General features: G+C 39.1%; 1 protein-coding gene across 1 annotated transcript; it reads left to right on the top strand.

Moving 5' to 3' along the window:
- The first annotated feature begins 24,863 nt into the window (after positions 1-24,863).
- LOC128508235 (C-type lectin domain family 4 member M-like) lies at positions 24,864-49,454 on the top strand. The gene is made up of 7 exons (XM_053479459.1): positions 24,864-25,014; positions 41,551-41,863; positions 42,238-42,246; positions 43,673-43,732; positions 44,651-44,768; positions 49,119-49,225; positions 49,322-49,454. Exons 1-7 carry the CDS (start codon positions 24,864-24,866, stop codon positions 49,452-49,454), a joined length of 891 nt encoding a protein of 296 aa, XP_053335434.1.
- The last annotated feature ends 22,635 nt before the right edge of the window (positions 49,455-72,089 follow it).

Raw genomic sequence — 72,089 nt, 5'->3', positions numbered from 1 at the left:
GTAGGGCTGAAAACCTTTTTTTTTAAAAAAAAAAAAAAACAGTTAGTAACTCAACATTCTTCAGTTTACATGTAAACATATTTATTTATTTATGCTCCATACCCATTTTAACAGGAAGTAACATCACACTTAGAATAAAACAACTATTTAATGAAACACACTACAACTTACATACAAATTATTATAAACTGGATGACAAAATAACTAACTATTGTAAGGTTTAACCCCTAGAGGGTGCCAAAGCGCCCAAAGTTTTTTGTTAAGTTTTGTGTTGTAGTTTTTGACAGGAAACTTGATGTCCCAGACTGCACCTCGATCAGGTGAGGGGAGCACTCACATGAACCGAGGTGACCTAATTAAGTTGATGTGTATAAGGAGCCTGATTTAAGTGGAGTGAGTGTCTAGCATTTGTTGTTGTTATTGTAATGTTAGGGTTGTGTTTCGAGTAATAAGTGAAATTAGAGTAAAGCTTATTGTTGTGTTCGATGTCGAGTGATTTTGTTTGTTTTACTTTCTGTCGTTATTAATAAAACAACCATCTTTCAACCGTCACTTGGCCTCCTGAAACACAACAGATGACTGAAACATTATTAGTACAGTTGAAATGTATTCAATGCAAAACTCAGCAAAACATATAATAAGACATAAGTCTGAACTTATGGTTTTCCACCACAAGGAATTTCCCCCAGCCATTCTGGGGCATAACGAAGCCATTTCTGAACTGTTAAAGCAAAGACCAACACTGAGGCCTCCTTTTTTTCAGCTTTTAGCTGTTGCTGTTTTAGGGCATCTAAAGAATGAAAAAAAAAAAAAGTTAGAACTGTACAATGCTCTAAAAATTTGGAGTGGTAGTTGTTTATGAATGACAGAAGTTGGGTCTTCCATAGATACAATGCACACATTTGATTTTTTTTATAAATACATGTGTTATTTAACAACCTGCAAATGTTGTCCTATAATGTACATATCCATATTTAATGCTATGAAAACAAATGTGCTTAATGTAACAATGAAGTCTGTTATAAATTATGTGCAAAAAAAAAAAAACCTGTAGGACAAAAAATAAAAATATATAAATAAATCCGTGGCGACGGTTTTGCATTTTGTCCCCCCTTTGTTTATAAGCCATACTCACAAATACTTAAACTGTTCCCTCAGTTTAACAAAAGCGTGGACACGAATTAACAAACCGTACCCACGAATTTCCAATGCATACCGGATTACCGTTTGCATATTTATTCTTAACATGAAGACTTATTTTGGTGATTTTATTATAAGCTTTTTACTCAGAGTTGGATGCATGCTGCACTGTTAATGTTATTATTAAATAAGGCCTATTATTACTTTGCATTTAGTTTGAGAACAAAGGAATGACAACAAACTGTACATTATTTGCTTTGTATTGCTTTTTACCTTCTCCTCTCCAAACTCTATATTTTTTAGAAAATTCAAACATTTTTTTTTGTTTTGAAAATGTTTACAAAGCTGTTTGGCTCCCCCAATGGCAAAATGGCCAACCTACAAGGGTGTAAGGGACATATTTGTGCACAACATTAAAAGCTTGCAAAAAATGGCATGTGTGGCCATGCCATGCCAATTTATTAATATTATGCTATTTTGTACCCATTATACTCAACCAGCTATATTTTTATAATTTTTAACTCATGAATGAAACCAAAATATATACTATAACAAACATTTATCTGAAATTTCCCCCATCCTGACCCCCTCCCAAATTCACTTTCTTTTTAATAATAAAGAAAAACAAATAATTTGGGTAAAAAAAAAACAAGTCACACATAATATACGTAATCTTATGCCATGACAACATTCAAGAAAGTCTTTTAGTCTTCTGTGGTAAAATGTGCAAAATATAGGTTGTGCAAAAAAACAGGCAGGTTAGGCCTAAAAATGTTTTCAGGTACAGAAATTCTTATCAAATGTAAAATAATACTGAATAGTCTTCACTGTATAACGTAAATATAGATTAATCCGATTCAAACTTACACAAGTTATTTTTCATGGAATCTTGCAATTTTTCTTTGACAGAAGCATTTTTACTATAAGTCTGCTTTTACTTTAAGACTGAAGGCATGGATCCAATAGCCTATATTTATACATATGCCTTTACCAACTGAACTGTTTACGTTAATATATAGACCAAACTGACTTTATTTACTTAGATATTCGTCAAGAAGTGCATTTTGATATAATTTTGTCCGTATTTCTGTATCCAAGCACAAATAGAAGCAAAAGAGAACCCAAGCATTCACGTTGTCTGAGATGCAGCTTTTCGTGTCACGTTTATGGTGCATACAGTTCCCTCAGCTGTCTTATACACTTGCCCTGGGCCTTCAGACAGCACTTAGTATCAAGTCCTGAAAGATGAGTTTAAACAAAATGCTTGGTAATGCATAGACAGAAATTGCATGAAAATGTGAACCGCGCTAAAAAATAAATGTGCCTTTTAATACTACAGGTATCAATTTCTTATGTGTTGCATCAATCCATTGTATCATTTGATTGATGTATTGATGCTTGTTAATGGATCGTTACACCCCTTAAGATGTGTGTTGAATGATCAACTTAAATTACCATGACTTGTCTGGCATCTTTACTTTGAAGAATCCTGTAAAGTAAAGTAAGCTTTTTCCAACTCTGTCAAGTCTTTTAAAGGGAGTGATAGAGGTAATGGAGTAGAGACCGATAGCTGCTGTCTCATAAAACCCTGGAACTAGACGGAGTTCTCTCACTTCAGACACTAGTATAGCCAGGTTTTCGGAAACTTTTGGAATATGTTATTTCTTTTTGGGAAAAAAAAGGAAAAAAGTAACACTAACATGGTTTTAACTTACCATTAAAGGCACTCTCGCTTTCATACACAGGATCTAAATACAAAAACAAATAATGTTTAAGGACATTCTACTGGATATGTATTAATTATTGTCTTTGGAATTGATTATTACCATTATATACAGGCATATTGTAGTATTTTCTCATGCTGTGTGAGTGTGATACTGAAAAGAAGCACACATTTCACAAATGAAAAATTACCCTATAAGTTTTATACATTTTATGTATGCTGCATCTGTAATAGCTTGTGGAGCCACTCACAGCTACTTAGCTACTTTGTGGAGCTACTTAGATTTGTCCATTATATTCCACATATTCCTAAGCTTGGTGACTATTGCTATGCTGCATGTCACATTCATATGCAGACTGACTTTTCACATTAGCAAGTAAATACATTTTGCAGTGTGGAAAATGCAACAGCACCTTTTATGAGTATTTCTTACTTGCAGACAATGACAATTTAAGTATCAAACCGAATCCATGTAACACTTACTGTAACACCTCAATCTTAGTACATTTATACACATACATACCATTTTGTAGCATCTCACTGAAGGGCTGTCATGTCATATGCTCATCTGCTGAAAAGATATATTAAGTTACATAAGGTAAAGTATTTCTCTGCATTTTTGCTTATGATACTTGTTTAGTCAACTTCATTTTATATACAGAGTACATTTAAAAACAATAGTTGACCAAAGTAAGTACAATAAAACTAGCAGAAACATTAAAACAGCACATTAAATCACAATTGTCATTCTAGCTACACACTGCTCAAAGAAAAAAAAATAACAGACCTTTCATTAGATGAGTATAATAAACATGAAATACATGTATAGCATATCCTCTATGTTGTTGCACAGCAATAGCGTTTCTTTCTAAGTTATTCAATTCAATTCAATTTTATTTGTATAGCGCTTTTAACAATTTGCATTGTCCCAAAGCAGCTTTTCACAATCAAAAGAATTAATGTTGTATGGAATTTGAATGTGTATGAATCAAAATGGTCAGATAGTCCCTGGTGAGCAAGCCGAGGCCGACAGTGGCAAGGACAAACTCCCTGAGATGGTAATAGGAAGAAACTTTGAGAGGAACCAGACTCAACAGGGAACCCATTCTCATTTGGGAGAAACAGAGAGCAGGAATTGATCTGCATTCATACTGTGTGTTAGTTGACAGGCAGGTCAGCATAACAGTTGATGTTAATTGATGTAAATATGAGTCCAGTTAGTTATTGAAAACTCAGGTAGACTTGTATGAAGTTCCAGTCCTAAACTATCGAACAGTCAAGTCCTCAGAGGAACAGCTGCCAACACCAGTCGAGGCCAGAACTGTCTTCTAGGTAGAGAGAACCATCCCCAGACATGAGACGCATCCCAAAGAGACAGGGCATCCATGTGACGAGATCACCAACCAGAAGCGGGGCACGAGGATGGGTCAGATAGGTCTGGAGGGCAGAGGGAGTCTGGATCACTGGCAGCTCAGGAACGGCATGTGTAGCTCGACAGAGAGAAGGAAAGAGAGAGAGGGAAAGAGAGGGAAGAGATAGAGCAGGAAAGAGAGCAGAAGAGAAGAGATAACTGTTAGGTCTGGTCACAGTCAAATAATGTATAATGTAAATGTATATTAACTGTAGAGTGCAAGCAGAGACTCTAGCAGGACTAACTATGACAGCATAACTAAAAGGGAGAGCCAGAAGAAAACACAGACATGAGGGCTTCCAGAGATGTAAAGCAAACAATCACCTCAACAAACCGTAGTGATCAATGAGAGTGGGGAAGACAGCATCTAAACACACCAGTTCACCATAATACTCTACGTCCATGAGTTCCCCAGATCTGCTCCTTTACCTAAGGCAAATCTATTTATAAAAATGCTTGTTTAAATAAATAAGTTTTTAGCCTAGACTTAGACACTGAGACTGTGTCTGAGTCCCGAACATTATTTGGAAGACTATCCCATAATTTTGGAGCTTTGTAAGAAAAAGCTCTGCCCCCAGCTGTAGTTTTCATAATACGCGGTACTGACAAGCAGCCTGCATCCTTTGATCGAAGTAGGCGTGGCGGATCATAAGACACTAGCAGTTCACTCAGATACTGCAGTGCAAGACCATTTCATGCTTTATATGTCAAAAGTAGTATTTTAAAATCAATGCGAAATTTCACGGGGAGCCAATGGATTGAAAATAAGGGTGCGATGTGCTCATATCTTCTGGTTCTAGTGAGGACTCTTGCTGCTGCATTCTGGACTAACTGAAGCTTGTTTATGCACCTAGTTGAACAACCAGACAGTAAGGCATTACAATAGTCCAACCTAGAGGTAATAAAAGCATGTTTTTCTGCATCATTTAGCGACAATATATTTCTTATCTTGGCAATATTTCTGAGGTGAAAAATGCTATCCTGGTAATATTATCTAAATGAGCTTCAAATGAAAGGCTGGAGTCTATAATCACACCTAGGTCTTTTACTGTTGCACTTGATGGAACAGAAAGGACATCTAAAGTTACAGAGTGATTTAGAATCTTACTTCTAGCTGTATGCGGTCCTATGACTAGAACTTCTGTCTTATCTGAATTAAGCAGAAGAAAGTTAATTAGCATCCAATTTCTTATGTCCTGCACACATTGCTCAACATTAGTAAGCTGGTTTATCTCATTAGGTTTTGCTGACATGTATAACTTTGTGTCATCAGCATAACAGTGAAAACTAATACCATGCTTACGGATTATGTTGCCCAGAGGAAGCATGTAAAAGAAAAAAAAGCAGTGGGCCTAAAACTGAACCATGTGGAACACCAAACTCCACTAGAGAACATTCGGAATAATCACCATTTAAGTCTACATACTGATACAGAGCGATCAAATAGGATCTAAGCCCGGAGAGGGCTGTACCCTTAATTCCTACTACATTTTCTAATCTGTGAAGAAGAATACTATGATCAATGTGTATGTTTCAAAAGCTGCACTGAGGTTGAGTAATACAAGCATGGTTACACAACCTTGATCAAAGGCCAATAGGAGGTCATTTACTACTTTAACGAGTGCTGTCTCTGTGCTGAGGCCTAAATCCTGACTGATACAGGTCATGTATGCCATTTCTATGTAGATATGAGCATAGCTGCTCCACTACTATCTTTTCCAGAATCTTAGAGATAAAGGGGAGGTTTGATATTGGCCTGTAATTAGACAGCTTACAGGGGTCGAGGTCAGGTTTCTTAATAATCGGTTTAATAACTGCTAATTTAAAAGATTTTGGAACATACCCATTGCTGAGTGAAAAATTAATTATTCTCAAGAGGGGTTCTGTTATTCTGTTTAAGAAAATGTGTCGGTACAGGATCTAATATACAGGTTGATGAATTTGCAGAAGAGATAAGTAAAATTAGTTCATTCTCTTCAAGGGGAGTAAAGTATTCTAGGTTCCGATCTGACATGGCTAGTTAAACATCTGCATAACTTACATTGTTTGGTTTCAAAGCCTCAATTTTATGCCTAATATTTACAATTTTATTATTAAAAAAGTTCATGAAGTCCTCACTATTACACAATGTTCTTGTGGAGATTTCTGCAGTGGTCTTATTTCAGGTTAATTTGGCTACGGTATTAAATAAAAATCTAGGATTATTTTTGTTATTTTTTATAAGAGTGGAGAGATACATTGATCTAGATACACTAAGAGCTTTTCTATAGTTCAGGATGCTCTCCTTCCATGCTATTTGAAATACTAACAATTTAGTTTGACACCATTTACGCTCTCATTTCCGAGCGGTCTGTTTTAAAGAGTGTGTATGATCATTATACCAGGGAGCGAGTTTCTTATCTCTAATAATTTTTCTTTTAACTGGAGCTACATTATCTAAGGTGTAACATAATGTCGACTCTAAATATTCAGTCGCCTAATCGAGTTTTGTGGGGTCAGATGGTGATCTAATCAAAGTTAGTAACTCTGGGAAATTACTGATAAAACTGTGTGGTAGTTGATGTGAATGTACGTTTAGTACGGTAGCGCGGGGCTGTGCGTATGTTATTACTATGACACACTTGAATTGAGACAAGATCTAATATAACATATAGAGGTGTTCTCCGGTGGGCTAGCCTTAGCTTTAGCTTCGGCTGAACGAGTATGCCGCCGAGTAGTCATCCACTCGCCCCGCTGTGAGGGCTCTAATGCCGGAGTCGGGGGCTGGTTATCTTCGCCTGCAGCACACAGACTGTCCGCTACGGGAATAATGCTGCTCTCACACTCTCTAACCCTCTTTAAAGTCTGAATGCGCTCCTCTAATGCAGATATTTTCTCCGTCAGAGTGCTCACTTACACACACCTATCACAAGTAAAATTACCACTAACGACAGAGGAAGAACGTCTAAACATCCTGCATTTCACACACTGAACAAGTTGAATATTATCCATGATATCGTACCTGAGTCGGATTTTAGTTGTTTGGAGCTGAATTGTGTTTGTTGTTTTTAGATAAAGAAACTCGCGTGTTCTCCGAAAAGCACAAAAAACAGGGAAAAAAAGAAGCCAAATAGTAGGAAAATATAAAAACTAGTTGCTATTAACCCTTAGGAGTCTGAGGGTGTTTTGGAGCTCTGAAGAGATTCTGACATGTCCTGACATTTGTGTATTTTTCAGTTACTTATAAACTTATAAATGTCTAAAGTCTGATATCATTTTATTCAGCACAAACTGGGCAACAATAATATATGAGCAGCATGCATGTACAAGTTTGTATATTGGAGGAAAAAAATGTTATGCGTGATTTTTGAAAACAACAAAAAAACAACTCACTGAAATAAGACCACAAAACACATTCATAACATTTGTGCACAAGACTTTTGTGACCTGGAGCTTATAATGTAGAGGTTTTACTTCAAAATGATGTGACAATCACCTTCCTTACTCATTTACAGAAAACAATACATTCATTTCAATTTTCTAAGACACTATTTGTTTAGAAAGGCAGTATGCGAGGAGGCGTGAATGATCATGAATAATGCTGTAATTCACACCAGAGAAGACAAAGACCCACATAATGAGCTGTATAATTACCCCTTTTAGTCAGGTATGTGAAAAGTGTTACACAGAGGAAAGTGTTACAAGAAAATAATTAGAAGACAGAAACATATTACTTTGTTTGTGGTTTATTTAGAATAATTTAAGATTCACTTGCAAAAATTCCAGAAACAGTTCAAAATAAATAAAAAGTGCAAACAACATTCATGGTAAAATGGTGCAAACCTGATGTGGTGTCCTGATGTGAGGTGCTGGTGAAGGCAAGGGTGATGCAGACACATTCCTAAAAACAAACAAATAAATAAATAAAAAAGTTAGCCTATACTGTTGGTAAATGGATGTGCAATTAATAGGTATGGACGCTTAATAGGTATGAAGGGTATACATTTTGTGCCCCTCTGTGTCTGTTGATGGACAATAGACTAGACAAGTCTAGTGCATCTCAAACATTTACACCTGAGGCATTAGCAAACACCATCCACCTGACATGCTTTACACACATATTTAACACATTCTAAACAGGTATTTGTAAATACAAGCTTAACAAAAGGCATTATGAACATTTACACCACAGAAATATTCATAAACATTTGTAAATTCATTATGTCTCTTAGCTACATAAGGCAGTATTTAGCTAACTGGAGCTAGCTTGTTTGTGCTAAATAACATTACCGATAGCAGTGTTATAAGCTAACCAAAACGGATCCAAATATATATTAGCAACCATAATCTAAAGCTATTTAAAACGAGGTGAAATACATTAGAACATTTATAAACATCTGTAAACTCCATAAGACATTAGCTTAGCCACCGGGAAATAACATGTTTGCTACATAAGGCAGCCTGTTAGCAGTGTTATCTACATGCTACATTAAACTATGTAAATGGCACTAGGAGCCAATGTGTCACACAACAGACAAGAGCTAGCTGAAGTGAGGGAAATATTTACTAATATTAGTTTAATATTATCAGAATAAGAGTTATATAAAACTTAATAACTTACCCAGTGTCACAGCAGCTTGCTTCAATGTCCACTGCTGGATCTGTTCTCTCCTCAAAATGCTCCCGTTCGTCGTCGGAGTCACACAGTCTTCTCCTGAGGTAAATGTAAACTCCTCCTCACTGCCCAAAATCATCTGAAGAGTTTCCTCTGCTATACAGCGCGTGCCATCTTCCAAACGTGCAGAAAACTCACTGAATCTGTGTGTTTTCAGGCCGGTCTGTGTGTGTTTTCGTGCCGTTACCCGGGGGGCGTGGCCTCGTATGTAGATTACCCCGGGACTGTTTTCCGTGTGAATGGTGTGTGGGCGTGTCCTGCCGCGGGTCATTAGCAGATAATGAAGTGCGACAGAAATTCTGTGCCTCTCCTTGGTTTCATACGGATTACATAAACTGAGAATATTTGTTTTCAATGTGAATTGCATCATTTAAAAGTAGACCCTTTAAGCTTTCTATAGATATATTTCTCATGTCTGTGTGTGCAGTATTCGCGGAGTTTCAGTTCATTTTAGTGACGTGTTTCAAAAAGATTTTCGCGGAGACAGAGACGGCTGAAAGCGCACCCTGTTTATTTTCTTTATTTTACAAAAGCACATTGTTTTGTGGATATTGTGAGTATACATGAAAAAAAAGTAGACCCTTTACAGATTCAAATGATGTACTACACTAATGTGTATGATTAATCATGACGGAGCATTTTAAACTCTTTTCACGGTTACCAGAAAAAAATGCATTTTTTCCGCCGGCGGCAAGTCAGACTGCTAAGGGTTAATAATAATATTTTATAAACGAAAAAGCAATATAATTGCTATAAAACGCTGATACAAACGGCGAAACATTCGCGGCAACGATACGAAAACAGGAAGTTATGTCATTAACAGGATAAGTATGCCTATGCATACTGCATAGGCACGCTTAATAATAATAAGAATAACAAACCCAGACGAATTTTGAAATTAAAAAAAAAAAACTGCGCAACGAATCCCTACCAAAATTCATTCCATAGTAGTCCCGATTGAGCCGCACGAAACGGTGTAGTAACAGCTAAAAATAGTAACTAATTCTATTTACCTCAGACAGCAGCTAAAAATATGAACCAATGCTACTCACCTCAGGCAGCAGTTAAAAATATTAATTAACACTACTTACCTCAGGTAGCAGTTAAAAATATGAACTAATGCCACTCACCTCAAGAGAATTCTGAAAAGTGCAGACTTCTGGGCAGGGTCACAATATTGCTCAGCCAATCAGAAGTGCAAGTGCAGGGCGTCTCCGGGCAGTGTTACAATATTGCTGAGGTAATCAGAAGCACAAAAACTTGAGGTACACAACCAGTAGTTATGCTGTCGTACTTTATTGTCTTTTGTTAAATTCATGGGAAGGGTAGTCTACGGAGTTAACATTACAATTAATTTTTTAAATGTAGTTTTTATATGCAGCGGGTAAAAATATTAACCAATGTTACTGTGCAGGCCATCTCCAGGCTGTGTCACAATATTGCTTAGTGCAATCTTCTTTACACAACCAATAAGCTTCAATCTTGTGAAGGGTGCTCTAAATAGTTGCTAGGGGCGTGGCTTATTAGCATCATGATAAACGTGAAAGACAGTACAGTGCTGAGTTTTAAACTCTAAGTGGGAAAAAGAGAGACTATTTATCAAGAAACAGCTGTGAAGATTTGGTAACTCCTGTCAGTGGCGGAGGGGGGTGGGGGGCACGCACACTGCTCTGGGTCAGACACAGACAACTGCAAACATGAATTAAGCTCTGAAACAAATACTTCCCAACAGAATACCGTAGGTCCGATTGGAAAAAATATTTCACCGTGAGTTACACTGATGCAGTGACAGTGTAAAGACACCCTCCGATGTTAAATTTGAGCCGAAAATTGAGAGCAGTTTTAGAATGGTCGTCTATGGGCCAAGAGAGGGAGCAGGCTGTGCTCCGATGGCATTTGTGAGAAAACCGCAGATCTGATCTTAATCAAGAAGACACGATGTGAATGAAGACAACGATAGCTACGTTTTGATGTATAAATTATACATGTAGGCCAAAGGGTTTGGGCAGCAAAGAAGGAGAAAGACCTTTTTTTAAATTATTCTCCACACTCTGTTATTATGGCAGTTCACAGTGTCACCAACATTTTGAGAAAAATCTAGCTAATTTTTCATAAAACTTAAACTGCTCTTGTAAAACAACAAGATACCAAGACAGATTTGGTCGATAAAAGTTTGAATGACGTTTCTTCGACAAAGTATAATAATAATAATAATAATAAGAAGAAGAAAAAAGAATAAACCCAGACGAATTTTTTAAAATTTTGTTTTTTGGGAATTCTGAAAAAATCGTGCGACAAATCCCTACCAAAATTCATTCCATAGCAGTCCTGATCAAGCCGCACAAAACATTGTAACAAACAAGGGGGTTGTTTCAAAGCTGTGGGGTGTGGAACAATCCATTCCTTACCGCCTGCGCGCTTTTTTAGTTTTTTTTGCATTTTAGCACATTACTGTTTATATATACATACATACATACAGTGGTGTAAAAAACTAATTGCCCCCTTCCTGATTTCTTATTCTTTTGCATGTTTATCACACTTAAATGTTTCTGATCATTAAAAAACGTTAACTATTAGTCAAAGATAACACAAGTAAACACAAAATGCAGTTTTTAAATGATGGTTTTTATTATTTAGGGAGAAAAAAATCCAAACCTACATGGCCCTGTGTGAAAAAGTAATTGCCCCTGAACCTAATAACTGGTTGGGCCACCCTTAGCAGCAATAACTGCAATGAAACGTTTGCGATAACTTGCAACGAGTCTTTTACAGCGCTCTGGAGGAATTGTGGCCCACTCATCTTTGCAGAATTGTTGTAGTTCAGCTTCATTTGAGGGTTTTCTTGCATGAACTGCCTTTTTAAGGTCATGCCACAACATCTCAATAGGATTCAGGTCAGGACTTTGACTAGGCCACTCCAAAGTCTTCATTTTGTTTTTCTTCAGCCATTCAGAGGTGGATTTGCTGGTGTGTTTTGGGTCATTGTCCTGCTGCAGCACCCAAGATCGCTTCAGATGGCAGAACATTCTCCTTCAGGATTTTTTGGTAGACAGTAGAATTCATGGTTCCATCTATCACAGCAAGCCTTCCAGGTCCTGAAGCAGCAAAACAACCCCAGACCGTCACACTACCACCACCATATTTTACTGTTGGTATGATGTCCTTTTTCCGAAATGCTGTGTTACTTTTTCGCCAGATGTAACGGGACACGCACCTTCCAAAAAGTTCAACTTTTGTCTCGTCGGTCCACAAGGTATTTTCCCAAAAGTCTTGGCAATCATTGAGATGTTTTTTAGCAAAATTGAGACGAGCCTTAATGTTCTTTTTGCTTTAAAGTGGTTTGCGCCTTGGAAATCTGCCATGCAGGCCGTTTTTGCCCAGTCTCTTTCTTATGGTGGAGTCTTGAACACTGACCTTAATTGAGGCAAGTGAGGCCTGCAGTTCTTTAGATGTTGTCCTGGGGTCTTTTGTGGCCTCTCGGATGAGTTGTCTCTGCGCTCTTGGGGTAATTTTGGTCGGCCGGCCACTCCAGGGAAGGTTCACCACTGTTCCATGTTTTTGCCATTTGTGGATAATGTCTCTCACTGTGGTTCGCTGGAGTCCCAAAGCTTTAGAAATGGCTTTATAAACTTTACCAGACTGATAGATCTCAATTACTTTTGTTCTCATTTGTTCCTGAATTTCTTTGGATCTTGGCATGATGTCTAGCTTTTGAGGTGCTTTTGGTCTACTTCTCTGTGTCAGGTAGCTCCTATTTAAGTGATTTCTTAATTGAAACAGGTGTGGCAGTAATCAGGCCTGGGGGTGACTACAGAAATTGAACTCAAGTGTGATAAACCACAGTTAAGTTATTTTTTAACAAGGGGGGGCAATCACTTTTTCACACAGGGCCATGTAGGTTTGGATTTTTTTTTCTCCCTAAGTATTAAAAACTATCATTTAAAAACTGCATTTTGTGTTCAAATATGTTATTTTTGACTAATAGTAATGACTAATGTGTTTGATGATCAAAAACATTTTGTGTGAAAAACATGCAAAAGAATAAGAAATCAGGAAGGGGGCAAATAGTTTTTCTTACCACTGTATATAAAGGAAACAGAAATGAGTAGTTACCTTTGAGTCATTTCAGGACTGAGTCGTTCGTTTTTTTTTGGCTCATGACTTCCATAGACGCTATGCAATGCAGTACACAGGAAACAGAATTGAAGGGTTCTCAACGAATCTTCAAGTCCTGAGTTGTTCGTTCCTTTGTCACATAACTCCCATAGATGCTATGCGGTGCAATAAATTTAAAAGAATGAACGACTCAGATTGGAAGATATGAGAGGTGAGCTACTCATTTTGTTTATCATAATATGTCCTTAGCTACATTGTAATATTTTCATTACTGGAACAATAGTCAAAATTTGTGTATCTAGACGTATTGAGGGTGTCTTTATTTAGAATTTAATTTTATTTCTGATCAAAATAACGAAATAAACTAAATGACTCAAAAAAAGATTTGTTAATTTTGACCAAGTCATCAAAATTATTTACACTTCCCATCACTAGTCTCTAATCGCTTCCCCTGCGCACAGGGGGCATGTCTAAACAATGCCTCACTTAGAGGAAAGGGTCTCTGAGGGTTGGAAGCTGGGGAATAAAAGTCTGCTTGATGGTGGGTAGAAGGTGGAAAGAAGGCGGAGAAAGAAGGGGAAAACAAAAAATGGAAAAAAAATATTTACAGTTAAAATTATTACCGTCTTTGCTGTTACCCTCTAGTTGTAGACTTTTTTATTGTTATTTTTGGATTTGCATAAAAAAAATTACATGCCTGCTAAAAAATCCAGCATGGGCCTGCATGATTTATATGCTCGGCCACCAGCCAGGTTTTGGTAGTTAAAATTGCTTATCATTTTAGCTCATTATCTTGTATTTTAATAGCTAGTACTGAAAATAGTGTGCAATGTAAACACATGGACCGTGTGGTGTTATCTTTACATGCATTTACATAAAAAAGACAAAAAATAATCCATTTACCAAAATCATGTAAATAGATTATTTGAAATTTATTGAATATCTGCTGCATTTTCTAAAAACACAACACAAACCTTTTATATAAATGCACTGGCAATAAATGCATGTTTTTTAAAAAGTATTCAATAAAAATCACTTAAAACTGAAAAAAAAACAGCATGGACCATCATAGCTGGTCACTAGCTTGACCAGAAATGATACCAGCATATGATGTGTTTTAGTGCTGGTATGCTGGGGACCAGTATCAGTAAGGTGACCAGCATGCCAGCACCTGCATCACAGCATTATGATGCTGATCACCAGCATCAGCAGGGTTACCAGCATACCAGCACCAGCATCATAGGGTCAGCTGTTCCGGTGGTGGGACCACTTGCATGTTTTATGGTAACCGTGAAAATAAATTAAAATGCTCCATAATTTTTAATCATACACATAAGTGTAATATGTTATTTAAATCTGTAAAGGGTCTTTATTAGTTAATGTACACTCACATATCAATAAATCATAGTGCTTTTGTAAAATAAAAAAAACAGTCCCAGTCTCCCCAAAAATCTTTTTGAAACATGTCACTGTAGCTTACAGATGCTTGTGATATTAAGGTGTAAATGTAAATCATAATGCAAAAATTTTTGTATAAATTGTTGTATAACATTACAAAAGCTTAAGTTTGTAGATCTAAATGGAGAACTGTCTGGTGTAATGCCAGTGAAATATGGGGTCCCACAAGGGTCAGTTTTAGGACCTCGGCTGTTCTGAATATACCTGCTTCCCTTGGATAACATCATTAGAAGACATGGGATTAGTTTTCATTGTTATGCTGATGATACCCAATTATATATCTTAACAAAACCAGATGAAATACCCAAGTTGTCTAGATTAACCGAGTGTGTCCAGGACATAAAAGATTGGATGACCAATAACTTTCTTTTACTAAATTCAGATAAGACAGAGATATTACTCATCGGCCCAAAAACCAGCACACAACAGCTTTCACAATTCAGCCTGCGTTTAGAAGGATGTACTGTTACTACCAGATCAACAGTAAAAGACCTGGGTGTAATATTAGACAGTAACTTGTCTTTTGAAAATCATATTTCCAATATCACAAAAACAGCCTTTTTCCATCTTCGAAATATTGCCAAACTTAGGAGTATCCTATCCGTATCTGATGCAGAAAAGCTAGTTCATGCATTCATGACCTCCAGACTGGACTATTGTAATGCATTACTAGGTGGTTTTCCTGCATCCTCAATAAACAAGCTACAGTTAGTCCAAAATGCAGCCGCCAGGGTTCTCACTAGATCCAGAAAATATGATCATATAACACCTACAGTATATTATCATCCCTGCACTGGCTACCTGTTCAGTTTAGAATTAATTACAAATTAGTACTACTTACATACAAGGCCTTAAATGGTTTAGCTCCCACATACCTAACCAGTCTTCTAATACGCTATAATCCACCACGTTCCTTAAGATCACAAAACTCCGGACTTCTGGTAATTCCCAGAATTTTTAAATCTACAAAAGGGGGCAGGGCATTTTCATATTTAGCTCCAAAACTTTGGAATAGCCTTCCAGACAGTGTTCGGGGAGCAGACACGGTTTCCCAATTCAAAAGTAGACTCAAGACGCATCTCTTTAATCTGGCATACGCGTAACTCATCCCATAACCTCGTACTCCAGTACACCTATCCTGAATGGCAACTACGCTAATTCTCTCCATCTTTTCTGTATTTTTCTACCCATCCCGAGGCATCTGGAGATTGTGCCAGCATTAGTAGACAAAGGCCAACCCTGCAAGGATCCTGAGGCATCCAGAGAAGGACCAGCTCCAGCTGGATTCTGCTTTATGATGGCTGAAGCTACACATCCTGCTCCTGTGCTTCCAGTGACCCAGACCCCATCTGCCCTCTGCACCTACTGACTCCCTGTGCTGAACTGGACTTCATGTTAATCTACACAACTTCTGTTATATTGAACTTTCACCTGCACAACACACATGATGTTATTTCTATCTGCTTTCACCCAGATGAGGATGGGTTCCCTGATTGAGTCTGGTTCCTCTCAAGGTTTCTTCCTATTGCCATCTCAGGGAGTTTTTCCTTGCCACCGTCGCCGTCACCCTTGGCTTGCTCATTGGAGACATTTCATTCATCATTCATTTATCTAATTATTATCTAGACACAATTTTTTTTACACATACACACTTCCAAATATTTTCTTTTCTTTTAATTTTAAAAATTCTTTAATTATTTGTGAAGCTGCTTTGAGACAATGACCATTGTTAAAAGCGCTATATAAATAAAATTGAATTGAATTGAATTAAGTTCTTCATGGTCAATAGTTATTAATGATAAAATACAATAATTTTATCGTTATCATGCTTATGTTTCTTTTTTCTTTTGTATAAACAGTTGTGACCGTGAAAATGATCAACCACCTGTTTTATAGAGACCAAATGCAAATAAACAGGCAAGATACAGATGGACCATCACTATGTCATGGAAAACACAGACTCTGCGATTCCTGCTCGCATGTGAACCTCGACCACGACAGGTGTCTGGATTCAGGATGGATCTATTGTATTTTTTTAAGCAGTTGGCCACATGATAAGGCTTCACCTGTGACTGCGCACAACCAGAACATGGACACACCTCAGATGCTAGGAATGTTACCACTGCTGGCCACAGGGTCTGTGTGTATTGACAATCAGTTTATGGTAACCAGCAAAAACACCATGGAAATGCCAGGCACGCAATGTTCACTTGTGTCTTGAGTTAAACAAGAACTGCTTTTCGAGAGAGGCACAAAGATGTATGACTGTGTATAGGGTGTAAAAGTGGGCTTTTACAAACCTAACACCCTTTCTTCATAGTGCACTGTTCCTGTTCGCACTGTTTTAGCCTGAATGTCTGTTTGCATGGCCATATTTACAGGATGCCATAAATGTGCCTTCTGTGTATAAGATCAGATGTGTCCCTCTTCCCTCAATCCTGGACATTTACTTTGCACTAGGTGAAAAAGGAGACATTTATAGGTTTATAAGTAAGAAAATACACAAATGTCAGAACTACCATACCAGCACCAGCATCATGACACTATAATGCTGGTCACCAGCATACCAGAACCAAAACAAAACATATGCTGGTCACCAGGAGTCCGTTCTTTGTACATCGCTAACTCAATTAGCTGGAATTGATTGTTGTGGATTTGTCATGATCTTGGATTGTTCCATTCTTCGATGCGCTTCTCGTATTTGCTGTCATAGCAACATGTATGTAAGCTTAAACCTGCTTAGAAGCAGGTTTGTTTCATGTAAACAGGATTTAGGCTGTGCTCCTGGCGGGTTATGATTGGTTGAAATGGCGAGGTCACATCTGATTGGTTAAAGAGCACCACTGACGCAGTATATAGGGAGAGTATAATATAATTAGAGGAATAATATTTACCAGCGTCTTAAAAGAAAATGAAGATAACTACGCTAAAGATTACCATTTTGTAAGATGTTCTTGTACTTCACCTTTACTTGTTCTCATGTTCCCATGGGTCCACTGCTGGCTCTGACATTAAAGATGACAAAAAGAGCAATTAATACAAATAGGATTTAAGTTATATATTATTAAAGTCTGAAATTCTCCATAACCCTCTAAAAAAAACTCTTGCTCCGCTTGAGAAATAAATTGAGCTCCCTCTTTCGTCAACTAATTTCAACTCCCATTTCGTCAACTAATCGACGGGGTTGTAATCAGGGTTTCTACTGTCGATGCAAATCGCCTTTTAAAACAATGCACGAACGCGCAATAATCCTAGACAACTCAATCCAGCTATACTAATCATCAACAACAGGTGTGCTCGAAGAAGCAAATTATCCAGAACATAAATAGCATGATGATCTCATTTTAGATGTGTCAATTCATCTCGGATGTGTCAAGCGATGTACAAAGAATGGACCCCAGCATATCAGCACCAAAACACACCATATACTGGTCACCAGCATACCAGCACCAAAACACAACATATTCTGGTATAATTGCTAGCCAAAGTTGTGGTTTAACAAGCTAAGCACTGAGTTCAAAGGCTTTATTAGAGAAAAAAAGACAGGATATAACAAGGCTAAAAATCATTTAAAACAGCAGCTAACCATAAAAAGATTGGAGCTTAAATAAGTATAATCAAACATAACTAAACAAAGCTAAGAACATAAATTCTTATTTAAAACAGAAAACAGTGAGAAGTGAAGTCAACATGCAAGTCCTATGACTATAAAGACACAAACAAAGTAGTCGCAGCCACCTGCCACTAGGGGGCATTGTCTGAAATTTCATACTGAAATTTGCTCAGAGGATCACCACAACATCTTTAATGTATGAAAGATTTATTAAAACATGAAACTCCTGCATCTATGTGAACATGACTGAGAGGCTGGGCCTCTGTAATCAATATACGGAATTAAATGTTAATTTAAATGTAACACTTGCTGCCAGTAAATGAAGTCAGAGAAAGTAGAAAAAAAAGAAGAGTACCAGTGGATGCTCGTGTTCAATGTGTGAGACATTTGAGCTGCAGTACTCACACATACCATCGTGCACACACTCTTACACACTGGCATGCAAAGGAGGCAGGACATTTATTTAATACAAACTTTGTAACAGTCAAATTTGCTTTATGTAGAGTGGGTTTGAAATTAGGGGCTCCTCAGGAGTTTGTGCTTTGATGTTTATCAGGTCCAGCAATTTAATGAATCAGCATTCAGTCATGTGAATAGGCTCCAGACATCAGGTGTATTACCAATAAAGTAATCACTAAAAATTGTATTTTGCACACAACGGTAATAACATGCCACTGTGTTTTTTTTTTCCCTTACTTAAACATTACTCAGTTTTTTCCACACTCCAAAAAGAGCTGCAACTCCAGACATTCAAAACCCACAATCGCAGGCAGACAAGATTGGCAAAGCTGTGAAAAACATCTGAAAGAGGCGTCACACTAACATAGAGTTAGAGAGAGAGAGAAAGAGAGAGAAGAAGTGGGGGTAAAATGTGACATGGGCCCAAAGATCTAACCTAGGCTCCAGGCTTTTTGTGAGCCAGTACAGGACAAGCGGTACAGAGAATGAGTGAGTATGAGTGAAATTTTAGGTGTGATCATTTGTCATTTGACATTAAGTGTTTCCCAGCACCCAATTGATCACTTGAACAAACAAACATTAAGGCACTTGGGTAATCAGATGAATTTCTGGCATGTTGGAAATTTTGGTTGTCTCTCTTGCACATGAAACAAAGCAGCTGCAGCCAATTACCACTATTCAATTCAATTCAATTCAATTCAATTTTATTTGTATAGCGCTTTTAGCAATTGTCATTGCCGCAAAGCAGCTTTACACAATCAAAAGAATTATTTAAGTTTGTATGAAATGTGAATTTGTATAAATCAAAATGGTCAGTTTGTCCCTGGTGAGCAAGCCGAGGGCGACAGTGGCAAGGAAAAACTCCCTTAGATGGTAATAGGAAGAAACCTTGAGAGGAACCAGACTCAACAGTCTGGTTCCTCAACCCATCCTCATTTGGGTGAAACAGAAAGCAGTAAATGATCTGCATTTATACAGTATGTTAGGTGGCAGGCAGTTCAGCTATAATAGCTGATGTTAATTGATGTTAATATGAAGTCCAGGTAGTTATTGAAGACCCAGGTAGACTTGTAGGAAGTTCCAGTCCTGAACTATCGAACTGTCAAGTCCCCAGAGAAACAGTTGCCAACACCAGTCAAGGCCAGAACCAACTTCTTGGTAGAGAGAATCATCCCCAGACACCAGACGCATCCCAGAGAGAGACACGGGGCATCCATATGACGAGATCTTCAACCAGAAGCGGGGCACCAGGATGGGTCAGACAGGTCCGGAGGGCAGAGAGTCTGGATCACTGGCAGCTCAGGAACAACATGTGTAGCTCGACAGAGAGAGAGAAAGAGTGAAAGGAGGAGACAGGGGGAGAGAGAAAAGAGAAAGAGGAGGAAGAAAGAGAAGAAGAGGAGAGATGGCAGTTAGGTATGGTCACAGTCACACAATGTATAATGTGAATGAATTAACTGTAGAGTGTAAGCAGAGACTTCGGCAGGACTAACTATGACAGCATAACTAAAAGGGAGAGCCAGAAGGAAACACAACCATGAGGGCTTCCTGAGATGTAAAGCGAACAATCACCTTACCGTCAGCAAACCTGAGTGATCAGTGAGAGTAAGCAAGACAGCATCTAAACATACCAGTTCACGATAATACTCTACGTCCATGAGTCCCCAGATCTGGGGCCTCATGTATCAACGCTGCGTACGCACAAAAACTTTGCTTACGCCAGTTTTCACGCTCAGGAGAATGTGCGTTCTTCCACGCCAACTTCATGTCTGGCGTACGTGTATTTCTTGTGTGCGTTTGTTTTATTTCCGTTGGCGACTCCTAGAGGCAATTATGTTAAATTGCACACTACAAAATATCGCACCAACACATGTGAAAAACATTGCTATTAATTTATAATTGACAAAATGGGTTAATTGACACAATATTTTTCTACCAATTATGTGATTTAGAACATATAAAAGCATTTGCAAATGTATACAACCCTTAGTCTATGGCAATGGCAGTGTTGGCCTTATTAGAGGACATTGTCAATGGCCGAATCCGAAGGGAACGCGTTTTTAGGGATCACAGTGATTTTCTGGCCCACGATGATGACTGGCTTATTATATGTTTAAGATTTCCAAGGGCTATCCTCTTGGAGCTTTGTGCTGAGTTGGGTCCAAATTTGGAAAGAGAGACAGCGAGGAGCCACACATTACCCGTTCCCTTACAGGTGCTGACAACGCTTGGTTTCCTAGCAACTGGTTCTTTCCAAAGGGAACTGGCAGACCGCTTGGGGTTAAGCCAGTCGTCTTTGAGCCGTGCAATGCCAGCTGTATGGGACAGGATCATCCGCATGTCTAGCAGGTAGCCTATATAAGTTTCCATACCATGCAGTTGACCAGCCAAATATTAAAGCGCAATTTGCAGCGATCGCCGGTTTTCCTAATGTAATCGAAGCGATCGACTGCACGCACATTGCTATAAAGACGCCATTTGAAGACGAATTTGCATATGTGAATCGGAAACATTCAATTTATGTGGAATGGAATTTATATAATATTCCATTAAATAAATGTGCAAATAATATGTGATGCTCAAATGCGCCTAACAAATATTGTGGCAAGGTGGCCTGGGACAACCCATGATTCATTCATCCTTACAAACAGCATGGTTGGGATGAGGCTCCAGGGAGGCAGGGTGCGCGATGGGTGTCTTCTTGGTGAGTGATGTATTTAAAGGTATTATTCCAGCTAAGTTTTTTTTTTAATTTTGTTATTAATTCCAGAGGACAAACTTGCAAATAACACAGTTTTTCTCTGGTCTACGTCCGATAGAAGCACCTCCAATTCACATTCTGTGAAGTTTCTCTTCTTGCTCGTTTTTGCCATTGCTTTTTCGTTTGGTTTTGGTAAAGTGGAGTCATTAACATATTTATACGGAGGAAGAGGCAGAGAGGGGTTTTGCGCTCGTGCACATGCGCTCAATTTCACGTTAATTCGGATGTACAAAGAGAATATGCGTGGGATTCCGCGTACGCAGTGTTTCATATATCAGATTTTTTTACTGCGTACGCACATTTACAGCTTTGTCCGTACACAATGTTTTAGTATGAATTTAATGCAAGTCTTTGTACATGAGGCCCCTGCTCCTTTAGCTAAGGCAAATCTATTTATAAAAATGCTTGGCTAAATAAATAGGTTTTTAGACTGGACTTAAACACTGAGACTGTGTTTAAGTCCCGAACACTATTTGGAAGACTATTCCATAATTTTGGGGCTTTGTAAGAAAAAGCTCTGCCCCTAGCTGTATTTTTCATAATACGCGGTACTGACAAGCAGCCTGCATCCTTTGATCGAAGTAGGCGTGGCGGATCGTAAGACACTAGCAGTTCGCTCAGGTACTGCGGCGCGAGACCATTTAATGCTTTATATGTCAAGAGTAGTATTTTAAAATCAATGCGAAATTTCACAGGGAGCCAATGCAGTGAAGATAAGATAGGGGTGATGTGCTCATATCTTCTGGTTCTAGTGAGGACTCTCGCTGCTGCATTCTGGACTAGCTGAAGCTTATTTATGCATCTAGCTGTAGAACCAGACAGTAAGGCATTACAATAGTCCAACCTAGAGGTGATAAAAGCATGAACTAGTTTTTCTGCATCGTTTAGCGACAATATTCTTCTTATCTTGGCAATATTTCTGAGGTAAAAGAATGCTATCCTGATAATATTATCTACATGAGCTTCAAATGAAATCCTGGAATATTTAATCACACCAAGGTCTTTCACTGTTACACCTGATGAAACAGAAAGGCCATCTAAAGTTACGGTGTGATCTAAAATTTTACTCCTAGCTGTGTGCGGTCCTATGACTAGAACTTCCGTCCAATCCGGATTAAGCAGAAGGAAGTTAATTAGCATCCAATTTCTTATGTCCTGCACACATTGCTCAACTTTAGTGAGCTGTTTTTTTTTCTCATCAGGTTTTGCTGAGACATATAACTGTGTTTAGTCAGCATAACAATGAAAACTAATGCCATGTTCATGGATTATGTTGCCCAGAGGAAGCATAAAAGGGAAAAAGCAGTGGACCTAAAACTGAGCCCTGCGGAATGCCAAACTCCACTAGAGAACATGCAAAATAATCACCATTTAAGTCTACATACTGATAACGATGGGTCAGAAAGGATCTGAGCCAGGAGAGGGCTGTACCCTTAATTCCTACTACATTTTTTAATTGGTGAAAAAGCATAGCGTGATCAATGTTGTCAAAAGCTGCACGAGTAGTCGAGTAATACAAGCATAGTTACACAATCCTGATCAGAGGCCAATAAACGGTAATTTACTACTTTAACGAGTGCTGTCTCTGTGCTGTGATGAGGCCTAAATCCTGACTGATACAGTTCATGTAATTGAAATTAGTTCATTTTCTTCAAGGGGAGTAAAGTATTCTAGGTTCTGATCTGACATGGCTAGATTAACATCTGCATCAATTACATTTTCCGTTTTCAAAACCTCAATTTTATGCCTAATATTTACAATTTTATTATTAAAAAAGTTCATGAAGTCCTCACTGTTGCTTGATGTTGTTGTGGAGATTTCTGTAGTGGTCTTATTTTTGGTTATTTGGCTACAGCATTAAATAAAAATTACTAGGATTATTTTTGTTATTTTCTATAAGAGCAGAGAGATATGTTGATCTGGCTAAACTAAGAGCTTTTCTATAGTTCAGGATGCTCTCCTTCCATGCTATTTGAAATACTAACAATTTAGTTTGACGCCATTTACGTTCTAATTTCCGAGCGGTCTGTTTTAAAGTGCGCGTGTGATCGTTATACCAGGGAGCAAGTTTCTTCTCTCTAATAATTTTTCTTTCAACTGGAGCTACATTATCTAAGGTATAGCGAAATGTCGACTCTAGGGGGCATTGTCTGAAATTTCATACTGAAATTTGCTCAGGGGATCACCACAACATCTTTAATGTATGAAAGACTTATTATAACATGAAACTCCTGAATCTGTGTGGACATGACTGACAGCCTGGGCCTCTGTAATCAATAGAGGGAATTAAATGTTAATTTAAATGTAACATTCGCTGCCAGTAAATGAAGTCAGAGAAAGTAGAAAGTAAAAAAAAAAAAAGAAGAGCATCAGTGGCTGCTTGTGGTGAATGTGCGAGACATTTGAATTGCAGTACTCACACATACCATAGTGCACACACTCTTGCTTACTGGCATGCAAAGAATAATTTATTATTTGACATGAAGTGTGTCCCAGCACCCAATTGGTCACTTTTGTTTTGGTCGGCTGTCTTACAGTGTGAGCAGGTCTATCATATGACTTCTCAAACATTCACATCAACTTACCTTAATGCACACAATAAGCATATAGCTGAAGAAACTTTTAATTGCATTTTAGGATGCTGTTACAACATACAATGTTAGCGGTCAGATCATCTCTGGTTGCTTGAACATACAGTGTGTGCTAAGAGGTCAAAACTTCAGGTCATACAAGAAGGATGCACCTTTGTGTTTTGCTAATAATAGTTAGGTTTGTATACAGAAAAGGCCATTAGTTGTAAAAAGTAAAAGAAGAGACCAAACTGCAGTAGCTTCCTGTAGTCGAGGTGTGAAAACAACAGGACACCATACTGTACTACAAGTCATGCATTATTATACAAATGCCTTGAAGCTTGAACTACTGTTATAGAAAATTAAGTATCCAAACATATAGCAAATCTATTTTAAAAAAGTATAAAAAATATATATATTCAATAATTCAACAGTATGAAATAACTTGTATTAATTCATCATTATCTTGTTACAGATACTCTATTTTTTTGCAATTGGTTGTAGCAGCATGATTTTTTTAAATGTTCCTAAAAATTGTAACCACAAATGTTGATTACTTCTGTGAACATTCCTGCAGATCAGTGAAATCTTTTTTATAAATCATCATCCATGTACTAAGAAAATGTTCAGTAAACCTCTGAGGGTGAGCCTGGTAGTCACATGACTGTGTAGTGCCTACCAGTGACCACATTAAGGCCCTCCTTTGTAAGCGTCTTCACAGTGTGTGAGTCTCTCACTTGTCTTGTTGTGTGTTTAAAATTACTGAAACAGGAAATAGCTTTTTGATATAGCAGCAACACAACTAGTCACTTGTGCAGTGTGACTTCTGACAGCCACAGTGTAGTTTTAGACAAGTAGTTACTGCTACAGGTCTTTATACAGACAATAATAATAATAATAATAATAATGATAACTAGTCCACTGAAAGATCAGGGTTCATGCTAAAAGAAGAATGAAGATGAGTGAGGACACTTATGAAAATGCAAAAGTGACAGAAATCAACAGAACTGATTCCAGAGACAACGAGAACTCCTATGAAGATGTTTATGCAAATCCAGACAATTTGAACACCCAGAGGCCCAGAAGCTTTATGCAAGCTGAGATTTCAGGTAAAAACACTCAAATATGTGTATACTGTACTATATACTGATCTACTTAATTTAAATAACTTTTATTATATACCTATATACATCTACTCAGTAGCGGTTGCATTCGCGGTAAACGAATTCATAATCACTACTAAAATTACAGTACAAATTTAGAATTAAAATTAAATGAAATCTTATTAGGATCGAATTTACGTGAAGTAAATGTTAACACAGTGAGCCTTTAGATTTTATTATGTGTAATTAGAAAAGCTTTGCGTGTAGGGTTTTGTGTCATCTTATATTTTGTGTTTTTTTAATTTGCAGTAGATTTATTAACTGAAATAATTTACCATAAAATTAAAACATGGTCAGGACGTTTTACTGACAATGTTTTAACTGCTACTGCCACTTTGTTGCTCTTGTTTGCACATTTGCACGTGCACTTAATGTAAAAAAAAAACTGTAGATAGTCTTCCTTAGCTAGTTAGTTTTTGTTAATTTATGTTGTAAATTTATGTTGTCAGGTCAATCTGTCTTGTCTCCGCTAGCCAGCTAACTAGGCCTCTTAAATAGCTAGTCTAGTTTTTCTGTTAATTTATGTTGCATGTAGCACCTTGGTCCTGGAGGAACGTTGTTTCACTCATACTACCTGTATATGGTTGAAGTGACAATAAAGTCTACTTGAACTTAAACTTGAACTGAGTCTGCGGATGTCGATGTCATTCAGCCCCGCTTGTGTTTTTGCGCTATTATACTGTAAGAATGAAATGCAGTAGGCTATTATGATCATTATAATGTTTTTTAATAAATAATGACCCCTGTTGCGTTGTACCACCGCTGGCAAAACCTTATGAAATACAAGTGAAACATTAAACGAATTTACAATCACAATACTAAAAATATAGTAATAAATATAGGCATTTCTTAATTGCATCGAATTTAAGCAAAGGAAATGTATACCTTTATATCTAGCCTTTAGATTATATAATGTGTAACACTAGCGTATAGGCAGAAAACAGACTCTGGGTGTGCATCAGAAACAGTTTGCCAGATTAATGTTCAAAACAATGTAATAAAACTATATAATTTACATAGCCTTTATTTACATTTAGACATTTGGCAGACGTTCTTATCCAGAGCGACTTACAAAAAGTGCTTTCACTGGATACATACTTACACTGGGTTAACTAGGTTTATAACTAAGTGCCATTAGTCAAACACAACTGGGAAGAAGGTTCTTTTTTTTTCCAGTCCAAGTACTGGAGAAACAGATACGTCTTGAGTCGTTGTTTAAAGATCGTCAAAGTCTCTGCTGTACGGACATCTAGAGGAAGTTCGTTCCACCACCTAGGTACCAGAACAGAAAAGAGTCTGGATACAGTAAATGCCGCCCTCGATCCCTAAGAGATGATGGGATGAGGCGAACAGTGCTGGTGGATCGGAGGGAACGTGGTGCAGTGCATAGTGTGATTACAGCAGGCAGGTAGGTGGGTGCTAGGCCATTTTTCGCTTTGTAAGCAAGCATCAGCGTTTTGAATTTGATGCGGGCAGCTACAGGAAGCCAGTGCAGGGAGCGGAGGAGTGGGGTGGTGTGGGAGAGGAGAGGCAGGCCTGCCCAGAGTGAGTTGCAGTAGTCCAGACTTGAAATAACAAGGGACTGAACAAGCACCTGAGTAGCCTGTGAAGAAAAAAAATGGGTGGATTCTCCTGATATTGTAAAGAAGAAATCTACAAGAGCGAGTAAGGTTAGTGATGTGTGGGGAAAATGACAGACTCCACTTTTATTTAAGTGCACTGAAAAAAACTCAAAAACATTATGATTTTGTAAAATAATGAAAGCAAACAGGGTGCGCTATTCTGTATTGTTTTCGGTGAACTTAGAAAATGAACCAAAACTGTGTATACTCGCCTCACAGACATGAAAAATATATACTATATATATATATATAGAAAGCTGTCATGATTGTGGTGGTATATTGGGCTGATGTTACTGCTGTGAGCTTGTAAGGGCAGGCATAGGCGCAGAGGGTATGATGTTATTCTCTTTCATTTAACATAATTAACAAAACATAAACAAAGAACCTCAAAGAACTCAAACTATAAACACAAGATCTAGAGCTTAAAATAGGCTCTTTGCTTAACCAATGCTTAAGAGCGGGACAAAGGCTAAGAGAACTAATCTTTTAAAATCTTCGCAGAACTAATCTATTATTATTCTGTCACAACCTGTACAAAGGCTAAGAGCGGTACAAAACACACATGGAGCTGAATCTAGACAAGACGAGGCTGGGGACAAAACAAGACTGGAGACGGGACGAGGCTGGGGACTGTTAGGATTATGGGATTAACCACAACCTTCAAACCAGCTATCTATCTATCAGGCTTGCTATGCAGATGATTGTCTTGCTCAGGCCTGGAGAGATCTCAAACACACACGAGGCAATGTTCAGGAGATAACCAAAAGTTTAATGCACAGACAGGGGTATACATAGAGCAGTAGAAACAAGTATGTGCGTCACCCTGTTTCTGGGCAGATAATGTAATTATATATACAGGGTTAACAGAAAAAGAAAACAGAAAAATAAAACACAGACATGATATCATATTTGCGGTTATTCGCAACCTGTACAGAGTCTTCTTTTACTATATAACGGAGAAGATCAGAGTCTGCAAAAGTATGTACAAGGTGCATTCGAAGAATTCAAAGACAGAATAGTGCATGGTATATTCAAATAATTTTGAAGACATCGTAACCCCCTGGGGTCCGTGCACGCATATCTGCGTTTTGAGGCGTCTTCCCCTCATGATGCCAATAAGAACTTAAATTACACTTTCAGTTTTGATCGTACAGACGAGATCTATATATTAATCGAATCTGTAAAGTGTCTAGTTTTATTTGTATGCACACATGTTACAAAATAAAACTGTGTGCATTAATAAAATAAAGAAAACAAACCAGATGTGCTGTCTGTCGCTTTGGTCTGCGTGAACTGCAGGGAGAAACACGTCATTAAAATGAACTGGAACCAATTCAAAACAAATAATCTGTTTTTATCCTGTTTTTTTTTTCTCATTACAGCTAATGTGATCCTGCCTCCCTGTGTGCGCGCTGTTCATATGGAAATGAACCTTTCATGAACAGCGCACACAGGGAGGCTGGATCACATTAGCTGTAATGAGAAAAAAAAAACAGGATAAAAACAGATTATTTGTTTTCGAGTTAAATTGGTAAATTCTCCCTGCAGTTCACGCAGACCAAAGCGACAGACAGCGCACCCTGTTTGTTTTTTCTTTATTTTATTAATGCACAACGTTTTATTTTTAACATATGTGCATACAAATAAAAGTAGACACGTTACAGATTTGATTAGTATAAAGATCTTGTAATTTAAGTTCTTATTGGCATCTTCAGTGGTTTTTTTTGCACTGTTCTTACACTTTTATATCTGAACACGTAACTTATGTGTAATTAGTGATAACAGCTATATTTTCTGTTATAGTGACTGCGGTAATGCTGCTAAAAAGTCAACTTTAAGTCAAATTGTTTAGGCCTAATAAACTGTTTAACTGAACTCGCAAGTGAATCTCAAGTTTTTTTGTATGTGGTAAATACATTCTTAAATAACCTTAACACTGAAAATATATAAACTTATTTTGTTCTCAGATGCTTTTTTGTAACTACTCTCTCAGTCATATACCTGTCTGATGACTCATTATGAAGCTCACTATGCAGGCCTTTGTCTTTTTAGGTGTGAATCACTGCATTAGTAATGATAGTTCACGCCTTCTCGCATAGACCCTTTACACTTAAAAAGTGACTTAAAAAATGTTAATCACTACATTGTTTTCTGTGAGCAAGTAAACATGATAATTTTCACATCATTTTGAAGCAAAAGCCCCAGTTCACCAGCCCAGTTCTCAAAAAGTCTTGTGAAACACACAAGATGCTATGCACACCTGAAGCTAATTCGACTAGCAGCTAAACCTGATAGCAGCTAAACCTGCTCCTGCACCAGCATTCAAGGAACTCTGGTGGCCCTAACCGGACTCACATCAGCAAAGGACACTGCTAAATTGATTTTGGAACACCGACTGCATGGGTTCCCAAAGGACATCGTCTCAGACAGAGGGCCTCAGTTCACCGCCCAGTTCTGGAAGGCCTTCTGCCATCTGATCAATTCCACCTGTGGTCTGTCATCCGGTTACCACACCCAGACTAATGGTCAGACGGAACGGACCAACCAACAACTGTAGCGCTACCTGAGGTGTTTTGTTTCTGATCGCCAGCACTCCTGGGCCTGCTAACTATTAGCTTCAGGTGTTGGTCTCCTCAGCCACCAACCTAAGCCCATTTGAGGTGTGCCATGGTTTCCAACCTCCGATGTTAACCATCAAGAACCGGAGGTTAACATACCATCGGCCCAGCAGTTAGTCCGTAGGTGTCGGCGGATGTAGAACCAAGCGAATCTCGCCATCCAACATGCCAACACCAGCTACGTCACCCAACATCGCCGCCGACACCCTCCGGGACATTTGTACCACGTAGGTGACAAGGTATGGCTATCAACTAAAAACCTCTATCTGCACACCGAATCAAGAAACCTATCATCAAGGTTCATCGGACCATACCGCATCACTTTACGGATTAACCCTGTCACCTACCGGCTCCAGCTGCCTGTGGCGCTCCGGATCCATCCAGTCTTCCATACATCACAGCTAAAACCCTTCATCACTTCACCTCTGTTTAGATTTATTAGTCTACACTCATTAGTCTACTTCTGCCGGTGCACTCAACTTAGGAACTTAGGAAATTAAAGAGCATTCTTGCCTAAACAGCTCTTAAAACTACAGTTGTGACACAATAACAGTAATATTTCGAACATTTTGCAGGCTGCCATTTGGAGAAAAGAGATAATAATGAATAAACCAGTTGTTGGGTCAAAATAACCCAACCAGGTGTTCATTTGTAAATGACCCACTACATCTCATATGACCCAACATGAGCAACCCAACAATATGTTTAAAGTACCTAAATATAACACTCTTGGTTTCGTGTTTGTTTATCTGGACGATATTTTAATCTTCTCTCGAGACCTAGGGGAGCACCAACATCATGTTCGACAGGCCTTCTCAGACCATTACCAATCCCATCCTGTTTGTGGTCTGACAATGCCTTGAACTTTGTCACAGGGTTAACCTTTTCCAACGGCCCCTCATGCATCATGACTGTGGTGGATCGGTTCTCTTAGGCCGCCCATTTCATTCTGCTACCCAAGCTCCCATCTACCAAGGAAACCGCTGACCTCATGATAATTCACGTCTTCAGGCTGCATGGCCTCCCCAAAGACATCGTCTCTGACCGTGGGCCCCAGTTCACATCACAATTTTGGAAGGCATTTTCCAAACTCATTGGAGCCACCCCAGTCCAACGGGCAGACCGAAAGAAAGAATCAGTCCCTCGAGGTAGCCTTAAGGTGCCTGGCCCTACCGAGATGTCGCCTCTTGGAGTAAGTTCCTGCCTTGGGTGGAATACACCAACAACTCCCAAGTATTATCATCTACTGGTTTGTCCCCCTTTCAGTGCTGCCTGGGCTATTAACCGCCCTTATTCCCGTCTCAGGAGAAGGAGGAGGTCAGTGTCCCATCTGCCCAAGCTTTTGTCAGACGCTGCATAAAGACCTGGCAGCAAGCAAGGAGAACGCTGTTATGGGTCGGCAGAAGATACAAAAGACAGGCCGACCGCAGACGCTCTCAGGCTTCCAAGTACAGGGTGGGCCAGAGACATCCCCCTAAAGACCACCTGCCGCAAACATTTCCATTGTTACCTTGCCCCTTCACTATCACCAAGATAGTCAATCCCTGCGCTGTTAAACTATTGCTCCCCTCAGCTATGTGGCGAATCAATCCTACGTTCCACGTGTCTCGCCTCATGCCCATTGTCCCATGCTCGTGCTTATGTTTACCCTAGCCTGTCTGTATCCTTTCCCACGTCTCCTCAGCCACCAACCTAAGCCCATTTGAGGTGTGCCATGGTTTCCAACCTCCAATGTTCAACCATCACGAACTGGAGGTTGAAGTACCATCGGCCCAACTGTTGGTCCGTAGGTGTCAGCGGATGTGGAACCAAGCGAATCTCACCATCCAACATGCCAACACCAGCTACGTCACCCAACATCGCCGCCGACACCCTCCGGGACATTTGTACCACGTAGGTGACAAGGTATGGCTATCAACTAAAAACCTCTATCTGCACACCGAATCAAGAAAACTATCACCAAGGTTCATCGGACCATACCGCATCACTTTACGGATTAACCCTGTCACCTACCGGCTCCAGCTGTCTGCGGCGCTCTGGGTCCACCCAGTCTTCCATACATCACAGCTAAAACCCTTTATCACTTCACCTCTGGTTACACCCACCCCCCCTGCTCCTCCGCCCTGAATCATTGATGGCGGTCCCGCCTACACTGTGTGACAGATCCTTGACTCGTGCCCTCGGGGCAGAGGCACCCAGTACCTGGTCGATTGGGAGGGCTACGGCCTCGAGGAGCGATCTTGGGTTCCAGCGCGGTTCATTCTCGACCCCAAGCTCATCCGGGACTACCGTTACAGGGTATCCTCCACCTCAGGACCGTCTGGAGCCGGTCCTGGACAGGGGGGTACTGTCATGCACACTCGGCATGCAACCGGCACTAGGACCCAGAAGTTAAGCGGTCGCGAACCAGGAAGTATAAAAGGAGTAAACAAACCATAGCACCTCGCTCAGTCATTGAGTTTAGCTGATGCTACGTCGGATTCATTCATCTAATCATGAGTACTCACTTAATTGGCTTTATTTCCTGATCGAGTGTGTATTTATAGGACGCGGGTTAGATTGTGTCTTTCCCCTGCTCCCCATTTGTGAGAGTCCTTAGATTAAAAAGCGTAATTATCCGGCCTATTCGTGTTCTTCCACGTTTGGGTTTACCATTTACGCAACAAAGGGCTAACCGCTAAAGCTACGTCTTCTGGTCACCTCAGGTTTGTTCTTGACAAGCGCGTCAGAAAATGAACCGAAACTCTGTGTATACTCACCTCACAGACGTGAAAAAATACATACTTACAGAAAGCGAAATATCTGCTTTTATATAAACTAATGGAAAACAAATTTTAGACAAAGTAATTTGTATGAAAATTGGATTTTTGGCGCATCCACTGCTGCAGAGACAATGGGATGACACGATTATCTTCATCACCACAGCTGAATTCAAAGACATCACTAATTTATCAATAAATTTACAATTGTCAGGGTCAGTCTGCTTGCTGTTTTTCCAGACGCATTCATAATCATTAGTCTACTTCTGCCGGTGCACTCAACTTAGGAACTTAGGAAATTAAAGAGCATTCTTGCCTAAACAGCTCTTAAAACTACAGTTGTGACACAATAACAGTAATATTTCGAACATTTTGCAGGCTGTATCCTTTCCCATGTCCCTGTTTCCACCCCGTCTGCACACTTGCCTCCAATCCGCATCTGGTTACTCCAGCATTTAAGCACGCGCTGTGCGCTGCTTAAATCGCTGGATTATCTTGTGTATTTTTTGCCTCGATTCTCTCACGTTATATTACTCTGCTTTCACGTTGCCTAGTTAGTTTGTTTCCTCGTTTTCACGTCTCTCGTTCCTCTATTTGGATTGTCGCTTCGCTTCTTGATTTCCTGGCTTCTGATTTCGCACTATTAAACTATTTTCTGAAGTGCTGTAGTGGTCCATATCCTTGGCAATAAACTAACTAATTGCTTCTGGAAAAAAGAATGTTAATGCTAGTATTATGTGTTGCATCCTTAGCTAACAATCTCTCTCTCTCTTTCTTTCTTGCATGCATGTTGGAGCCAAAAGCAGCATTAAATGCCTATACATAATGTTTTTACTTCCTTTGTAATCCACATGCAAAAAATACTAATATTTGAACTTCTTAATAATTCCTCTGACTGTAGATATGGTTGAGTTCAGGCAAGCGGCTATTTTCTTTTAGCCATTGCCTGACTTATGAAGGTCGACACATACAGTATCTGCCTTACTTGAATGAGGTGTCCTCTTGTCTTTTCAATTTTGAAAAGTAGATAAAAGAAATAGACCTCTGTGTCACATTATTTCCATACCACAGGGAGACAGAATGTCATGAATTATTAATTAAAAGTTTCTAGATATTCTGATTAACTATATAAACTACAGTAAAAATTACAAAAATGCTCCAATTACATTTATTTTAGCAGAATTGTCAGTGGCGTCAATAATTGTGGAACAGGTGATTTTATAAAAAAATATATATATTTTTAGCATTCTATCTTTGGAGATTCCTGGTTCGATCCCCGGGAGATGCTGTAGCCCAAATTGAAAGGCTAGTCCATATCTTTGGGGCATACATATGCAGGAGAAAGCTTTTATTCTGAATGAACTATTTTTTATATAAAATACAAAAACTAGCCTAAACCTTCTAAACAATGTAGGCATGGTGGATTATAGAATACCAGGAGTTCACTCAGCTTTCAGTCCTTTATAGGTCAATAGTGGTATCTTAAACCTAATGTGCAGTTTTACTGGCAGACAATGAAGTGTGGACAAGATAGAGGTGAGGTATTTTTATTTTGTCTGGTGCTGCATTATAAACTAACTGGTGTAGAATAGTGTAACATTTATTTTCCACTGTTACATTTTTGGGTTGGGTGATTAACCCGTTTATTATGCACACACACACACACACACACACACACATCCCATACTTGGACACATGCACACACACACCACTGTGGTTATGTAACGCAATATCAAGCAAAAACGTAGAGAAGTAGAAAGTACATATATTTGTTGTATGATGTAAAAGTTAAAAGTAAAAAATGTTCACCAATATACATATAACTAGTCAAGTAAAGCAACGATTTGTCAAATATGTGTTTAGGTACAGAAACAAAAACATTTACTTAGTTACCTTCCACCGTATCTCTCCTTCTGAGGTTATGTGTCTGAACTGAATTGGTTGAGACATAGGTTTCATGCTTATGTTCCTGCAGACCTACTTTATCAGTGTAAGAAAATATGAATAGTATGACAAATTTCAAGGGTGCTATATCTTGTGCCATCAGCTGTAAGTTAAATTAATATAGCAAAACCCTTGTAAATCAAAGCGAATTTCCCAATAAAAAATAAAGAAAACTCAGTTTATTCATTCTACAAGCCAAAAAAATAAATACATAGAAATAAAAAAAGTATTTCCGTTAGTGTTTGTGCTGTGTATGTGTGTGTGCGCGCACATGCTGGGTATGTGTGGTTGTGTTTGTGGGTGTATGTGCTGTGTATGTGTGTGCGTGTGTGTTTGTGCTCACACACGCTGTGTAATTTGTGTGTGTAAAACTAAAGTAAGAAGAGAGGAGAAATTACCCCTCCGGCTCTCCCTCCTCCCGTCTTACACAGTAACATGCACACACGTTATCACAGTGTTATAGTAAACTGTACACGCACGCACAGATGTTGATTATACCAGTGAGAGAAGCACTAAGACAGAGCAGGTGAAATGATTACCCATAATTTCCCAGCACAAGAGAGAAAAAAACCATTGGCTAAGTTGTGATCATGTGGGGCTTGGAGTCAAAACAAGAAGCGAATGCGTCCTACATTATACTCAGTACTCATAAACCAAGACTAACTCATTTTTCAAGTCAAAATTTATTAAAAAATTTTGCTAGTCTTGCAGAACGCTTACAGGCCGCGTTACTTACAATCCGAGGTTCCACTGGATTATCAGCATTTAAATTATTACCCTCCGGTACCCTCTCAGCTCAAAAATCGTGCTCCCGTATTATTACCAGCACTTTCGCAGAGGCCGATTCAGCTCTTCCACTACACACCGTTTATAAATAACCCGGACTTTGGACAATCATTCCACTCACTTACACATCATCTGGTTGTATATATTTTGTAAATATTATTATTATTATTATTATTTTGTTGGCTTTGGTGCAGCTCTTTTGTTTATTTATTGTTTAATACACGCTAGATTAAAGATACATTTTAGTAAAAGCAGGTTACTACTACTTTTATAACCAGGTTAATGCTGGTGGCATGTAAAGGGAGTCTGGTGTTGTGTAGCTTTTCAGAACAGAATGGATGTTAATACCGTTAATACTAATACTGGCAATATGGCCGACCAAGTTGTTTCATTTTATACACATGAGACTGATACTGTAGATTTTTCTGTTGGTTCCTTTGTGACTCAGTGTAACCCTGCAGCAGAAATAACATCTTTAATTAGTCCTCTGTATATATCAGATAAACATTCTGATGATGGGGATAATTGTGTTGCGTATATGTCTAGTATGGCTGTTGTACAAACACTACAGACTGAGGTGAAACAATGTAAAGTGGCTTTAAAGTGGATCTCTAACAGAAAAGGTTGATATGTTAGAGCATGGTTTAAGAGAATCCGCTAATAGTACATTAATAGTAATAGTACTTACTTAGCAGGGTTGGATAGTTACTTTCAAGAGGCCCTAGAAAAACTGGAGAAAGTGGTCACCTGTGGTCAACTGTTTTCTGCGAAAAGATGCTATGTGGGAGAATCAGATGAAGAAGCTCTGCCTCACTAGCACGCCTGTTCTTCACTGACTACAGGCCTGCACCCCTGCACCACTACACTCTTTCACACTGTTTTCACCCAGAACTCCAGTCCCAGCAATGATGGGAAATGTACAACACAGAGTGAGCAGCATACTCTATGATGTTCCTCCTCCTGTTACAGCACCCTAATCCAATCTCCTTACCTCCTAAATTATACAAGCTACCTTCTCCTCATATGCTCAACCGCCCATCAGCTTAGATTTTCCATTCTGAGGACTCCTCAGAGACCACTGACGTGCTCAACTTTCTAGAGCAATGTGAGAACTACTTGTAGGTCAGACCACTCCCAAGCGTAAAGCTCATCGGAACCCTCAGCACAGTTCTGCGAGGCCCCACTCTGAGCTGGTGGAAGGTGGAGAAGGCCAAGGTAAAGGACTAGTAGTCTTTTAAAGAGGCATTTATGGCTGCATTCCTGCCTGATAAATACTTGACTGAAGTAGAGGATAAGTCAAAGGTCACTGGTACAACAGCCCAGTCAACGTCTCAGAGACGTTTAGTATTATTAGTCAGTATTATCAATACAGTTGGTATTTCTTGGTTCCAAGGAAGATGGGGGGCTGCGTCCAATTTTAGATCTTCACGAGCTGAACCGCTATCTCAGTAAACACAGGTTCAAAATGTTGAAGTGTCTAAATGAATGTTTCTCAAATCCAACCAGAGGATTGGTTTGTGACAATCGACCTGAAGGACGCATATTTTCATATAGAAATATTGCCACAACACAGGAACTTCCTGAGGTTTGCTTTCGGGGGCGAAGCTTACCAGTATCGGGTCCTTCTATTTGGACTAGCTCTGTCACCCCGCACATATACAAAAAGCATGGCTGTGGTCCTGGCTCTTTTACGACTCCAGGGCCTCCGTATTTTGAATTACGTAGACGACTAGCTGATTCTGGCTCAGACTCAGGAGCAACATCGGGATGTCGTCCTAGCTCATCTCGATTCTTTTTGAATGAGATTCAATGCCATGAAAAGCATTCTCTTTCCTGCTGAGAACACAACAGATTTGGGTGTCACATGGGATTCAATCGCAATGCGGGCACAGCTGTCTCCCTTGCGTGTCGAATCCATTCTCAATACCCTGAAGGAAATCAAGCTAGGCCAGGAGGTGACTGTTTATCACTTTCAGAAATCTTTAGGTCTCATGGCGTGTTCACGGTTATACCTTTGGGCCTTCTGCACATAAGATCGTTTCAGTTGTGGCCAAGAGCCAGGGGATTTCACTCAAGGGCCAATCCCCGGAGGCAAATAAGGGTTACGTGCCAGGGGCTTCGTACCCTTTCTATGTGGTTTAGACTCCGGTTTCTGACTTTGGGTCCCACTCTAATGCGGTCCAGCCCAGGGGCGCAGAAGAGGACATCATTCTCGCGTGGCACATCAATTGCCTCGAAATGATGGCTTTATCTTTGGCCCTGAAACACTTCCTCCAGCAGTTGGGAGGCTACCATGTCCTAGTGTGGGTAAACAACACTACGGTAGTCTTGTATATAAAATTGCCAGGACGGACTGCGCTCGCACCGCTAGCGCACCAGGTTCTGCTTTGGGCACAGGACAAGTTCTCCTTCAGCCTCCCTGGGTCTGGATGCGATGGCACATACGTGGCCCAGATTACGTCAACACAACCCTGGGGCCCAGACAGTAGCAGTGCGGCGGCGTTGGTATGGCATCGAGTGTAGCTTTTAAAAGAGAATGTCTCGGGTTACTTTGCTGTAACCCTGTTTTCTGAAAAAGTGGAAACGAGATGCTGCACTCCAATGCCGCACTGCTTGCGTGATTGGATGTCCTTTCAGACAAAATTGACCTTAGGATGTTTCCGGTTCACTCCTATTTATAACCTGCAGGTGCACCTGATCGGATGGCGTAACCTGACCAAGGTTATATAGGCCAAAATTTGGCGTGTTTGATACACACATGCTCCACAACCGGCAACACAAAAAGATGTTCCCATAGCGTTTTCACGCAGCATCTCATTCCCGCTTTTTCAGGGAACAGGGTTACAACAAAGTAACCCGAGACGATCCTCCTCTTTAATTTTCTATGTAGTCTAATCAGCGCTCAGTCGCACGCATAAAGTTAAAAAATGCATCGGTGGAAAAACTGCAAGGATACTGACACTGACCATTTTGATAATTCTTTGATAAATTTAAGATTTCTTTGGTTTAAGCTGTAGTGATGATGGTAATCCTGTATTCTCGTCGTCTCCGCATCAGTGGATGCGCATATAATTCACTTTTCATATGAATTAAATAATCTATTTCGCTTTTTAAAGAACACAAAATATACGATGACACAAGACCCTACATTTTCATAATTACAAATAAGATCTAAAGGCGATCCTAAATTCGATCCTAAAATATTTAATTCAATTTAAATTATAAATTTTTACTGTAATGTTAGTACTGTGATTATAAATTTGTTTAATTACAATGTTTTACTTGATTTTATCTGCAACTATGTGCAGTTCTAGACCAACTGCGGCCCATTAATCCTGGAGAGAACAAACTGATGCCTGAGGCTTTAGTCTATAGTTATATAGCGCCACTCAGCGGTAAAAACCAGCAAACGCACAAACCCAAATGCTGTCACCGCACACGGCAACGGTAAAAGTAGAATAACGTTTGTCTACCTACTGTAGGCCTGATTGGTGGATTGTTGCAGAGATGGTTGTTCTTCTGGAAGGCTCTCCTCTCTCCACAGAGGACCTCTAGAGCTTTGACAGAGTGACTATTGCGTTCTTGGTCACCTTCCTGACTAAGGCCCCTCTCCCCCGATCGCTCAGTTTAGATGGCTGGCCAGCTTTAGAAAGAGTCCTGGTGGTTTCAAACTTCTTCCATTTACAGATGATGGAGGCCACTGTGCTCATTGGGACCGTCAAAGCAGCAGAAATTTTTCTGTAACCTTCCCCAGATTTGTGCCTCGAGACAATCCTGTCTCGGAGGTCTACAGACGATTCCTTTGACTTTATGCTTGGTTTATGTTCTGACATGAACTGTCAACTGTGGGTTCTTATATAGACAGGTGTGTGCCATTCAGAATCATGTTCAATCAACTACATTTTTGACAGGTGGACTCCAATTAAGCTGCAGAAACATCTTAAGGATGATCAGGGGGAACTGCATGCGCCTGAGCTCAATTTTGAGCTTCATAGCAAAGGCTGTGAATACTTATGTACACGTACTCTCAATATATATATCTTTAAATTAGCAAAAATCAAGTAAACTTTTTCATGTCATTATGAGGTGTTGTGTGTAGAATTCTGAGATAAATAAATTTAAACCATTTTAGAAAAAGGCTGTAACATAAAATGTGGAAAAAGTGATGCGCTGTGAATACTTTCCGGATGCACTAAGTTTTTCCATACTGGCACACTTTAAAGATTAGTGTCTTTGCCGTATGCCTCTTTGTTGAGCCACGAGGAGAAACACGGTACACCCTGTCTCCTGTGGTCAATGAGAGGGTCAAAGTGTGACCTGGAAGTTACCCCCCTCAAGTCGGGCTGAAACTGTAAAACTGTCTGGACTGCTAATTTACACCATTTTCTTTGGGTTTAATTCGAGGCATCTGGTCTCAGCATGGCTCCAGGCAGAGCAGACTTCCTGTCCTATGCCTGGTTAAGTTTCCCACGGCTTCGTTTCACAGGTGTTACTTTATTTTCAGAATCTTTTAAAAAGTCATGACAAATGCTAAACTTGCATCTAGAACTTGAATGTCAATGTATTATAAAACTAATATAATTTACCTCAAAATTACAAAGAAAACGATTACTGTCACGATCGGGGTGTAATGGCGGATGTTGTTGCCGTGGGCGGAAAGAGCAGGCATAAATGCAGAGGGGTTTTGTAAACAAAAAGAGTCTTAATAAGGGCAGTCACAGGATATAAATATAAAGACAAAACCAAAAGAAACAAACTCAAACAATACTCAAACAAAAGGTGAAACATGGGCTCTGTCAAGACACAGGCTCAGGGACACAGACAGGCTCTATTACCCGTTTCCCTAAGCATACGCCCTATGGCGAAACACAGGCTTAAAGACACACACACTAAGTCGGGAGCTGACACGGGATCAGACAACACTAGCCACACTGGGGCGGGGTCACTAAGGGACTATAGACAAAACTAGAGACACACCTAGAGACACAGAGGGTGACCAGACACATCTAGAGACGGGACTAGGCTAAAGCCATGGCACTCAGTTAAACATTACAATTAGCTAAACATGGTGATTAAGATACCCATGGCAATCAGCTAAACATACATTTAACTAAACATGCCTTTAGCCTAACAAAACACCTAGCTACACCTACCTGATAGCTAGACATCAAAAGGATTACAGTGATACGAGAGACTAGAGACAGGGGAGGAACTAGAGCAGCTAGAAACAGAGGCTAAAGACACAGGGAAACAAGGGAGGCATGGGACACAGAAATTAGAAACACAGGGGCTATGGCTAAAAGCATGGCAGTTAGCTAAACCTGATAATTAGTTCCAGCTAGCAGTTAGCTCAACATGGGTTTTGCTAAACAAGCTCCTAGCCAAACACACACCTAGCTACTTACCAAACTGGCTAAACACACAAACACAAGGAAACAGGAGAAGACAAACAACAATACTTACATACACATTACACACACCACACTTGACATGACTGGGTCAGCTCCACAAACTTAGACACACATAGAACATCTACAGTAGACATTGCCAACATTAGAGCCAAACCCAACAAAACTTAAATCAAAATATAAACTGAAGAAACCATAATGCCCACATAAATAACAGTAGTACAACTACCAATGCTCAGCCTAGCTTCCCAGACTAAACAGCTATTTATAGATGACCTAATGGGCTACCTCGGCTCAGGTGTGTACTCGCATCACCTGACCGAGGTGCCTTCTGGGAAACTGAGTCTACAAACAAAAAACTACAAAAGCAAACAGTGGCCTCTAGTGGTGATCCCTTACAATTACATTTTTAGCATGGACATTAACCTTCATCTAATGAGTTTCATATTAAATTACAAGTTATTATTGTAATTTTACATAAAGTTGTACGTAATTTACGAAAACAGAAAAAAAATATATATTATATATTATATTAAAAAATGTGAAAAAAATATTTTTTTAGTTTTGAAATAATAAAACTGCGGTTATTGTTTGTAAGAGGCTGCAATCTATAAAAGCAAACCTCTGTGTCTGTGTCAGGGTCGGGCCTTCAACATTGTCTGCAATCCCAAAAATAACTACTATCATCTCATCTTGATCAGTACACTGAAATATGTTTAATCTATAAAAGAAACATGACATGCTTAAAACATGAAATGACTGCGTCTTTGTGTGGGTGTGACTGGCAGGCTATACTTCTGACTCAGTGTACAGAATTAAATGTGCTGCTGTCAGTAAATTAGGTTGTAAGAAGAAAAAATCTGAGAAGGGGCATCAATGGCTTCTTGTGGTCAAAGTGTGAAGACGTTTGAGCTGAAATATTCACTGATATACTGGTCTGACTCCCTTTACTGGAAGCAACAATTTTTTGTTACACAGAGGCTCAGCCTCTCAGTCATGTCCACACAGAGATTCAGTCATTTTATGTTTTATAGATAAAAGATGTTTTGGTGTTCTTCTGAGCAGGGTGAGATGGTGAAGGTCATCTACAAGATTACAGACAATGTTGAAAGTCACGAACCTGATACAGATGAGGAAGATGCTTAGACACACCAAGAAGCACAACATAAAATTTAGGAATAATAATAATAATAATAATAATAATGGAAATAGATAGAGTTACTAAAATTTTCTTCAGATTACTGTTGAAGGGCTTTGATAGTAATAAAGTAGTTGAGACTAAACTGTATATGCTAGGTATATAAGTGAAGTAATAAAATATATATTTGTGTCCATTTACCTCTAGGAGGAGACACTAGATGGAGCAGGTGTTACAGACTGCCTGCAGTGTGTGTGGTGCTGCTGTGTGTTCTCCTGCTGATTGCCGTCACATTGCTGTGGATCAAATACAACCAGTTACAGACCAGTTACAACACCCTGACTTTAGAAAGAAACCAGACACAGACAAGCTATAATATTCTGACTGTAGAGAGAGACCAGTTACAGACCAGCTATAATATTCTGACTGTAGAGAGAGACCAGTTACAGACCAGCTATAATATTCTGACTGTAGAGAGAGACCAGTTACAAAGGGAGAGGACATTTTGCAATTTGGGTAAGTAGATAGACTTATTTTAAAGAACTTTATTAATCCCAGAGGGAAATTGCTCTTGGTTATACAGTTGCTCTGATTATAATTACATTTTCTCCTCAATGGAATGTCATGTCTTTTCATATAATTTCACCAAGGTCTTAGAATGAAAGCATCTCATTAATATTTGTGACATTTTACAATAATGATCCATAATTTACAGGTAACTGTGTAAGGAGTAAGAAAAAAAAAATAGATCTTAATTAACACAGATTATAAACATTAACTACTACTATATAATCACTTCCATAACTAATTAGTAAGCATGGTGGTATTAGTTATATACTATGTACTACAGATGGTACTCAACTGAAATAATGGTTTTACCGCTGCATCTCACAGCAACAGTTTGTGCGTTTGCTGGCTTTTACCGCTGAGTGGGGCTATATAACTATAGCTGACGCCTAAGGCCTTCATTCTCTAATGAGGCGCGCTTCTTTAGAGCTGCACGTAGTAGAGGATAAAATCAAGTGAAACTTTGTAGTTAAACGAATTCATAAACACAGCACTACAATTACAGTACAAATGTAGAATTTAAATTAAATAAATCTTATTAGGATCGAATTTAAGCAAAGTGAACATAACACATTTGACAAAGTTAACATAACACATTAAGCCTTTAGATTTTATCATGTGTAATTAGAAAAGCTAAGTGTGTAGAGTTTTGTGTCATCTTATACTTTGTGTTATTTAAAATTTTAGTAGATTTATTAATTTAAATAAATGAAACTAAATGTACATAAAATTCAAACATTGTTAGGACGTTATATTACGTCGGCAGATGTCAATGTTTATTTTGCGTTATAATAGGAACTAAATGCAGTAGGCTGTTATGATGATCATAATTTTATTAAATGAATAATAAAAAACATTTTAACAAATTAAATTTTTACATCTCAGTAGCACCCCTGTTGCGCTGTATCCGAATACATAAAATACAAGTGAACCATTAAATGAATTTAGTCTCCAAGCTGTTTTCCCCGCATTCATGATAATTATTCTACTTCTGCCGATGCGCTCTGAAAAACTTTATGCATGCAGTTGTGCACTGATTAGACTGCGTAGGAAATAAAAGAGGAGGATCACAATGCAGCCTCAACATCCCGCAGCCCAAATCTCATTTAAATTAAATTAACAAATATTATAAGGCTTGCCCCTGAGAGGTTGTGCGCACACCACTAAGCTTCTGCGGATTCCAAAATTAATGTTGTTAACATTTTTTAATCACTGGAATGTAAGAGATGGAAAGTTTCCTTATCATAACATCCCTTGTATTGTTTTTAATTACTCGATACACAACCCATGATTTTTAATACTATTTTACAAATGGAAAAAAAAAAAAAAAGGTATATTTTTATTTGGTTTATTTATTTATTTATTTTATAAAATCTAAAATTAAAACATTCTATAAAAATAGAAAATTGTGTGTAGAGTAATTAAAAAAAACAATATGGTTTTTTATATGGTTATAAGGAAAATCATCTCGGGTTACTTTGCTTTAACCCTGTTCACTGAAAAAGCAGGAACGAGATGCTGCGTGAAAACGCCATGGAGGTCGCCAAGAAGGTGAGGGCCATCATTGAGGCCCCTCCTACGGCCACCCGACAGAAACCTGTCATCTAACTTTGAGAGTTTGGGGGATTTTTTTTTTTTTTACGGCGAATCGAGGTGTAAGCGTTCGACCGTGCGTTATCATCTCTAATAACTACTGATACGCTCGCTCATCATTAGAGGAGCGCTCTAAAGTAATAGTTTCCATCTCCGTGGATATACAGAGAGAAACTTTGCGGGAACTCTTTTTTGAGAGAAACTCCAAGGTTGGAAGACACTGCTTTGTGTAGTTAACATCAAAGACAAAAAAAAAAACTTTAAAATAAACATCAACAGCCTCCACCAAAGAATCTGGAACACAGAGTAGAGGATGAGTCACACAGCCGCGATATATTATACTATAACCATGTTTGTGAATGCGAATGCGAGATGTAAGCTAGGGTATAGAGCCTGAGATTTGTTCTTTTGTAGTTTTTTTTGTTGGATTTAAGTGCAAGATCCACCTGAGAGTTTGTACAATAGCCCGACAATGCAGCAAATAAAAGAACAGGCATCAACCAATGTGTCCATCTCATCATTACACGAGCATGAATCAACGGGCTGTTACGCTGTCGCAAGCAACATTAAAAATAAAGCAGAGAAGCTAACAACAGTTTTTCTGTTAATGTGTGTGTGTTTAATTCAAACGAGAGGAATAAGTTTTACTGTGTAAAATGAAAAGGGGGAGACAGGAGGGGCTGAAAGCAAGAGTTTTCACTTACTCTAGCCTCACACACATACACACACACACACACACACACATACACAGTGCCTGCGCATACAAACGGAAACACATCCATCAGGATTTATTTTTTACTTTTTTTAAAGGTAAAGTACAGGTTAATTTGTTTTATTTTTACTTTATATTTTGTATTAATTATTTTTATGTATTTATTTTTTTGAGCTGTAGAATGAATAATTTAAATTTCTATTATTTCTTATGGGAAATGTTTATTTGGTTTACGAGTGTTTTGGAATACGAGCCTGCTTCTGGAATGAATTATGCTTGTAATCCAAGGTTCCACTGTATATGTATATATATAATTTTTTATGTTTATATTTATTTTATGTGGTAAGATATTTATCATCACTCTACACAAGCCAACAGTCTATGTAAATTATGTTAATCTCTGTAAATTCAATTTATCTTCACAGACAAAGTGAGGTGTTTCAGCTCTAATCTTTATTTTATGTCTAATGAGGAGAAGACCTGGACTGAGAGCAGACAGGCCTGCAAAGACAAAAAAGCAGACCTGGTGATCATAAACAGCAAAGAGGAACAGGTGTGTGTGTGTCTGTGTGTGTTTGTTTATACTATGTATCAATGCAGTGGTGGGCTGGCTGAAGGACCGGGTTGGAAATATGGAAATATAAGGGTGTCTGATACATTCAGTGGGTCTTATTTATACAGTCTATGTAATACAATAGCACTGCATTCAAAAATAAATAAAACACTTCCTTTATTTTTCTGTAATCTTACCCATGAACTGTATTGGGTTCAATATTGCACCTTAAACTGAACTACACTAACAATAAAATAATGTGTACAGCATTGGACACCTTAAATTGCACTTTAATTTTTTTATTTATAAGCCATACAGAACTTCCAACTCTGTATCTTATAGTAACAACCAATATCTTACTTAATTACATCTTAATTAACATGTTTTAATCTTAATAAGTTTTTAATTTTCTAATATTAACATTATATCAATCTAATATTTTGCTCAATGTCACTTAGAAAGTTTTCCTTTTAGCAGATGCTTTTCTTAGCCATCAAGCTCCTGCCAGAATTTAGGTTGGATATTTGGCGGAAATTGTGGTATTAAATTAACCATATTTGAATTCAATTTGACATTAGAGCACTAACTTGTCCTATTTTTGCCACCTTTTCCAAAGCAACCCAGGCTATACAAAAATGTATTTTGTAGTTTAATTTTTTTCTCCACGTAGCTGGTACAGGTGGTAATTTTTTATACATTTAGTGTGTTCCAGATAATATTAGACACATATGGTGGTTACTCACGCGGAATGTCTATGACTGCCATGCACTCTGTCGCGGCAAGCGGCAACAGCCAAAATAAATCAGTCGCAATTCAAAGTAATTTGTGAAATGACTGCCAGGTGGCGCAAGGGGACATTTTGCAAACGGCTGCAATTAATTTTGTTTAGACAGACTCTCTGTTTCTCTCTGTCTACTGTTATTGTTATCATTAAAGAAAATAGCACAAACAACAGCTCAATGGCTTGTAAATTTATTTTTTTTTTTTAACAGTAAAATGTCAATTTTGGAGTCAGTGGTCCGAGCACAACGTAATGATCTTTGTATGATAAAATGACTCGTGGCATGAATCTATAAGAGACACTTCAGTTTCAAATAATAATTTAACGCTGAACACAAACAGCAAAAGAACATGATAATAACAATCTAAATATTAACATTCATCTTGATTTTAGCTGTTTATGTCCAGCATTGAATAATAATTTAATTATTAATTATTAAAGCTGCTCACATCGCGCACTTTCACTTAAAAAAAATGCAGTGTTTAATCAGCAAGTATATGTCGCCTCTATTTATGATAGATGAATAATCAGATTTTTCGAAGCTGTTTGTGTCGGCTCATATCGGGAGCATTTTGAAAAAAGTGGAGATGAATAGTGAAAGTGTGTAACAACAACACAGCACAATGCATGTGTGTAAATGGCTGAAATGTGGTTGTGTATAAGCCTTTTAGTGAAATATAACAAACACACATTTATACGTGTTAAATAAGCACTGTCTTTTACGGCCGATGTGAGCCGCTTTATTTCAGATGGTTGTGTTTCGAGCGAATAAAAACAATACAAGGCGTGTTATGATAAGGAAACTTTCTATCTCTTCCATTTCAGTGATTAAAAAATGGTAAAAATGTCAATTTTGGAATCCACAGACGCTTAGTGGCCCGAGCACAACTCAATAGTCTTTGTATGATAAAATGACTCGTGGCATGAATTTACACTGAGCATTTTGATCAAAGGGGAGATTAGAAGGGGAAAAGTAAAAGTGTCTACAAACAACATAGCACAATGCATGTGTGTAAATTGCCGAAATGTGGTTGTAAATTTATCTTTTAGTGAAAGTAAAATGTTCGCCTGAGCCCGTGGCGCCGATATGAGAGATTTATAAGAGATTTCTCTTTCCCAGAAATATAACAAACACACATTTATACGTGTTAAGTAAGCGCTGTCTTTGTGGCGCTGTGCGAAACGCACGCCGATGTGAGCCGCCTTCCTATCTTAGTCATAATATACAAATATGTTTTTGCTGTGTAGTAGATCGCGCGCACAACCTCTTACAGGCGAGCCTCTAAATACACCGTTTTAACGGGGGTGGGGATAAGAAACACCACACCGGTAGAACTAGACTTATGGTTATGAATGCGTCGGGGAAAACAGCAAGCAAACTGACTGGCCATTTTAATAATTCATTGATAAGTTGATGTCTTTTCGTTTCGGCTGTGAGTGGATGCGCTGTAGTAATCCACGTTTTATACAAATTACATAAGCTGATTTTTTCCCCATTAGTGTATATAAAAGCAGACATTTTGCTTTTTGTAAGTATATATTTTTCACGTCTGTGAGGCGAGTATACACAGAGTTACGGTTCATTTTCTGACGCGCTCAAGTTCACAGAAACCGATACAGTTTTTTTTATTATTTTACAACATCATAACGTTTTCTCGTCATTGTGCATGCACTTAAATAAAAGTCAAGTCTTATAAAGGCTATGTAGCTTATATAGTTTTATTATATAGTTTTTGCTCATTAATCTGACAACACCTGTGACTCACCCACGTTTTCTGATACACACAGCCAGAGTTTTCTGGCTACGTGAGTGTTACACATGATAAAATATAAAGGCTCACTGTGTTAACATTTACTTTGCTTAAATTCGATGGAACTAAGAAACCCCTATATTTAAGTTCTAAATTTGTACTGTAATTTTAGTACTGTGATGATAAATTCGTTTAATGTTTCACTTGTATTTTATAAGGTTTTTGCCGGCGGGGGTGCTGGGATGTGAAAATGTAATTTGTTAAAATGTTTTTATTATTAATGCCCTTTCAGAAAAGCTACCAGACCTGTAAACACAAAAGTAAATAAAGATTTTTACTTTTAAACTTCATTCATGACATAGTAATGGCTAACCCCAGCTTGTTGGTGTGTGTAAACACTAGTGGACAGTGTGACAGTGCTCCGCCCATTAATCCATGCTACTAAAACCATGCGAATTGGAAGTTTGTTTAATAATTTTATATATATATATATATATATATATATATATATATATATAATTTATTGTTTTGTGTTTTATTTCACATTTTATTACATTTAAATGGTTAATTTAATCGGTCAACTTGTGGACTGTTGTACTTTTACTTGTAGTAACGTTAAATTAATGTGTCAAATTGCTGCCGGTGTTTATATACTGATAACGGTAAAAACGTGTCATAAAGTGTTACCAGTATCTCAGGAACATGTGCTAATGCCCCGTATCATACAAAGGAACATAGTTTTAGCGACATTAATATTATTTACATGTTAGCAAGTCCAGAAGGTTTTAAGCATAACTATAAATACAGTACAAACATCACTTACTCCAAACTGGCTTGTTCTATGTTTAGGTGACTTTTCTATTATTTTTTACGGTACTTAAATATAATTAATTTTATGTCATTCGACACAGCTGACTTGGCGTAGAAACTGGTGTTTTAAAAAATAACCGCGTTAGTTTGCTAATGCTACTGTAGGTAATATAGGTGTTTTTAGCTACAGTAGCAAACACGGACACAAACCTCAATAGGTAGCTAGCAAACACAGACGCAAAACTCAATCTACAAAGTAGTTGTTCCTGACATAAATCATAAATTTGCTCATGGAAGAGATACATTTAACATAGAAATGACATGAGTTTGCTTTCTTACCTGTTGTTTTCTTTAAAAAACTATGGCCGCCAGTCCGCGATAATACTACATTATGGGGTCACGTGACACGGCAGACCATTGGTTTGAAGCAGAAATGTCCTTTGAGTGAACGGATTACATTTAAGTTTAAACAGGGGCTGCAATGTTTGCTTTTAAGCTACGTAAAAATATCAGTTTCCTATAGGAAATCAAAAATTTCCATCAGATCAATGTAGAAACATACTTTGTATCAATGACACAGCAGTTTCACTTTTTTTCTGTGTATCCCAGGAGACATGGCATGAGGCAGGGCACACCCTAGGTGTGGTGCCAGTCCATTACAGGTGGACTCACACATTCACATGCTCAGTCACACTTTTGGCAATTTGGGAATGCCAATTTGCCTAATCTGCATGTCTTTGGACTGTGGGTGAAAATCAGAGTACCTGGAGGAAACCCACCAACCATGAAGAGAACATGGAAACTCCATGCACACAGACCCAAGCCCAACCACTATGCCAATGTGTCATCTATGATTGGTACTGTAATGTTGAACAAGCCTGTGCTGCTTTTTGCAATGCCACCTTCCTGTAAACCAGCCTCCACAATCCACTAGTGTATATATGTCTATTGTATGAGAGAGAAAGAGAGAGAGAGTACTTATTCTTGTATTTTACCAAACCATGACAGGACTTCATAAGAAATATGCTGACAAGGAGAATAGCTTGGATCGGTCTGAATGACAGGGACACAGAGGGCGTGTGGAAGTGGGTGGACGATACACCTCTGAGCACTAAGTAAGAAATCACGGAATTAATATTTTGCTTATGATACAGTTACTGAATCTTCATTGATCTGATAAACACAGCAGATCCTCTGATTCTCTCCTTCAGGTTTTGGGGACGTGGAGAACCGAATGGTGCTACGTATGAGAACTGTGTTGTAAATGCTCCTTCCTTTAACTGGGCTGATTATCCCTGTGATCGTGAGTTTATGGGGATCTGTGAGAAGACAATCTTTAACTGAATTGCTGTATGTGAATGAAAAGCAGTAAATTGAATGTACCTGTGTATCTGTGTAGGTCAGTGTATTGTGTCTGAAAAATTATCATTACTGTTAATAACTCTGTAACCATTATGGTGTCACCTGCTTTGCTTTTTTATTTTAGTAAATTTTAAATACTATGTCCAATTAAAAGTTCTAATTTTCCTTTTAGAAGTTTATTGTGTGGATAATAAGTTATAAATAGAATAAAAATTATTATTTGATCTCCTGTAGATTTTGTTTTTCTTCACAGGATAGAGACAGAATAAAAATAAAAAATCCAGAAAAAACACCTTATATACAGTAGGAGCCATGTCAAACAGCCGCCTGGACCATGGCGGGTCCCATCGCGAACCATGACAAGTCCACGCACGATCTGTGCACGGAATGTGATCCCCCGCTATGACGCAGTTAAACGATGCCCTGCCCCATAAACACCCCCATGCGCTTTCTAAAAAGATGGTTGCAATGCTCTATAATCCCACCAGATGGAGCACTGACTGCTTCAGTTAACTGCAGTGTCCAGGCAGCATTATACACTATGTTCAATATACAGGCAGTTCTTACCTTGCTAACATAGTTTCATAAATAGATGATATGGGAAAAAAAAGATAAAACATGTTTTTTAAATCACTCAATACACAACCCATGATGCCTTGCTATTTAAAATAAATTAATTATTAAATTAATAAAACTGCTTATTGCAATATTTTTCAAAACATTCTTAATAATAAAGACAGGTAACATCTGTAATTTATCTATACCGATAGGTACGGAATACAAATGCGGGCTACAATATTTTACATTATGGTGTATTTTATTTATTTCCATTTAATACACTGGTAGGTAATATTTTGCTACAAAGTAAAGCTCAAAATGTAACTTCTGCTTGGGTTTGTTTTTGTTATATTTATGTTTTCACTGATTTTTTCTTTTTCGCTGATAGTCAAAAATTAGCAGTATTTCTTTAGTCATTCAACCAGCATAACGACCCCCAATCAAAGATCTGATGGGGCAGTAATCATTTATCATAACTGTGAATAGATGCGGCAGCAGAGACAGACTAAATCCCCATAAACATTCACATTTAAAAACAATACTAAAAGAACTAAACAGTTCCAGAGGGTTAGTGCTTGTTATCGCAGGACAGGAATCTCCTACAGTATACTACTGTATTTTTCCCTGCTTCTTTTTTTTGCCCTAGTTTCATTTGGTTTTACGCGATTTCATGTGGTATTTGTGTGTGCATGTACTGTATGTGTGTGTGCGTGCGAGAGAGAGAGTGAGAGGGAAAGAACGTGTGCGAGAGAGGGCTTATATTGTGATTTGTCCAAGGTTACTAAAGCCTGGTGTACTACTACTAATAAAAAATATTTGAATGTAACCCATGGGTCTTAATCACAAAATCATCCAATGCTGTAAACAGATGACAAATTATATACTCTGAAAATCATGTTTTATTTGAACAATAATAACATATATAAAAAACAAATATTAAAACAATCACCAATTATTGTTAAGGTCAGCCCATGGCTATTCAGGGTCAAGTTTACAGGGCTTCTTAGTCTTTCATAAATTTTACTTCTGACTCGAAACTAATGGGTCACTTAAGCACAAAATAGCACAGACGCAAATGATCAAGTATTTAATTGATGCTGTCATTTTCTCAAACATGATTTCCCAACTTGGCATTTGTAAATTCAGAAGTTAACAACTATCGCCTGGTATCACTGCTCTCTTTTATTTCCAAAATTCTTGAAAGAGCCGTTTATAATCAAATGTCTCTTTATCTCTCGCAAAACAACCTTAATGCCCCAAACCAATCTGGATTCAAAGTGGCACATTCCACAGAGACTGCCCTTCTGTCAGTCACTGAATAGCTCCATGCTGCTAAATCTGCTAAACTGTCATCTGTCCTCATCCTCCTGGACCTGTCAGCTGCATTTGACATGGTGAACCACAAGATTCTATTATCTATTCTTACAAGCCTTGGAATTTGTGGAACAGCGTGGCAATGGTTTGCTTCTTACCTAAAAGATAGGTCATATGAGGTAACATGGAGGGGATCTACATCTGCCCCATGTAGACTCTCTACTGGTGTCCCGCAGGGCTCAGTACTTGGTCCTCTTCTGTTCTCCCTCTATACCCGGTCTCTTGGTAAGGTCATATCATCGCATGGATTCTCATACCACTGTTATGCAGACGACACCCAACTTGTTCTCTCCTTTCCTCCCTCTGACACTCAGGTTTCCACCCGGATCTCAGCATGTCTGGCAGACATCTCATTTTGGATGGCTGCTCATCAGCTGAAGCTCAATCTCAGTAAAACCGAACTGTTGTTTATCCCTTGTGACTCATCTCCAGGTCAAGACAGTGTGATATCCATGGACAACAACCAAATCACTCCTTCAGCCACCGCCCACAATCTTGGGGTAACCGTGGACAATCATTTGTCATTTTCCCCACACATCGCTAACCTTACTCGCTCTTGTCGATTTTTTCTTTACAATATCAAAAGAATTCGCCCATTTCTTTCTTCACAAGCTACTCAGGTGCTTGTTCAGTCCCTTGTTATTTCAAGACTGGACTACTGCAACTCACTCCTGGCAGGCCTGCCTCTGTCCACGATTCGTTCTCTGCAACTGATCCAGAATGCAGCAGCACGTCTCGTTTTTAACCTCCCCAAGTTTTCCCACACCACCCCACTTCTCCGCTCCCTGCACTGGCTTCCTGTAGCTGCCCGCATCAAATTCAAAACACTGATGCTTGCCTACAAAGCTAAAAATGGCCCCACTTACCTCTCTGTGCTAATTACACCACGCACTGCACCACGTTCCCTCCGATCCTCCAGCACTGCTCGCCTCATCCCACCATCTCTCAGGGATCGAGGGCGGCATTCATCCAGGCTCTTTTCTGTTCTGGCACCTAGGTGGTGGAATGAACTTCCTCTAGATGTCCGTACATCAGAGACTTTGACTATCTTTAAACGACGACTCAAGACTCATCTGTTTCTCCAGTTCTTGGACTAACCACTTCTTAGTTGTGTTGGACTAATGGCACTTAGTTATTAACCTAGTTAACCCAGTGTAAGTATGTATCCAATTATGTAAACATTAAAGCACTTTTTGTAAGTCGCTCTGGATAAGAGCGTCTGCCAAATGCCTAAATGTAAATGTAATGTAAATGTAAATGAATTCAATTCAATTAAATTTTATTTGTATAGCACTTTTAGCAATTTTCATTGCGCAAAGCAGCTTTACACAATCAAAAGAATTATTTAAAGGTCCTACACATTATATTTTTCATTAAATGTTAATATGATCTTTAGGGTCCTAATGAAAAGTTTGTATTATACGTTAATTAAAAATTCAAAAGGATTGTGTAAAAAAAACACTACTTTTACCTGGTAAAAACTAGCTCTGTTCTCAGCAACCTGTTTCAGTACATGCTAATTTAAATGCTCATGACCTCTGCTGAGCCCGCCCCCCCCCGTTCTGTGGGGCGTGACACGTGGGGTATAGCGACGGAAGTGTAGTCCAGTGCGGGCAATGCTTTGGACTGCATTACCCACAAAGCATTGCCACAACGCAGTGCTTTGTGGGTAATGCAGTCCAAACTGGAAAACTATGGAATATGGAGCCCGTCTGTTTTCTTCAGTCGTTTTTGGTTTGATTTAAGTACGGAACCTACGCGGAAGTTTGTAATATCGCCTGACAACGCAGAAATTAAAAGAATGGACATGATCGACTCGATTTGTCTTTCTCATCACTGCATGGGCATGAATTAACGGGCTGTTGCGCTGCCGCGAGCAACAACAACAAAAGCAGAGAAGCTTACCTAGAGAGATACGGACGCGATGTGTTTACTGATGTGTTTCCATGACTTCTTAATCTTCGACAGACATCGTTATAAACCATCTAACGTTACAAAGATAAGCATAATATAGTTTTCCGACTACGTACACAGTTTGCAACTAGACAATCACCTCAATGCATTGTTTATTATAAACGGGCGATTAGGAATTATATAGAGACGGATGTACAATAAATTACACTTACCGAGCCTGGTGAAGATGAAGCAGGAACACGAAGCGTTAGTACAGATCCGATTTTTAGGAGCAGCTTCCTAGTGAAACCTGCTTTATATTGACCCGCGTTTATAAAACAGTCTGGTGAAAAATGAGTAGTGCAAACATGAACGCATTTAGATAAATTGGCGGGGACATTAGCTTCAAAAACTAAATTCAGCCACTGCATCCTCAGTGGCTCAGATACCTAACCCTAGGTAGGTACCCTAGGTCACTCACCCTAGGTAGTGAATGACGACTGCTGTGTTCGCTATTACACCCAACTACTGTACACAACACTCGCTTAGGCGTCATTTTGCTCCAGCGGCGAAAAAACAATGGCCGACAGCTTCTCACTCGGGGCGGGTCTTTGCTAAAACACCAGTGTCAATCAACTTGTGTAGGAGCGGCCTCTGTCGGTTTGGCGTCACATCGACAGGCATTTGTGATTGGCCTGATTTCAGAAGGGGCATGTTACTGTAATAAACGAAAAGAAAACCACTGGGCGGCTCTTTATCATCGTAGAGTGGTTGTGTACGCACTCTCCTAACACACAGTTTAGTCCAAACAGCTTAAAATAGTGCATGTAGTGCTGTATGACCCCTTTAAGTTTGTATAAAATGTGAATTTGTATGAATCAAAGTGGTCAGTTTGTCCCTGGTGAGCAAGCCGAGGGCAACAGTGGCAAGGAAAAACTACCTGAGATGGTAATAGGAAGAAACCTTGAGAGGAACCAGACTCAACAGGGAACCCATCCTGATTTGGGTGAAACAGAAAGCAGTAAATGATATGCATTTATACAGTGTGTTAGGTGGCAGGCAGTTCAGCTATAATAGCTGATGTTAATTGATGTTAATATGGAGTCTAGGTAGTTATTGAAGACCCAGGTAGACTTGAAGGAAGTTCCAGTCCTGAACTATCGAACTGTCAAGTCCCCAGAGAAACAGTTGCCAACACCAGTCAAGGCCAGAACCATCTTCTGGGTAAAGAGAATCATCCCCAGACACCAGACGCATCCCAGAGAGACACACGGGGCATCCATGTGACGAGATCTTCAGCCAGAAGTGGGGCACCAGGATGGGTCAGACAGGTCCGGAGGGCAGAGGGAGTCTGGATCACTGGCAGCTCGGGAACGACATGTGTAGCTCGACAAAAAGAGAGAAAGAGTGGAAGGGGAAGACAGGAGGAGAGAGGAAAGAGAAAGAGGGGGAGTAAGAGAAGAAGAGGAGAGATGGCAGTTAGGTATGGTCACAGTCACACAATGTATAATGTGAATGTATATTAACTGTAGAGTGCAGGACTAACTATGACAGCATAACTAAAAGGGAGAGCCAGAAGGAAACACAAACATGAAGGCTTCCTGAGATGTACCTGTAAAGCAAACAATCACCTCACCATTAGCAAACCTGAGTGATCAATGAGAGTGAGGAAGACAGCATCTAAACATACCAGTTCACGATAATACTCTACGTCCATGAGTCCCCCAGATCTGCTCCTTTACCTATGGCAAATCTATTTATAAAAATACTTGGCTAAATAAATAGGTTTTTAGCCTGGACTTAAACACTGAGAAAGACTATTCCATAATTTTGGGGCTTTGTAAGAAAAAACTCTGCCCCCAGCTATATTTTTTATAATACGCGGTACTGACAAGCAGCCTGCATCCTTTGTCGTAGGCATGGTGGTTTGTAAGACACTAGCAGTTCGCTCAGGTACTGTACTGCGGCGCAAGACCATTTAATGCTTTATATGTCAAGAGTAGTATTTAAAAATCAATGCAAAATTTCACACATATGTGCTCATATCTTCTGGTTCTAGTGAGGACTCTCGCTGCTGCATTCTGGACTAGCTAAAGCTTATTTATGCATCTAGCTAAACAACCAGACAGTAAGGCATTACAATAGTCCAACCTAGAGATGATAAAAGCATGAACTAGTTTTTCTGCATCGTTTAGCGACAATAAATTTCTTATCCTGGCAATATTTCTGAAGTGAAAGAATGCTATCCTAGTAATATTATCTACATGAGCTTCAAATAAAAGGCTGGAATCAATAATCACACCAAGGTCTTTCACTGTTGCATTTGATGGAACAGAAAGGCCATCTAAAGTTACGGTGTGATCTAAAATTTTACTCCTAGCTGTAGGTCCTATGACTAGAACTTCTGTCTTATCCGGAATTAGCAGAAGGAAGTTAATTAGCATCCAATTTCTAATGTCCTGCACACATTGCTCAATTTTAGTAAGCTGTTTTTTCTCATCAGGTTTTGCTGAGACATATAACTGTGTATCGTCAGCATAACAATGAAAACTAATACCATGCTTACGGATTATGTTGACCAGAGGAAGCATGTAAAGGGAAAAAAGCAGTGGACCTAAAACTAAACCCTGCGGAATGCCAAACTCCACTAGAGAACATGCAGAATAATCACCATTTAAGTCTAAATACTGATAACGATGGGTCAGATAGGATCTGAGCCAGAAGAGGGCTGTACCCTTAATTCCTACTACATTTTCTAATCTGTGAAGAAGAATAGCGTGATCAATGGTGTCAAAAGCTGCACTGAGGTCGAGTAATACAAGCATAGTTACACAACCCTGATCAGAGGCCAATAGGATGTCATTTACTACTTTAACGAGTGCTGTCTCTGTACTGTGATGAGGCCTAAATCCTGACTGATACAGTTCATGTATGCCATTTCTATGTAGATATGAGCATAGCTGCTCCGCTACTATCTTTTCCAGAATCTTAGAGATAAAGGGGAGGTTTGATATTGGCCTGTAACTGGACAGCTGACAGGGGTCGAGGTCAGGTTTCTTAATTATTGGTTTGATAACTGCTAATTTAAAAGATTTTGGAACATAACCAATGCTGAGTGAAGAATTAATTATTCTCAACAGGGGTTCTGTTATTGCTGGTACCATCTGCTTAAGAAAATGTGTCGGTACAGGATCTAATATACAGGTTGATGAATTTGAAGAAGAGATTTGTGAAATTAGTTCATTCTCTTCAAGGGGAATAAAGTATTCTAGGTTCTGATCTGACATGGCTAGATTAACATCTGCATCAATTACATTGTTCGGTTTCAAAACCTAAATTTTATGCCTAATATTTACAATTTTATTATTAAAAAAGTTCGTCACTATTGCATGATGTTGTTGTGGAGATTTATGCAGTGGTCTTGTTTCTGGTTAATTTGGCTACAGCATTAAATAAGAATCTAGGATTATTTTTGTTATTTTCTATAAGAGTGGAGAGATACATCTAGCTACACTAAGAGCTTTTCTATAGTTCAGGATGCTCTCCTTCCATGCTATTTGAAATACTAGCAATTTAGTTTGATGCCATTTACGTTCTAATTTCCGAGCGGTCTGTTTTAAAGTGCGCGTGTGATCGTTATACCAGGGAGCAAGTTTCTTATCTCTAATAATTTTTCTTTTAACTGGAGCTAAATTATCTAAGGTATAGCGAAATGTCGACTCTAAATATTCAATCGCCTGATCGAGTTCTGTGGGGTCAGACGGTGATCTAATTGAAGTTGGGAACTCTGGGAGATTACTGATAAAACTCTGTTTGAGTTGATGTGAATGTACGTTTTATACGATAGCGAGGCGCTGTACGTACATTATTACTGTGACACACTTGAATTGAGACAAGATAGTGATCTGAGATAAATTCAGATAGTGGAATTGTGAATAAATTTCTTATACTTAATCCAAATAATATTATTAAATCTAAAGTGTGACCTGCTTTATGAGTCCAGTATGGACATAAATGCTGTTCTCAGAGGGTCTTCTGGGTTTTCAAAATGGATATTAAAACCTCCAGCAATTAACACTTTGTCTACAGAAACGACTAGGTTTGAGAGGAAATCTGCAAATTCACTAAGAAATTCAGAGTACGGCTCTGGAGGTCTGTAAATGACAATTAGCGGGATCGACTGAGCTTACTTAATATAGTTAAATACACTTATGTTACTGTAAAGAATTTCAAATGAATTAAATTTGTGTCCGTGTTTTTGTACGATAGCCAGATTATCATTGTAAATAACTGCGACGCCTCCTTCTCTACCAGTTAACCGAGGCTGGTGTATGTAGCTGTATCCAGGAGGACTAGCTTCATTTAGAGCTACATACTCGTCCTGTTTAATCCAGGTTTCTGTTAAACCGAGTATATCAAACTCCTGATCCGTGATAATATCATTAACTATAACTGCTTTAGATGCGAGATATCTAATATTTAACAGTCCTAGCTTCAGATCAGAGGTGCCGGCTGCGCATTCAGTCTGATCCAAGTTTGTGGTCTTTATGTTAATTAAATTACTAAAACAGACTTTCTGAGTCTTTCTAAATTCGTTTTTAGCTCGGGGAACAAACACAGTCTCAATACAGTGAACCCTGAGTGACGACTCTATGCAGCTAGCAAATGGTTGGTTTAGCCTCTCTGTCTGCTCCTTGGCCTGGGCTCTGGATTGTCATCGATTAACTAGGCCTCTTCTGAGACTATGAGCTATACTGCAAAAAATTAGAGCAGCACCTTCCCGAGGTGGATGGACACCGTCCCGCCCTAACAGGCCAGTTTTGCCCTCAAAGATCTTCCAATTATCTATGAAGCCCACATTGTTTTTGGAGCACCACCTGGACATCCAGCAGTTCAGCGACCATAACCTGCTGTAAGTTATGTCACCACGTCTCATTGACATGGGACCAGAGCATACTAATCCATCGGACATCGCCTTCGCTAATTTAAACACCTCTATAAATATCATCAACATGTGGACTTTGCAATGAGAGGGGACAACACGCTGGATCGGATATCGGGCAGAGCCCCGTCCCCACCTTGGCTACTCAGACCACATCTCTGTTATGCTAATTCCAGCATACAGACCACTCGTGAGGCGTTCTAAACCGGTTCTGAAGCAGGTGAAAACCTGCCCAGCAGGAGCCATCTCCGCTCTTCAAGACTGTTTCGAGAACACTAACCTGAACATGTTTCGGGAGGCTTCAACTTATGGCGACTTCACCAACTTGGAGGAGTACGCGTCATCAGTGACCAGCTACATCAACAAGTCCACCGATGACGTCACTGTCTACAAGAGAATCATCTCACGACCTAATCAGAGACTGTGGATTACAGCGAAAGTGCGTGCACTTCTGAGGACCTGAGACTCTGCATTCAAAGCAGGAGACAAGGTGGCCCTTAAAAGAGCAAGGGCCAAACTTTCTCGGGCCATCAGAGAGGCGAAGCGTGCACACGCCTAAAGAATCCACAACCACTTCATAGACAGCGATGACACACGGCGCATGTAGCAGGTCTTACAAGTTATCACTCACTACAGCATGACATCACCTGCCTGTGACGGCTCCCTACCAGATGCGCTCAACAACTTCTACGCTCGGTTCGACAGGCAGACGACGTGCCGGCGAGGAAGACCACTTTTCCTCTGAACGACCAGGTGTTGTGTCTCACTACAGCTGATGTGAGGAAAACTTTACGCAAATTCAACCCACGTAAAGCTGCTGGACCAGACAACATCCCAGGCAGAGTGCTCAGAGAATGTGCATAACAGCTGACAGATGTTCTTACCGACATCTTTAACATCTCTCTGAGCAGCGTCATCGTTCCCACATGCTTCAAGGCCCCACCATCGTCCCCGTGCCCAAGAAGTTTTCTGTGTCCTGTCTTAATGACTACAGTCTCATTGCACTTACACCCACTATCATGAAGTGCTTCAAGCGGCTCGTCATGAGACACATCAAGACCCTGCTGCCCCCCACACTGGACCCACTGCAATTTGCGTACTGTCCCAACCGCTCAACAGACGACGCCATTTCCACTACACTCCATCTTGCCCTCACACACTTGGACAATAGGGACACATACGTTCGAATGCTGTACATAGATTTCAGCTCAGCATTTAACACTATCATCCCCCAACAACTGATCAGGAAGCTGAGCCTGTTGGGCCTGAACACCTCCCTCTGCAACTGGATCCTGGACTTTCTGACCGGAAGGCCTCAGTTAGTACGGATCGGGAACTGCACCTCCAGCACCACCACACTGATCACTGGGGCCCCACAAGGCTGTGTGCTCAGTCCCCTGCTGTTCACACTGCTGACTCACGACTGTGTAGCGACACACAGTTCGAATCACATCATCAAGTTCGCTGATGACACGACCGTGGTGGGTCTCATTAGCAAGAACGATGAGTCAGCGTACAGAAAGGAAGTGCAGAGGCTAACGGACTGGTGTAAAGTCAACAACCTGACTCTGAATGTTGACAAGATAAAGGATATGGTTGTTGACTTTAGGAGGAAACGAAGCGACCATTCTCCGCTGAGCATCAATGGCTCCTCTGTGGAGATCATCGAAAGCACCAAATTCCTGGGTGTCCACCTGGAGAAGGACCTCAGCTGGTCCCTCAACACCAGATCCCTGCACAAGAAAGCCCAACAGCGTCTCTTCTTTCTGAGAAGACTGAGGAAGGCCCAGCTTTCACCACCGATCCTGACCACCTTGTTTAGAGGAACTATCGAGAGCATCCTGAGCAGGTGCATCACTGTCTGGTTTGGGAATTGTGCCATATCAGACCGCAAGACCCTACAGCGGATAGTGAGGACAGCAAAAAAGATTATCTGGGTCACTCTCCCCTCTATTGAAGACATCTACACCACACGCTGCATCCACAAAGCCACCAGCGTTGTGGCTGATCGGACACACCCCTCTCACACACAGTTCACACTCCTGCCATCTGGAAAAAAGTACCAAAGCATTCGGGCACACACATCCAGACTTTTTTCCACAAGCCATCCGTCTCCTCAACAAAAAGGGACTGGACTGATATACACACACACGCGCACACACACGCACACACACACAAACATTATCACTCAGCTTAACTCAGGTACCTCAAAACATTGAGACTGGACTGACTAATCAACACAAGCGCAAACACACTGACTTACACTATCAAACTATTGTACACACCAACCTGTAAATGCTCTTTTGCAAAATATTCATTACTAGATTACTTTTTGCACTAACTTTTTAATTTTTGCTGCTACGTTAAGGAATGTTTACTGATTCTCCACTCCCTTAACTCATTACCACAGAGTACTATGTTATGTTGTGTTTGTTGCTCTTGTTTGCACATTTGCACATGCACTTTATGTTGTAAATAAAAATAAAAGAAATTGTAAAAAAAAAAAAAAAAAAACCTAGATAGTCTTCCTCTCTGGGTTAGCTAGTTAGGTTTTGTTAATTTATGTTGTTAATTTATGTTGTAAATTTATGTTGTCAAGTCAATCTTTCTTGTCTCCGCTAGCCAGCTAACTAGGCCTCTTAGTTAGCTAGTTTAGTTTTTTGGGTAATTTATGTTGTAAATTCATGTTGTAGCACCTTGGTCCTGGAGGAACGTTGTTTTGTTTCACTGTGTACTAACTGTATATGGTTGAAGTTACAATAAAGCCTAATTGAACTTTATTATTATTATTATTATTATTATTATTATTCCATATTATATCATTACACAAAGATGTTAGACTGTTTGCCTGATGCTGATTTCCTGATCCAAGGTAAAAAAAACAGCTCACAGAAACAACTACATAACACACACACACACACACACACACACACACACACACACACACTATTGTAAAGGGAGAATGACTTTTATTTAATCATTAATCATAATCATTTTCAAGAGAGATAAGTGAAGCTGCAGAGGAAATTACTGTGTAAAATGCCTATGGCCCAAAGTATGTGGACACCTGACTATCACTCCCAAATGTAATACAGTACCTCATTAAGCTGTTGCCACAATGCTGAAAGCTCTACTGTATACAGTAAAAACTGTGTATGTTGTAACATTCAACAGTGTTTGTGTGGAAGAACGAGTGTTCTGCACAGATACCTTAAACATGACTGGTTTGTTATTTAAAAATAAATAAATAAATAAATAAATAAATAACAGTTAAATAAAAAAAGCAACAACACAGCTACTAATCAATACATTTATTAACCAACAAACCAATCACTAAAATGTCATGTTGCACACAACTGTAATAATATGTCATTGGGTTTTTTTATTCCTTACTTTAACATTGTTCTGTTTTTTCAACACCTTATAAAGAGCTGCAAGTCAGACACTCACAAACAACGAGACAGCAATGGCAGAGGAGAATGACATAGCTGTGAAAAACAGGAGGGCGAAGGGGGGCATTGGGGGAACATGTACGGTGAAACATACTTTAACCAGTGTGATAATGTGATAGGCTATTTTCCATAGGCTATTTTCTGCAAATGAAAAATATAAATAGCTGAAGGTAAATAGAGGTACTTTTTGTTGGACAAGACTACATTATCCAACTGGTTAATTAAAGTATATCTTCTCTTGGTAATCTGTTTTTTCTTTCTGTTAGGATGTAACTAATAAGGACTTGTACAGTAAAACACCAGTGTAAGTCCTCTGCATTGATCAAGAAAAACCTCAGCTAAATCCAATCCAGAGTAGACATCATCTTGGAGTGGAGAGGGTGGTGATGAATAAACTGGTCAACATGCTTCAGGCCTTCAGTGTCCTTTTTGGACTGATGTACAGTATGCTCTGCACCTAGACTATGATTAAACATCTGTTTAAATAATACAAAAAAAAAAGGTTTATAAGGCACATGTTCTTGAATTTCATGTTTAAATAAAACAGAAAAATAATATACCGTGTTTCGTTTTTTTTTTTTAATTTTATAAAATATTTTTAGAAACTAAGCATTAAGGCATTTCATACACAATGGTAATTCAAAGTTCTTTACATAAAGGAGAAGAAGATAGTTATAAAAAGAAATAGAAAATAATAGCACTCAAACTTTTAAAACTACTTAAAATTTGATTTAGAGACAGTTAAAAGAAAATTCTATGATAAAAAAAAGTAAATATAAAATACAGTGCAGTCAGTTCAGACGTAGCACAGTTCTCATTTGCTACACGCACAGCTAAACAGATGAGTTTTAAGTCTTGATTTAAATGTGACTAATGTTTTAGCACATCTGATCTCTTCTGGAAGCTGGTTCCAACTGCAGGCAGCATAATGGCTAAAGGCGAACTCCCCTTGTTTTGTGTTAACCCTTGCTACTTCTAACTGACTCGATTCTAACGATCTGAGTGGTCTGTTTGGTATATATTTAATGATATCTGCAATGTATTTAGGTCCTAGGCCATTAAGTGATTTATAAACAAGTAAAAGTACTTTAAAATCTATCCTAAATGTTACAGGAAGCCAGTGTAAGGATCTGAGGACTGGTGTGATGTGATCAGATTTTCTGGTTCTAGTTAGAATTCTGGCAGCAGCGTTCTGGATGACCTGCAGCTGTCAAATGGTCTTCTTGGGAAGGCCGGTGAGGAGACCATCACAATAATCCACCCTGCTGGGGATAAAAGCATGGACAAGTTTCTCCAAGTCTTGATTGGAAACAAAACATCTAATTCTTGCAATGTTTTTAAGATGATAGTATGCTGATTTAGTTATTGCTTTGACATGACTACTGAAACTAAGGTCTGTCTCCAGAATCACCCCAAGATTCTTGATAGATTTTTTGTTTTTTGACCCCTAGAGTGAAGGTTCACTTCACCTTCAGAGCTTCATCTTTATTTCCAAATGCAATGACCTCAGTTTTCTCCTTGTTTAACTGAAGACAATTTTGGCACATCCAACTGTTAATTTCATTAATGCATTGGCAGAGGGAGTCAACCAGGCTGTAGTCATTTGGAGATAAGGCTAGATAAATCTGGGTATCATCAGCATAGCTGTGATAGGTAATTTGGTTCTTTAAAAAATAAAAAAACTTAGCATTTAAGTTAAACTTACTTAAGTTTTAATTAAATATTACTTATTTTTTAAGGCAACCGGTTTCCTCAAATTTTTTAAGGAAATTCAACTTGTCTGGGCTTACAGTGTGACAACATATTATGCACCATCATTAAAACTCACACACTGTCTCCCAGCTTTAAGTAAACAGGAGGTCAGGTGTAGCTTATTGCTCCTGATTACTGTGGATCAGACCTGTGTCTCACTTTAGTGGACACAGCTTTTTTTGTTACTAATAATACTAAAGGTTCTATGGACAAGAAGGCTATTAGTTTCTGTCTGCCAGTAAAGGAAGAGACCAAACTGCAGTAGCTTTCTGTAAATGAGATGCCTCAAGATGCAGATACAAATGCCTCCAGCCTGAACTAGTGTCAGATCTGCTGTTATAGAAATGACTAATTATCCTGGATGTGTTGCATTGGATGTTCAGTGAACATTTAGTATAATAAAAAATATTAAATAATTCAACAGTGCTGAAATAAACTGCATTAATTCACCATCATCTTGTTATAACGAACAGCTGTAACATCTGATTATCAGCAAGCAGGTGTGTGATGGAGCTGCTTCACTTCAGGATTCAGTAATTCATGCCTTTTAAAATCATCATCCACATACTAAAAAAATGTTCAGTAAACTTCTCAGTGTGAGTCTGGTAGTCACATGACTGTGTAAGGACTGTATAGAGACCGCATTAAGGCCTTCCTGTTTAAGTGTTGTGGTTTCCTTTTGGTTTGTTGTAGGTATAGAATTAATATAAGAAGAAACATCTCGGGTTACTTTGCTGTAACCCTGTTCCCTGAAAAGGCGGGAACAAGATGCTGCGTGAAAACGCTATGGGAAACATCTTGTCATGTTGCCGGTTGTGAAGCATGTGTGTATCAAACACGCAAATTTTTGGCTTATATAACCTCGGTCGGGTGACATCATCTGATTAGACGCACCTGCAGGTTATAAATAGGAGTGAACCGGAAACATTCCTCAGATTGATTTGTCTGAACGTACGACCGGTCACGTAGGCAGTGCGGCATTGGGACGCAGCATCTCGTTCCCGCCTTTTCAGGGAACAGGGTTACAGCAAAGTAGCCCGAAACCTTCCCTTTTAAAGGCTACACTCGACCCGTGAGCCCAGAGTGGCATAAACATCCAGATTATAAAATCTAACAAATGTGTGCGGAGAGGACCACCCCGCCGCGTCACACACTTGCTGCAGGGGAATACAGTACCTCTTGCCAGTGCAGTAGATGAGGCGATCCCCCTGGTTGAATGAGCCCTGATTCCTAGAGGCGAAGTGAGCCCACGCGCCTCATAAGAGAGGGCAATAGCATCTCTCACCCAGTGTAATGGCGGCCGCCACCCGGTTGCGGCCCCAAAACATGTAAAAGCTGCTCTGACTTACGCCACTGGCTGATGCGGTGGACGTAAATCTGAAGAGCACGTACTGGACACAGTAAGTGAAGTCTCTCTTGCTCTAAAGCTGTAAAAGGCGGAGGACAGAAGGCTTCAAAAACAATAGGGTGCTGGCTGAAAGACCAGCTTGACTTAGTTGGTCCCGTTCAGGGACTGAACGTGAAGGTTCCAAAGCTCGGGCCGGGGATGAAATATCGTCCCCTGCGCCTGAGACAGAAGATCCCACTTCACTGGAATCACCCATGGTGAGCCGTTGAAGAGGGATACTAGATCCGAGAACCACACTCTGGTCAGCCAACAGGGCGCTATCAATAAGAGGTGCAAACACTGTTGATGGACCCTCGCCAAGACTCCCAGGAGCAGAGATATCAGGAAAAGTGCATAAAGGCGTAACTTGGGCCATGCAAGGGCCAAGGTGTCCAGACCCAGGGGAGCTGGAAGAGTCAGAGAGTGGTAAAGGGGACATTTGTTCATCTTGCGAGGCCAGGAGGTCCACCTCTCCTACCTAAAATCTCTCCCAGATTGTCTGACTACTTCGGGGTAGGGTTTTCATTCCTCGTGTGTCAGAGATTGACTGGACAGTACAACTGCTCCCACATTCATATTCCCTGGAATGTAAATGGCCCTGAGGAACAGAAACCTGGTGCGCTAGCTTTTTAGCGGCGCAAGCACAGTCTGCCCTGGCAATTAATATATGAGACTGCCCTAGTGTCGTCCACCCGCACTAGGACCTCTCAACTGCCGAAGGAAGTGCTTTAGGGCCAAAAATAGAGCCATCATATCGAGGCAATTGATGTGCCGCGTGAAAAGATGGCCTCTCCAGCTCCCTTGGGCTGGACGGTCATCTAAGACCGCACCCCAGCCCGTGAGGGAAGCGTCTGTCATTAGCATCTGCGATGACAAGACGAACTTAGAGTGGGACCCAGAGTCAGAAACCGGGGTCTGAACCACATAGGAAGAGTACGAAGCACTGGCGCGTAACCTTTATTGGGGATTGGCCCTAGAGTGAAATCCCCTGGTTCTTAGCCACAACTGAAATGCTCTCAAGTGCAGAAGGCCCAAAAGTGTCACTATGGATACAGCCGCCATGAGAGCTAAGATCTCTGAAAGTGATGGTCACTTTCTGGTCTAGCTTGATTTTCTTGAGGGTGTTGAGAATGGATTCGCTACGAGCGGGAGACAGCTGTGCCCGCTTACGATCGAATCCCATGTGCTATCACTGTCAATCACCAAACTTTCATGTTTGATGCTATCTCTATGCTACACTCAAACATATGATAGTTTAGGTTTAAAAGGAATTTACAAACCTAGTTATTTACTCTCATTCAGGATTGGAAATGACTAAATACTACATTAGGGAGAAAAGTCGTGGAAAACAGACATTGCTTCTCAAACTTCAGGAGAACACAAAAGCATTATATAATTTCATTCAACTACAATTGTTTAAATAGTTTATCAATGGGTTTCTTGAGAAACAAACTAAAATGTAATTCTTTTTTTTAATTGTCACACTCTGCATGCTTCAAATGGAACAGCATTAAAATTCTATTGTGTGAAAGGTTGTTCCAGTGAAATGGATTATATATTGAAGTTGATTTCTCAACAAACCCATTTATTTGCCTTAAATACTCGAACTGTATGGTTCGACAAGTCACATGAAATTATTATTGATTCTGTGTACTTTTTAAAGTACATTTAAACAAGGATTAATTTAGAGTGATGTAATTTATACAATTTTTTTGTTTTGTTAAAGCTATCACTTTAATTTACGAAAAAACTAACTCGATTCTTTAACCTTTGTAGAGAGAACAAATATGGAGACAAGGACTGTACTCTGAGTTATATTTTGTGAAAACAACATCAGAAAAATAGTCCTTTCTGTGAAACCACAGACAGTTGACTCCCTGATGGAGCAACTTGAAGAAAAGCTGGGACTTCAGTATAAGTTCACACTTCAGTAAAAAGATCCAGACTTCAATAATTCTCTTGTGAATCTTAACGACATTGCTGACTTGCCAGATAAGCCCACACTGAAGATTGTCTCCCTTGTGACAACACCAACCCCTAGCACAGCTGACACTGAAGTCTTGTCTGTGGCTATTGATGATCATTCACCTCATTGTCTACGGACTGCATGGCCAGAAACTTTTGAGATCCCTACTTTTCCTGTTGACGTTGAATACAGATTACGTCAGGAAAATCTACAGTACATGCAAGATCAAACATATCTACAAGTGTCAGGAGAGCTTAAGCATGAGATTCTTGAAAAACTCTCAGAGACGATATACAGTTACAAAGCTTACCCAGATAAGGAAGATTTTGAGGCTGTTGCTGCTGCTTTGATAAAAAAAACATCCCTGCCTTACCCAGCCTGGCTCATCTAAGGGGTGGAATGGGTGGTATGATAGCCTCAGATGGAAAATGGGTAACTACTGCTCAAAACTGCATCGAGCTGGATGTTTGGAGGTATCCATAAATGGTGGGAAAAGAAGAGGACAGCAGCCTCAGAAAAACATCAAAATACCCAAGAGGTTTGAAATAAATTTTCTATCAAACTTTCCCAGTGGTGAAGATAAAGCAAGCATGGAGTCCAAAAGGAAGGAGATGGTGGAAGACATGAAGAAATGTCATGTTAATTCTGCACTGATAGCCCAGAACATGAATTCTACATTTGCCTTGCGTAGAAAAGAACTGATAGAAAAGGAGCCTGCAGTGAAGAATACAGTGGAAAGGTGGCCAGCCCTTTTCACACAGAATCAGGTGAGTAAATATTCTTGTCTGCATTGGTTTTATGATAATTAAAGAAATAGTTCACCCAAAAATTTTAATTCATTTACTCAGTTAGTTCCTGTATAAATGTCTTTGTTCTGCCGAACACAAAAGAAGATATTTGTAAGAATGTCAGTAACCAAACAGATCTCATCCCCTATTTACTTCCTACTATGGTAGTAAATGGAGGATGAGATCTGTTTTGTTACTGGCAAACATCATCTTTTGTGTTCAGCAGAGCTAAGACATTTATACACTTTTGGAACTACCTGAGGGCAAGTAAATTATAATTTTTGGATAAATTATCTCTTTAACCACTTTTTTAAATTTATATTTAATTCTTACTTGCACATATTGGTGAAAAGTAATTGCTTAATGTCAGTTTGTCACAAAATTTTTTTTTTTTAGATTCTTACAGAGTTTAGTCGCATATCTGGCAAAAACTTGGAATCAGAATTCTTTCAAGAACTGGACAAATTTACTCAACGTTTCATTGATATCTTCAGGACTAAAGGTGGAGACATTGGCGGAAAACTTTAAAAGATTCTGCACCAGATTGAAAATGATGTAAGCTTCTCAGACACATAAATAATTTTTTATATTAAAACAACAGTTTCTTTTGCTGTTGTCCTTTGCTCCGTTTTGTGTTAGTGTCATGAGCTCTATTAAGTAGTAATTTTTTATCATAACTTGAAATCCAACATCAACGCGAGACGAACCGCTGTTCTTCATGGACTACCATTCCTTCTCGGGGAAGACCCCACAGATTTTTACAAGACCTGTTTTGTAAGTTGTTTTGTCTGTTATGCGATTCTTATTTAACATTCAACTGTTCTTTAAACAGTTTAGAGATCTGAACAGTCAGGAAACTGAAACAAAGAAAGGGGTAGGCAAGGACCGAAAAAAAAAGAGGACTTGGAGTAGAGAAAAGAAAGTTAAGATAAATTAAGAAACACAGACAGTAAGAAGACACATTTTATATTACATAAAGAAAGGAAGTGAAAAACAAGAGTAAGAAGGACAACAGACAGGAGGTTGGAAATTTAGACGGGTAGGAAGAATAAACAACAGATGCAAGGGATAGTAAGTAAAAAAGGTAAGAAAGTAGAGTAAAATAAATATAAAATACAGAAAGGAGATAAGATTGAAAGAAGGAAAAATAGATATTTATATTTATTTGACATTTATAGGTGATTTTTTTTTTATCAATCAATTTTTCTCCATAATTATGTATTTTGATAATTTTCTGAATATCAAATTATTGGTTTTAGAATAGGTCTTAATTTATATAGCTGTCCTTCAGTTTGATTTATTGTCTTTTCATTCAGTGGTTTGAATGTCTGTATTCTTTCCTGCATCCACTGCTGTGTACTGATTGAAAAGGCCTGTATATTTAAACATATTATGGTATTATTAATTTAGTTGCACATTTTTATGTGTATATCTGCTCTTAAAGATGTATCGTGGCTTACTTTGACCTCATTATTGCTATTTGCCCTGTTTTTAGGATTGTGACGACAATAAAGACCTGTCCGACATTACAATTGGAATTCTGACGGTGATTCCCGAGCACTCTGCAACCGCAACACTACCCTACTCCCTGCATCTTGATGCCATAACAACAGCTATCATTTTGGAAGGTACCATGGTTGTGGATAACGTGGAAAATCTTCCACAAGCAATGTGTCTGCTCTTTGGACTGATTTATGCTTTAAACTTAGAGTATCCTGCAGCTCTGAAGAGCACATTTGATTTCATTCAGAGAGTGATTTTGTCTCTTGGCCATAAGTCACTCAAACCTAAAATCCAATCACTAAAAAATCGCTTGATGCAGTAATTGGTCATTGCCATGATGTAATTTTTTTTTCTATGGTTAATTACGGGTTCATTACTAAGAGTTTAAGTGAATAAATTTGTGTTTAAGAGAACTCTAAAGAAAATTGTTCAATACTACACTGATAGTTTTCCAGTTGTTGAAAAGGAAAAAAAATATCTTATTTAAAAGGATGTTAAAAAAAAAAGTCAAGTTTACTTAATGTTAGTTTTAAAGGTTTTATTTAAAAAAAAAACAATTTTGAAGAGAACTGCAGTAGGAAAGCTTTACTAAATTTTGACTGTTTAGTGTTTGCAAGCTCTGCTTTTAACCATTTTGTTGGGTGTTAAAAAAAGAGAGGGAGAATTTTATTGTCCCTTATTTTAAGTGCAGTATGTGTTTTTATTTATTTTTTATTTTATTAATTTATTTTGGTCTAAAATGTTTTTGGCAGCCCATGTTGCCAGGCATGCCTTTAGTAATGTCTGAAATCAATCGTGTTTTATAGAGCACATAAACATTCCAGTGTCGTGCCAAATCTGTGTCTTTGTATTCTTAGATCACCAGTACATTCTTAGATGTGTACTTAGAACTTTGAGTACACCTTGCTTGAGAAATTTAAGGCAATCAGTTTCCACAGATTCTTCTAGTAAAATGAACAAGCAGGCATGTTAAAATAACTGTTTTGTTTAAGTTCTGCTTATAAAGCTCAACTTAAAATTGCAAGTTAGCTTAACTTTTGAAATTTAGTTACCAGTACTGAAGTTTTATGGTAACCTCTACAAATACGTAAGTTAACTCTACAAAGATGAGGTAAGTAGAATCAACTCAAAAAGTATGACCTAATTTGCTTGAGAATTTTGAGGCAATCAGTTTCCATGGCTTTTCTAAGTAAAGTCAACTTATTACTTTTTACAGTGTAAAGCAACACGAAACAACCATAGTGGAATATGAGGCATGCGTTATTATACAAATGCCTTGCAGCTTGAACTACAGTCAGAATATCCTGGATGTGTTGCACTGGATGTTCAGTGAACATTTAGTGTCTAAAAAATGTTCAGTAATAAAACAGTGCTCAAAAAAACTGCATTAATTAATCATCATCTTGTTGAACAGAGACTGTCGTGTTTATAAACCATAGCTGTAGCAGCATTTGTTTTAATTATTCTTGACAAAATGTAACTACAAATGTTTATTATTTCTGTAAACACAATAATATTAACTAACCTCTGTCTGCTTTTCTTCTCTATAATGAACAGATGTAACATCTGATGATCAGAAGGCAGGTGTGTGATGGAGCTGCTTCACTTCAGGATTCAGTAATTCATGCTTTTAAAATCATCATCCACATACTAATAACATGTTCAGCTAACTTCTCAGTGTGAGTCTGGTAGTCACATGACTGTGTAAGGACTGTATAGGGGTCGCATTAAGCCCTTTCTGTATAAGTTTTGCTACAGTGTGTCAGTGTCTCACTTGTGGTTTGTTGCAGGTATAGAATTAATAAATAAAGAAACAAGCTTTTAGTACAGCAGCAACACTGTAACTTACAGTGGTTACCAAATCGGAATGTAGGTTCTACCGTCGCCGCGCTCGGCGGTACCGTATGGCTTTGTGCGTTTACCGCTGAGTGGCGCTATACAGTATAACTACAGACTGACGCCTCATGCCTTAGTTCATTCTCTGCTGGATTAATGAGACACGAAGTTTTAGAACTGCACGTAGTAGCGGATAAAATCAAGTAAAACATTGTAGTTAAACAAATTTATAATCACAGAACTAAGCTGATGTTGGTCATTCAGCCCCGTTTGTGTTTGTGCGTTATTATAAGAATGAAAGCAGTAGACTGTTATGATCTGTAAACGGGTTCGACCCATGTTGCACGGGCGGCACCATAAAGCACGGACACGAGGCGAGGTCTTACGGGGAAAAGGCTAATTTATTTAGGTAAAATGGGGAAGGAAAGTGTTAAAGGAGGGAGAATGGAAAGAAAGGGATAAAGGTTGTGCATTTGTAGTTCCGGGGGCTGTGCCACACTGGCATGCAGGCACACAGCTAATGATAAGTGTTGGTGCGCGGAATGGCAGAACTGAGCACGCGGAGGCAGCGCTCCTGCGCCTCGTGACGGCGCTTCTCCCGCTGTCGATGGCCGGCGCGAGTTCTCGCTGACGCAAAAACCTAACCACACTTTTCCTCTTTGGCAGCGGGGCTGCGAAGGCAGGCACGGTGCGGGAGTGAAGATGTCGCGGGAGCTCGCGCAGCTCTTTCTTGCGCTGTCCTCAGCACGGAGATCAAAGGGCGGAATTTTAGTGTCCTTGTTTAAAGTCCCTGGGGCGCGTCACATCGCCCCACTGACATGCTTCTTTCATATTCTCCATTACATCACGTACTTCCCAGGCCTCAGACAAAACTCCGCGCCTTGCTTTTATAATGCGGAGCAAGCCTGAGATCATATTAACGTTAATTATCGCCAGCAGGCACGAATAGGCGGCTCCGTCCCTTTGCCGCCTATTCAGGGAGCCTACGGAGTGAGGGAGTAGTTATAGTAGATTTGGGCGCACCCATCACACGCGCACGCCGTGGCAGATCATCATAATTGTCTTTAACTTGTATTTCATAAGGTTTTCCGAGCGGTGGTACAGCGCAACGGGGGTCATTATTTACTATTAAACATTAAACGAATTTACAAACTTTATGCGTGCGA

Source organism: Clarias gariepinus, chromosome 20 (assembly GCF_024256425.1).
Source record: "Clarias gariepinus isolate MV-2021 ecotype Netherlands chromosome 20, CGAR_prim_01v2, whole genome shotgun sequence".
NCBI lineage: Eukaryota > Metazoa > Chordata > Actinopteri > Siluriformes > Clariidae > Clarias > Clarias gariepinus.
Note: the sequence above shows the minus strand (reverse complement) of the source record. Positions and strands in the feature narration are given on the sequence as shown.

Excerpts from the sequence above, each read along its gene's own strand:
- LOC128508235 (XM_053479459.1), top strand. The coding sequence starts at position 24,864 with ATGAGTGAGGACACTTATGAAAATGCAAAAGTGACAGAAATCAACAGA. Across the intron at positions 43,733-44,650 it reads GTTGGAAGACACTGCTTTGT|GTGTTTCAGCTCTAATCTTT; the intron begins GTAGTTAACATC and ends AGACAAAGTGAG. Across the intron at positions 44,769-49,118 it reads TAAACAGCAAAGAGGAACAG|GACTTCATAAGAAATATGCT; the intron begins GTGTGTGTGTGT and ends AAACCATGACAG.